General features: G+C 36.9%; 1 protein-coding gene across 1 annotated transcript; it reads right to left on the bottom strand.

The window, feature by feature from the left end:
• Positions 1-6,149: 6,149 nt before the first annotated feature.
• chrnb3a (cholinergic receptor nicotinic beta 3 subunit a) lies at positions 6,150-34,183 on the bottom strand. The gene is made up of 8 exons (XM_038273489.1): positions 33,791-34,183; positions 19,824-19,975; positions 16,244-16,288; positions 14,505-14,614; positions 13,441-13,954; positions 11,804-11,994; positions 6,875-7,091; positions 6,150-6,700 (listed from the first exon to the last, which is right to left on the bottom strand). The coding sequence occupies exons 1-8, from the start codon at positions 33,861-33,863 to the stop codon at positions 6,566-6,568; spliced, it is 1,437 nt and encodes a 478-aa protein (XP_038129417.1). The 5' UTR covers positions 33,864-34,183; the 3' UTR covers positions 6,150-6,565.
• Positions 34,184-57,326: the final 23,143 nt, after the last annotated feature.

Raw genomic sequence — 57,326 nt, 5'->3', positions numbered from 1 at the left:
ATATTCTCATGGCCTCAGATAATGGACTTGTATCTGTGCTCGTCCTGTTGGATCTTAGTGCTGCATTTGATACAGTTGACCATAATATTCTTTTAGAAAGACTTGAATATTTTGTTGGAATTAAAGGAACAGCACTAGACTGGTTTAAATCTTATCTATCTGATCGAATTCAGTTTGTTCATGTTAATGATAGATCTTCAACACGCTCAAAGGTTACCTGTGGAGTACCACAGGGATCAGTGCTAGGACCAATTCTCTTTACTTTATACATGCTCCCAATTGGTAGAATTATTAGACAGCATGGGATTAATTTCCACTGTTATGCTGATGATACCCAGCTATATCTGTCTATAAATCCAGATGAAGCTAACCCATTACATAGATTACAGGCATGTCTTGAAGACATAAAAACCTGGATGACTCTTAACTTTCTGCTTCTGAATGCAGACAAAACAGAAGTTATAGTCTTTGGACCAGAGTCTCTGAAAAAGAAACTGATTAGCCAGTCACTTCATTTGGATGGGATTAAACTGATTTCAGATAATAAAGTAAAAAATCTTGGTGTTGTTTTTGATCAGGACCTGTCATTTAGGTCCCATATCAAGGAGGTTTCTAGAATTTCCTTCTTTCATCTGAGGAACATTGCAAAAATTAGAAATATCCTGTCCAGGGGTGATGCTGAGAAACTAGTCCATGCATTTGTTACTTCAAGGCTGGACTATTGTAATTCTTTACTATCAGGAAGTCCACAAACTGTAGTTAAAAGCCTTCAGCTGATCCAAAATGCTGCAGCCAGAGTTCTAATGAAAATTAAAAAGAGAGATCATATCTCGCCTATCCTGGCTTCTCTTCATTGGCTTCCTGTTAAATCAAGAATAGAATTTAAAATCCTCCTCACATATAAAGCCTTAAATGGCCAAGCTCCATCTTATATCAGAGATCTGATTGTTCCTTATGTTCCTAACAGAGCACTTCGCTCTCAATCTGCAGGTTTACTAGTGGTTCCTAGAATTTCTAAAAGTAGAATGGGAGGCAGATCTTTTAGTTATCAGGCTCCTCTCCTGTGGAACCAACTACCAGTTTTAGTCCGTGAGGCAGACACCCTGTCTACTTTTAAGGCTAGGCTTAAAACTTTCCTTTTTGATAAAGCTTATAGTTAGAGTGGCTCAGGTTATCCTGAGCTATCTCTATAGTTATGCTGCTATAGGCTTAGACTTTTGGAGGGCATAGGGACCCCCATTTCATCATTCTGCTTCATTCTCTCTCTGTTCTCCTATTCTGCAGAATCTGTTAGTTCAATCTCTAACCTTCTGCTCTCTCTGCTTTTCCTCAGAGTAGCTTTGCCTCGTCTGTTCCTGTTTGGCTGTGACGTCATCCTGGAAAGAAACATCAGCTGTGCTGCTTCTATCAACACCCTTGTTTATAGATGTTGGAGATCGGCCTGTTTTCCAGTGTGGTCCTGTTTCTCTGACCGTGACTGAGTGGATGTGCTTTCTTCGTCCTCTGGCATGGGAGCTGCCTTGGAGCTCGTCTGCCTGGCTGTGTGTTTCCTGGACGGGGCCGCCTTTTACAGCTGCTTTTTGTATCTCTGCTTCTGTCTCCTTGAACCCCAGTCGGCCTCGGCAGATGGCCGCTCACACTGAGCCTGGTTCTGCTGGAGGTTTCTTCCTGTTAAAAGGGAGTTTTTCCTCTCCACTGTCGCTACAAGCATGCTTAGTGTGGGGGATTGTATTTGAGTCAATGAGTCAATGCAATCAACTGGTTTTCCTTAGATAGAAAACTTTGTATCAATTTGATCTGGTTGAACTGTAAAGTGCCTTGAGATGACATGTGTTGTGAATTTGGCGCTATATAAATAAACTGAATTGAATTGAAAATTCTCCTGCAGAGTAGAACACAGGTTAAATAAATGTTTTGTGAAATCTAACTGTCTTTCCACCTTGAATGACCAAATGACCAAAACAAACATGGACCAAGCGCAGACGAAAGATGCAAGCCCACTCAGAGAAACTCATGAACAACACAATGACTGCAATTTGAATATGGTCATCTTCACAATGGCTGTTGTGGCCAGTGCAGGTCTAATTTATATAGATACATTTAGAAATAGAATTTTTATCAGTCTGTGTAGGGCAAATATTTTATATAGGGCTAATTTGCATCACACACATTGTAATGGCAATCTTTACAGTCACAAGTGTCCCTGTGCTACCAAAACACAAAGATGTCTGTCTCCATAAATAACTGACCTGCTTCTCTGTAATTATAAATAGCAATTTCTATTGCAACACAAACATAGAAAGTAAGACTTTCTTGACAAGGCAAATCTTTTGTTTTGTTGGTTCTCCTGGCAGACATGGGGAATGTGGAGTCAACAAGTCCTCTCCATGTCATGTATTTGTTCTACCCAGCCACTGAAGCAGGTGAGTCCAATCTTCACCGTGAATTAACCTGTGCAGATTGGACTCACCTGGTTAATTGGCTGGGTAGATTAAATACATGACATGGAGATGACTTGTTGACTCCACATTGCCCATGTCTGTCTCCTGGTCATACAACAGAACTGCATCCTCCAGTGGTTGCTGGTAGAGCTTTCTCCAGGGGGGGCTACACATTCAAAATAGAGGTATACCAAAAACCAATCAAATGTAAACTAAGTTATCACACCAGTAAAAAAACATTCTAAAAACACTTTAATTATCAATATATTTAAAAATATAAAAGTTTTCTAATTTCATTTTATTTGTTTTTTTAGGCCTTAACAAAGGTCATTGGGTGGATGGGGCAGCACCCTAGCGCCCTCTATTGACCAGCCACCAGTGCTCTTTACTGAATGGTGTCATAATAAACAGATCAACGATGAATTTGAATCTGAACATATAACAGCCTTTAGTGGTCTCGCGGCTTAAATCTATTCTACTGAAACTAGCAATGCTATTATTAACAGATGCATTTGATATGCCCCCTATATTAAGTTCAAACTCTGAAACTGTTACTTCTACTCCTGTTTGCCCCAAATGATTCTGGGATATAGTTGTATACATATGATTATAGTTATAAAATTGCTCAATATATTCCTGTACTCTAACTGAATTACATAATTTTTAAGTCCTCGATGAAACATTGAAGCATACATCAAGGAAAAAGGGCTCAGGAGGCAGGCAGCACATGTTAAGGACTCAAGGGCAAATTAGCAGACTTATCTACTACCTGATTTGAAGGACTGTCCAACACTGTCCTCTAGTGGAGGTTCATTACCATCCAGGACCTGAAATGGACCAAAGAAGGACACCCTGGACCAGTTACTACTCTAGGGGTCAGGTCAATTTATTCTGAAGCCTGGAAGGGGTTTTCTTGAATGCATGATGCCAATTATTTATTCTTTATTCCCCATTATAATTGTTAAAACAAAAATATAGTTGCATAACCTGAATGATTGGATAAACAAATTTTTTAACCATTTGTAAAAAAAAAAAAAAAAAAAAAAAATTATTGGTTTTACTGATAACAATTCAGTCAAAAGGACGGCCATCCCTATCACTATGTTAAAGCAAACTGTGCCAACTAAAAGTGAGAATTTTTGGACCAGCAGGGTGAACACTCTTAAAGTTTTATGAAAAGAGTTTGTTCTGACTAAATCTTTGGTTAAATTGGGCCATCTGACCAAAGTTCAATAAATAATATTTAGGCTTTTCTCCTAAGTTTGCTGTGCAGAAAAAGAATACCCTCCACAGTCACTGGATGAGTATGCTGCAGTCTCCTCTCAAGAATCACAAACCCAGCAGATGGTAAGCACATTTATCAGTGCTAGGCTGGGGAACATTTTGCATGATATTTACACCAGAGCAAAACATCCTTTGCACCCTCCTGTGTTTTCTTCAATATAATGTGTGCTGCCTCTTTGCATGCTAAATTGTTTTTTTTTTTTTTTGCCATTTTCCAGCCTACTTCAATTATTTTGTTGATTAAATAATTTAAATTAAAAAAAGAGAAAATATAAGTAATAACTTGCATTCATCTTGTTAGTGTTTATGCTATCCGACTATTTCATGTTTATTTATCCATTAAATAATACTGTTTTATCTTTATCCTGTAGCTGAATGGTTCCTACCAACCCAGTGCAGGACTCAAATCCTCACACAGACCTGTTAGTTGCAAAACACAGTACAAACCTGAAATGATAGGCCCACATAAATGTATGTACTTTAATCAAGAGATTTGGCCATATTCCCCCTCTGAGAGCTGAATGCTCTGCATGAAATCAGCTTGTGTGTGATGCGCTGTGCTCCTGGTGTGTCTGGTGAAAACATACTGTAAGATCAAATCAGTCCAAAGCCCATTTTTAACATTATATGTGGAGTCTCTGAAGTTCTTAAAATAACCCAGTAACCTCAGTGTCTTCCCATGTCAGCCAGTAATTAGACAAAAACACCTGCTCTTTTCTGATCAGTAACCACAAATTACCAGGAAACTGAAAGAAATGCACAATGCTTTCAGTTTAATTCTAAAACTATTCTCTGTATCAATTGATTTACTCATATATTTTGTTACAGTGGATACAAGTTATCAAACTCAGCATGAGGTATTGTGTCTACCAAGAGTTGCATGATTTCCCCGAAAGATTGCTTTCTTAGCTAAACTAACTACTGTTGCTCCAGACCTGAAAAAAGTTGCCTCATTTAGCAACAAGAGGATTTAGTCAGCTCCTCTAGGAATTATTACATCAGAACCTTCTGTGCAGTAAGATAAATGACCTTGAAATCACACTTTATGCACACAGTTTCCTGCTTAAAGCCTTTGTTAAAGTCCTTTTTCATGAAATGAGTCTTTTCATTAGCTGGAAATTATATTTTGGAGCTTCGTAAACCATGCATGGTTTTATTTTAATCTGAAGATGCCATTAAATTAGTTTGAAGTGAAATGTTTTACTCTGCTGGTTGAGAACTCTACTAGTAAACTTCTGAAATTATCCATATTTAGTTTTTTATTTAATCCAGTTTAACCTGTGCGTTTAGTTTTCTTATTGGATTTTGACAATACCTGTATTTTCTTCAAGAGGATATACATTAGACCTTGAATTAGATTTTTGCTTCTGCCAGAAAACATAGAGATTTTTTCTTTTCTGATCTTCCTTGAAGGCATAAACATATGTTTATTAATAGTAGCAGAACTTTTTTTTCTTAAAGATGTCCAAGACAATAAAAACTAGTGAGTGAACCTTTTTCATGGGTTTCTGTAGAACAAAAACAAAAAGACCTTGGCTGGCACATGTCCAATGGATATATTAGCTGACAATGGATTAAACCTAGAGGACACTAAGGGAACCAGGGTAACAGCAACATCAACTAAAAGCAATAAACAGAAATAATCACTGGTATCAATCATGACAGGCTTTAAACTTTACAAAAACTACATTTTACCATCACAAAAGATCTCCTTCAATCTAATACATTGTGATGCACTAATAACATCTGTGTTACGCACATCAAATTTAATTGATGCTATTTGTCATACCTCATTAACTTTTATTCTACTTCCACTGCTGTGGAAGTAGGACATTTTTCCAGCTGAGAGAGAGGAAACTGATGTCACTATAGCAAAAACGCAAATAAGACTTTAGAAAAGACATAGATTCTCCTATCCTAAGGTAAGACCCTTCTTATCAGCTCTGGTGACTCTATAGATTCCGATTGAATTATCTTCTTTAAGTTAGTCCCTGTATTTAAAACACCAAGCTTTGCATTTACATTTCAGAGTAAAACATTGGTTTAACTTGTGTAAAGTTCCCTTAGAACCAGAACTTCCCTAGAACTTTGCTTTAAGTGATACTTTAATGTATGTTTTTTTTTTCTTTATCAGTGAATTAATTTAGTGTGAAAAAATGTCCATAACTAAATTTCTAACTAAACACAATTCCTTTTGTAAGGTTTGCAAAAGAGGCTACTGTTATTTTCTATTTAACCTGACTGTGTTTGAGACTAGTCAGTTTATTTTTTTAGAGTTAAGGAATGTATTTTAAATGTATTTAGGAATTACAAAAAAAACTAGAACATAGAAAAAAAAACAATTTAAGGTCAGCAATTTCATTTAGTCAAACTTTTGTTTTACAACAGAGGCTTTGTCGTGATAAAATTGCTCTTAGTCAGAAAAGCATAGGATATTGCAGATTTATTTTTGTGCAGAACACACAGACAAATACAAATAATGTGACAAAAAAGTGCACCGAACATTTAATTCCTTATCAAGTCATGTTTGTGCATTTTATTGCATTCACAGCTGCAACATTATGGTCATATAATCATAGATGCTTAATTCAATCACACTAATTGTTACCATGTTTATTGCTCAGTCTTCTTCACATCCCTGAACATGCAGGTTGAAATAAAGGGTAGATTGAGTTTCTAACATTACAGTTTCCAGGAGTAATTTGAGGCTGCAAACCATACCGTTAAGAACATGATGTTTGGAGCCTGAGGTTATTGAGTTTTATACAATAGGAATACACATTAATAATCTATTAAATAAATCTTAAAGTCTGAGAAGTTTTGTTTTTTAAAGGCTGAGTTTACGAAGGTGTGCTGAGGTACATGTGCAGAGCAGGCGTAAAGATTAAAACAGTGCCAAGGATTGACACTGTCAGGAAGGCCCATAAAAATATCCGGTCCAACACCTGAGCCACAAATTTCCAGTCCTGAACAACCTGTTGAGACACAACATGAAAAAGAAACATGACTTATTTCCCAAAAATCAGAGTTAGCACAAAAAAAATCTCAGACAGGAGTTTTTAACTGTTTGGTAAGGAGACTGTAGCTCAAATGATTATACAGAATAAAGATGTGACTTTTTTTAATCCTCCAGTCCGCCTTCCCCTCACCTCTCTTATGAAGTGCTCCTTCTTAATGTGACGGCTGATGTAGCGAACTGAGCTTTTGGCTTTCTCCAGCATTGCCAACCAGGCTTGGTTCTCATCCTCCTTCCCTCCATAGGCTCCTCTCTGCTGGTTTACACCGTGACCAGGAACAGCCTTCAGCCCTATGCTTCTGTGGGGTTTCAGGTCAGGGCTTCGCATCTCAATATCTGGGAAGTGATATCTGAGGAAAATGGCACCAACTGTAGTCATTGCACATTTTCAGTTTGTCGATACTTTTCCATCCTCAATATTTGAAGACATAAAAAAAAAAAAATAATTTGTTGTTGTTGTATATATATATATATATCTATATATATATAGATATATATATATATATATATATATATATATATATATATATATATATATATATATATATATATATATATATATATATATATATTTTTTTTTTTTTTTTTTTTTACTATGTCTGCTAGACACATCAGCTTTTAAAAACAGACATTGCATGTCTGTTATACGAGGATCTTATGAAAGGATGATCAGCACTTCTTCACAGAGAATACAATTTTTATAGGGGAGAGGATTCTACAACTCAGTTGACAGGGCATGAGAGTACTGGCCTTTGGTTTGTTTAGTTTGAGCGAGATGCAGATAATTTTAGTTTTATTTAGTTACATTTACAGTACATGAACGACTGAAATTATTTTCAGATTACACATAAATAGATTAATTAATTCCACAGAGGAAAAGGAATTACTTAAGATTAGGATTCACTTAATGGTAACGACCTAACCTAACAACCTAATTAGTCTACTGGCACAAGCTAAAGGCATTCAATGGGCCTGATAGCCGCTAATAACGGCCTTTTATTGGGATGATAACATCGGAAGCGCAGCTGCAAACAGCCACTTAGTATTTAATGTGTAAAAGACTGAATCAACATGTGGAGGGACCCATGAGAAGATCAAAAGGTTTTATTTATTAGATCGTTTTTAGACTTCATTTTCACCTGCTGCCAGAAAATTTCTCCTAAATAGATACATTGATCTACTACCATTCAAGAAATAATTCTGTAATATTACAAAACTGTTATTACAATCAGTATTGATATGTACTAGTTTTACTGATTATGTATTCCTGATATCTAAAAAAACATTTTTTCTTCGTCTAACAAACCATTTCAAATAAAATTACATTCTCCACATCTAGAAGAAACATTCTAGATGTCTATAAATACATTTCAGATCTCCATATTACTGTTCAGCATTTGTATTATTTTAACTATTAAAAAATGTTTTTCAGATATCATAAATACATATTCAGTCAAGCTGACGAACGTCAGAATGGCCATGTAAAAAGTGTAAACATTTCTAGATATAGAAAACTTAATTCTTACTAGTATAATTTTGTTTTTTTTACTTTCTAAAATTCAGTTTCTGCTATAAAAGTGTAATTTAGAAAATCATTATTACAGTTAAGTTTAAGACTGTGATTTTTATCAGGAAGAATCTTATTTTAGTGATCCTCAAATGGAACAACAGAGAGGAGAGTGCTGTTAATAAATGTAAAACGGCCTGCCAAAAAAAGCAAAGTCCACTTTGCTTTTTTTTTATTGAACTTTATTGATCTCATATTGGAGAAATTTACCTTTGTATTTAACCCATTCGGTGGGGGAGCAGTGGGCTGCCATGATGGGGTGCCCCTCAGAGACCTGCTTAAAACCCAGACTGGAAGTCTGTGGGAATGTGTTTCAGACTCACACCCTCAGTATTCCAAGATCTATGCATAACCACTAGGCCGCCACTCCCCACTTCATGCATTTGATCGAGCAACAATCTGCTCCTTCACCATATTCCTCTCCTTTGTAACTGTAGCGCTGTTTATCTGTCTTTTAAAAACAGCCTCCTTTTTTATTTTCTTTTTCTTTTGCATTTCTGCTTTAAAAACTCAAGTTCCACTGGGGCGCTCCCTGTTGCCTGTTGTCATGGTGACTTGTCGAATAAGTGCTCCTCTGATAATGGCTTTTCAAGCTAGTTGCACACGTGCTAAACTTTGAGTAATTCTACTTGGAGTTCATTGAACTAATTGATAGCAGCTGTTGTGAAACCAAAAACTCAGAGTTCCCAACTTTAGGCTAAAATCAATTTAGAGTGGCGGATTTTAATCTGAGTTTGTTAAACCTGCTTTTTGAAACAGACCCCTGGTGTTTTCATTTATTTACTTTTTAATAACTTTTCATAATCTGTCCCAATCAAATGTGGGATTATTTTTCAATTTGTGTGGTAAAAAAAATTGGATGGGATATTAAAAAGCCGAACGCAACCGGTGTGACCTGGGCTTAAATCAGAAACAAAAAGTGTATTTCACCCCTTTGGAGAGTGTCATAAAGATTGCCAAGTCTAGAGATCAAATTTAGCACAGCTAAAGTGTGGGGTTTGGCAACCCTGGGAATTCTCAAATTATTGGTTCAAGAACAGGAAATTAAACATAGGCTTCAGACTACATCAAATAAATTTCGCACCATACCTCTAGATTTGAGGGGAGACAAGTTAAGACAATGTTTATAGGGAATGTTACCTCCATCCATGACAAGTGACAATGATTTTGACTAATTTTACCTAAAGTTTTTTACTTATTGTTTCTTTGAATAGAAATTAATGTAGGAAGTACTTCATTGTTTTGAAAGTTCATATCTTTTAGATAACCAATATAAGGAATAACATCTGGAAATTCAAACATTCCCTTCTGCGTCTGCTTTTTTTCTCATTATTTCTCCAGACATAGACTTTATTAGGCTTTACAGGTGCTGGTCATAAAATTAGAATATCATGAAAAAGTAGATTGATTTCAGTAATTCCATTTAAAAAGTGAAACTTGTATATTATATTCATACATTACATACAAACTCATATATTTCAGATGTTTATTTTGTTTAATTTTGATGATTACAAATGACAACAAATGAAAATCTCAAATTCATCATATCAGAAAATTAGAATATTACTGAAGACCAATAAAAACAAAGGATTTATAGAAATGTTGGCCAACTGAAAAGTATGAACATGAAAAGTATGAGCATGTACAGCACTCAGTATTTAGTTGGGCCTCCTTTGGCCTGTATTACTGCAGCAATGCGGCGTGGCATGGAGTCGATCAGTCTGTGGCACTGCTCAGGTGTTATGATAGCCCAGGTTGCTCTAATAGTGGCTTTTAGCTCTTCTGAATTGTTGGGTCTGGTGTATTGCATCTTCTTCTTCACAATACCCCATATATTTTCTATGGGGTTAAGGTCAGGAGAGTTTGCTGGCCAATTAAGAACAGGGATACCATGGTCCTTCAACCAGGTACTGGTAGCTTTGGCACTGTGTGCAGGTGCCAAGTCCTGTTGGAAAATGAAATCTGCATCTCCAAAAAGTTGGTCAGCTGCAGGAAGCATGAAGTGCTCTAAAACTTCCTGGTATGTGGCTGCGTTGACCCTGGACCTCAGAAAACACAATGGACCAACACCAGCAGATGACATGGCACCCCAAACCATCACTGACTGTGGAAACTTTACACTGGACTTCAAGCAACGTGGATGAAGTGCCTCTCTTCTTTTCCTCCAGACTCTGGGACCTTGATTTCCAAAGGAAATGCAAAATTTACTTTCATCAGAGAACATGACTTTGGACCACTCACCAGCAGTCCAGTCCTGTTTCTCTTTAGCCCAGGCAAGACGCTTCTGACGCTGTCTGTGGTTCAAGAGTGGCTTGACACAAGGAATGCGACAGCAGAAACCCATGTCTTTCATACGTCTGTGTGTGGTGGTTCTTGAAGCACTCACTCCAGCTGCAGTCCACTCTTTGTGAATCTCCCCCACATTTTTGAATGGGTTTTGTTTCACAATCCTCTCCAGGGTGCGGTTATCTCTCTTGCTTGTACACTTTTTTCGACCACATCTTTTCCTTCCCTTCGCCTCTCTATTAATGTGCTTGGACACTGAGCTCTGTGAACAGCCAGCCTCTTTAGCGATGACCTTTTGTGTCTTGCCCTCCTTGTGCAAGGTGTCGATGGTCGTCTTTTGGACAACTGTCAAGTCAGCAGTCTTCCCCATGATTGTGTAGCCTATAGAACTAGACTGAAAGACCATTTAAAGGCTTTTGCAGGTGGTTTGAGTTAATTAGCTGATTAGAGTGTGGCACCAGGGGCCATCAATTTTGAACCTTTTCACAATATTCTAATTTTCTGATATGATGAATTTGAGATTTTCATTTGTTGTCATTTGTAATCATCAAAATTAAACAAAATAAACATCTGAAATATATGAGTTTGTATGTAATGTATGAATATAATATACAAGTTTCACTTTTTAAATGGAATTACTGAAATCAATCTACTTTTTCATGATATTCTAATTTTATGACCAGCACCTGTATGTATCCCTTGGGATAGCTCCTTTAGGGAAATTCTGTTTCCAGTAGCTTATATAGAGTACAAAGAGTAAAAGCAAGATGCCATTAAAGACAAAAATAAGACATACAATATTAAAGGAGTTTATGTAGTACAAAAAAAAAATCATTAAAAAAAGTTGTAATGTCCTTGAATATGTTTTACTTAGATGTAAAAATATCTGCACAGTAGAGAGCTAAGTAAAGACTACATCGTAGCTGACTTGGGTTATACTGTAGCACTTGCACTACAGAACTGTACTGCCCAAATAAATATGGGACAATTATGCAGACTATAGACTACATAGATAATAACAATAGTTAATTCAATACCTCCCAGACTTTTCCATACTGACATTATTAGAAATAATAAATAAAAAGCAAGCTCTATAAAAAAAAAACAGATTTACAAAGCTTATTTTTGTATATTCAACACCTCTTGACTACAGCCCCATATCCAGGGATTGAATTTAGTTTTTCATAAAAATGCCAAGGGAAGGTTTACCTGTCAGTGTGGCCCCTCATACACAGCAGCTTAGGCAGTCTCTGCAGAAACAGACTCTTTACCCAGGGGGCCATGGGGTGGTAGGTAGCAGAAGAGCGGTGGTGGACATTGATCACAAAAACTGTGACTATGATCGAAAAGGTGACAAAGATCATGATGAAGAGGAGGTACTCTCCAATAAGTGGGATCACCTGTTGAAGGACAAAACAGAAATTCTTATTCAAACACTTCTAACCCTCAAGCTAATGTGTGATGCAAATGGAAGAGTTAGTTACTAGGAAGGGAAGTATTTTTACTGCATCCAACATACAAATCAGTAACATAATGAGAATAATATAATATTCTTGTGAAGGATTGTGTATTGCTCCTATTTGCCAGATAGGCTGTTATCTAGGACGTATAGCTCATAATTGGTGGATAGGATCATTGGGATGATTGTTTGCAAAATGAACTATTGATAGGAATTACCCAGCTTCCTCTGCCTAGCTCCTTCCTTACTGCTAGCAGCATTCTTACAGCAATCATGACTTCCTCTTTGGCTAAAGTGTCCATACACATTTTCCCTAATCAGTCCAAGCCTCAGTCACTCTTAACAATTAGAGTCAAGACATGTGACACCTAGAAGACTACTATCCTTACCGGCTAATATCTACGGTCTGAACAAAAATGGCAGGTTGCTCTTTGATGGAATGTTCCATGCTGTCTGGAAGAGTTAATTTCGCTTTTACAAGAAATTGTTCAAGTGAAGATAATCTTAAGTAAGCTTAAGTAAGTATATTTGTTTTTTTTGCCTTATCTTGATAAGGTTTTGTGTTACTTCCTGTATTTATAGTTTTTATGGATCAGTTTGGCTGTACCACTGCAACTGTAAAGGACATGGACAATTGGGAAGGTTTTATAAAGTTAATTTTGAGATCTGTTTCAAATATATAGAGATAAAATCCTTGCTTAACTTTGAACTTGGTTTCAATATAAGTGAGAGACATCTGAAGAGGATTATGCCCTCAAAAGAATTGTCTTTAAGCAAAGAGTATTCTGAAATAATAGATCAGTTGTTTTTTTGTTTTTTTTATGAACAGAATCCTAAACAGGTTGACGATTTTGTTGATGGGGTTGCTAGTTCTCTGCGTACTGCCTTGGACAACGCAGCCCTTTTGAAAAAGAAAAACTTTAAATAAAGAAAGTAGGCTCCCTGGTTTTAATGCAGAGCCACGCACTCTGAAGCAAGAATCTAGGAAACTGGGTAGAAAATGGCACTCTACATTCTACGGGAAACCTACCTAGTCTGGAAAATAGTTTACTGTTATATAGGATAATCCTGTGCAAAGCAAGAGCAGCATATTTATCGTCAGTAATAGAGTAGAATAAAAATAACCTCATAAATAACAATAATCTCAAAAACATAGAACCTCAAAAACATAAAATAATAATATTGTATAAATCAAAATTCATTAAAGGAGTTATCTCATAGATATTTTATTTTTTAAACTTAAAATGTCTGTGCTGGGCTTTAGGTAAAATCAGATGGAAACTTTAGAGTGTGAGAGGAGTTTTTAACTGTGTTATGCTTAATATATGGGTATTAATGAGCCAGCCAAATATAGTAGAAACTTGAGAAAACGATTATCCATGCTAACCTTTGATGATGAAGGGATGATTTCCTCTATGACCAAAAGGAAAACAGTGAGGGACACCAGCACTGATGTGGAAAGGGACAGTTTTTCTCCCTCGTCAGATGGCAAGTAGAACACCAGCACAGTTAGAAAAGACAGGCCGAGGCAGGGGATGATGAGGAAGAGGGTGTAGAACAGCGGCAGCCTCTTGAGAATGAAGGAGTAGGTGATAAATGGATACCAGTACATCCCATCCCTCCTGCTTCCTTTCATTCCAGTGGCGTTTAGGATCTCCCATTCACCGTTATCAAAGAAGTCTTTGCGATCAACATATTGATCCACAAGAACCAGGTCCACCATGTGCCCATCATACGTCCATGAGCCAAACTTCATGGAGCAGTTCTGTCGGTCGAAGGGGAAGAAGGTGACATCCATGGTACAGGAAGATTTATAACTAGCAGGGGGAGTCCATGTTATAGTGCCATCCCATCGCACTATTGCTTTGGTCATCAAGGAACCTTCAAAGCGACCATCAGCACTTGCAGAATATGAAAAATAGAGAGAACACATCATTGTTGGAACTAAATTGACTACGAATGGGCCTTAATGAGTCTCTATCTCTATGGAAAAAAAAAACATATGCAATCGGGTAAGTTCTTTCATTTGAAGTAGTGGTAGTGATACATATTTCAGCTGCAGCTCTTAGTTTGACAAGTATTATTTGATGATATAGGGCTGTTTAACAGAGAGCTGTTTTTGTTCAAGAAATTTTACCAGAGAGACCAATTTGTCTTTCCTGGACGAAAGGAAAATGCTTTATAACCTTCTTTCAGTATGCTGTCTGGGAGTGTTATAGAAACAGAAAAGGAAGGAACAGTGTTGTGTTACTTAATCTTTTTTATGCTCCATACAGTAAGAAGAAACTTCTTCTATCATCACATTAAAAGGACAGCAAACTACCGGTAATAATAAACCACACCAGAAAATTCTACACAATCAGCATTTTGTGATCTTAAATCATCACATGAGCAGATTGAACAGCTCTAACTGATCAAGCAGTGTAATTGTAAGGTTGCAATAGAACTCACTTTTCATAGAGAACAATGTCAGGTAGCCATATAGTCTCTGATGGCACTCTGATAGAAGTAACACCCCCATAGTCTTCTGGATTCCACCTAAGCTTCACATCAGTCCACTCCTATCAAAATATAATATACAACAAGGTTCTCATTAAAACAGCAGTTAAAGGAGTCTTTGTGCAGCATCATTTAAATTATAGTATTTGTATTTACATCTCAGCTAAACAATAAACTACAAAAAAATTGGTTAATTAATTAAGGCAAGTGTAATTCCAAGCATTTTGAATTTAAGGCAGAAATGTATATGAGTTAAAAATGCTTTAAGTATAACTCCCACTGATTTTATGACATAACCTCAAAAAATGTAAAAAAAAAAAATAAATAATAAGATGCTACCAGAATGGTAGCATCGTCATTGCTGCCAAATACCAATGCTGTTTAGGCACCTGAGTGAGATGTAACGAATTTATACCTAAATGAGCGGAAAATGCCTGTACCTGTTAAGCGTGTACCGGCATGAACTGTTTGATGTATGAGCATTCAACTGTATTAGCTACCGTTTAGCCCTTAAGGACAGCACAGAGTCGGTTTTCAGATAAATATTTCAAAACTAGAAAATCCAAAATGAAAAAAAAAGTGAAATAACATTAAAATAACACCCCACATGCTCAGTTTATACAGTATAAATGTAAAGAATTATAATTTTGGGGTGAGTTATATTGACTTGGGAGACATGATTACACTAAACCAAAAATTTTGCAGTTAGATCATCGGATATATTTATGTGAAACTAAGCTCTTTCCTCTTAGAGAAGATACTTAAATCCAGCCAGCACCACTATTTCCTTTATGACAAGGCCAAGGAAGACACCTGGCCGGTTCTGTGATGTGGGCAGGTGCCTTAGGCAGCACCAGATGAGGAATGTTCAAGTAAATAAGGAAATATAACATTTTTAGTTGCATCCAGATGAAGTTTTCTGTTACTTTTATGTATTTGCAGTCATCGGGAGTTGGTAAGCCAAGGGACTAGCTTTGGCTTTCCCAGACCAGGAAATTTGAGAAAATTGTATCTTCACATATGTAAACTGTGACAATGTTTATGTAATGAGACAGCCATAACGAGTAGAAATTATAGCTCCAATAAAAAAAGCAATACTCACGTTTAAACACAGAGGGCTTTACAAATTTGCAGTCATAGTACCGGTAATAGACATGTTTGAAAAGCTTTGAATATAGGTGTAAGCAGTTCTAGTGGTGAGGTTCTCAATCGTGGGCCTCAAGTACCACTGTCCTCCTAGTTTTATGGGACTCCTTGGTACGAAATTATATGGATGAATGATAGGGCTTCTGCAGCATTTGATGGATGCTGAAGAGCTCATTAAATCATTTGAAGGATGTGGGCTGCAACAGAGAAATGTCTAAAACGTGCAGAGCAGTGGTAGTTGAGGAAAGGGATCAAGAACCACTGTTCTAGTGGATCCACATCTTCTGATTATTCCTATAAAAACCAAATGGGAAACAAATCTGCTATGAAAAGGTTATTTAAGGGTAAAATCTCCCTCTGTAATGACAGGCAATTTTTTCTTATAATGTTATGTATTACCCTGGCTTCCAGTAACATGTTGCATTTTTTTTCCCCAAATGTTAAGCTAATACCAGGTCAAATAAAATGAATGAAATTAATGTACACTTTAATAATTCTTTTGCCTAAATTGTACTTAAGAAAGTGAATCAAGTTCTCATCTTTACCTGCCAGAGCCAAACATTTGCAGTCATGAGCTGGTTCTTTTCATCCTGTAAAAAGAAATTAAATAAGCTCATTAAGCTGCTTACTTGGAATGATAAGAGAGGGTAATTAGGATCAAACACAAAGCTAAAGGAAAGTTAAGTTAAATGAAATAGGCCAATGGACCTTGTGACCTTTTTTTTTTTTTTTTTTTGCTTTAAGAAACAGTTTTCAGAGTAAACTATCTTCCAAAAGAATTCACTAAGTTTTAAAAGAGAACAATAGATCCTTCCTTCCTTCCTTCCTTCCTTTTTCCTTTTTCCTTTTTCCTTGAAATATTTGCAGACATACAGTACAGTGAAGTTAAAAAAATAAAGATTAGCCACTAATTGGGAAACTTCTCTTGACGTTTTCATTATGCGTACACTTCAACTATAAGAAAGGAGATTAGAGATTGTAGGATTTTTATATAATTGACTTGTAAATTATGGTGGGAAATAAGCATTTGGTCATAATAAAAAGACCGTTTTAGTAAGTTTTCAGCAGGTTTGCACAAAGTGTTTCCGGTATTTTGGCCCGTTCCTCCTTGCAGATCTCCTCTAGAGCAGTGATGTTTCCTGGCTGTCCCTGGCAACAGACACTTTCATCTCCCTCCACAAATTAAGTTGAGGTCTGATGAATGGCTACACAAATCCTGAACCCTGATTTTTTTCTTTTTTAAAGGAGCCACTCCTTTGTTTTCTTATCGGTGTGTTAGGGATCATTGTCATCCTGGAAGACCCAGCCACGTTCCATCTTCAATGGTTTCAGTAATGGAAGGATTTGGTTTAAACTATCACAGTATATGGCCCCATTCATTCTCTCCTTAACACAGATAAGTCAACCTTATTTCTTAGAAGATAAAAAAAAAAGCCACAAAGCATGACGTTTCCACTCTACACTTGAAAGTAGATATGGTTTTCTTGGGGTGCAACTCCGCATTAATCTTCCTCCAAACAGGATGAGTTGATTTTGTGCCAAAAAAAAATATATGTTGCTTTCATTTTACCACATGATATTCTCATTTTCCTCTTCTGGATCATCTTTATGCTCTCTGACAAACTTCAAACAGACCTGGACTTCTACTGGCAGGGGGACACGCCTGGCACTGTAGGATTTGAGTCCCTCTGGGTTTAGGGCTTTACTGATGGAAGCCTTTGTTACTTTGGTATCTCTGCAAGTCACTCATCAGAGATCTATTTCACAAAGCAGGTTTCCTCAACTCTGAATTGATCTAGCCTAAGGTTGGAAACTCTGTTTCACAGTGGCTGGTGTGAATTAGTGTAATCAACTCTGAGTTTGCATATATTTTTAACATATTCCGGGCTGCTCAGTGGTGCAGTGGGTAGCACTGTTACCTTGCAACAAGAAGGTTCGGGGTTCAATTCATGGCCCATGGTCTTTCTGCATGGAGTTTGCATGTTCTCCCTGAGTATGCATGGGTTCTCTCCAGGTACTCTGGCTTCCTCCCACAGTCTAAAACATGTCTGTTAGGTTAATTGGCTTCTCTAAATTCTCCTTAGATGAGAAAGTTTGTTTGTCTCTATGTTGCCCTGCGATGGACTGGTGACCTGTCCAGGGTGTACCCTGCCTCTTGCCCGTAGACAGCTGGAGATAGGCACCAGCATCCATTGCGACCCAAGCAGGGATGAAACTTGACAGAAAATGGATGGAAACATATTCCAGGACATTACACCTTTTTCTTTTTGTATGCTTTTTTGTACTATATACACTCTTTTTATATTGTCTTTTTTAGAGCTAATTTTATATGTAGTCAGTTATAGCAGGAGGTTTTGACATTTATTAAAAGCACTCCCCTCTCTTTCTTCCATTTCTACATCACTGAAATAGGATTATTCCTGGTCAAATTACTTTCCTTGTCAAAATGGTATTAATAGATTTCCTAAATTAAATCTTTGTCAGCAGAAAATGCTTTTCAGAATAACAAAAAAAAAGTTATTTTAGTAAGAATTAAGTTTTAGATACCTAGAAAGGTTTGCACATTAAGGCGCTATTTTGAAGTGCAATAAATAAATCAGACTTGATTTGATTATGGTCTCCTTACTTTTTTGCAGTAAAATATATATATATATATATATTGTACAAATTAACAGAATTTTCCTGAATTGCTTTGACCAAAGCTAGACTAGTTTTTGGTAAGAACACAACATAAGGCCTATTCGAACAGGCTAATTCTGTGACAAATTCTGTACAGCCTTACAGACTAACTTCAGTAATTCAAAAACCCTGTCCTTCCACTGTCATCTATCTAATTAAATTGTAACCATGATGTGTACACATTTGAAAAAATACTAAATCTGACAAATTTTCATGTCAAAAGAAACTTGAGTATTTTAAAACTTGATCAATTTTTTCAATTATTTCCAAAAAAGGTTTAATCTACTTAATATTTATTAAGGTTCTAGAAAGAGATTGTTTTAGGAAGCACTTTGGGTATCTGTCGTTATGGATAATGACTGGATATAAACTTTGTTCCAAACCTCCAAAGCAGATCCTTTAAATTTTGACTTTCTACATAATAAGCCCTCTTATCATCTAATCATCATTTGAATGTTGGTTTAATTTGGCAATGGCAATGGATTAAAGATTTATCGTGGCAATGCACGAAAGGTTTTTATATGCTGCATCTTCCATTAAGACAGCATTGCTGCAGCTCCACAATACAACAGAACATCTCTACTCCTTAGTCTAATTAATCTTTCTGAGAGTCCTTTAGTTTTACTCAGTGGTGATCACAAACTGAGACCACAGTCTTCATTAGTGGTCTGTATTTCTAGAAAATCTGCTTAAGTAGCCCAGAAATGCTGATTCTCAATGTGAAAGTTCACCATTGAGTAATTATATTTGTACTACCTAGAGAGACTTTTAAATCTTCACAAAAGCAGAATACCTTGCACTGTTTGATATGAAGAAAATGTAAAACTAATTTTAAATATCACGTCCTCACTTTTTCAAACAACTTAATTTTCTCATTATCTACAGATAACAAAAGCCGTTTTCTCATGATAACGAGATGATTTGTGTGTGTTAACACCGATTATATCCTTCCATACCACAAAAGCGGGAGAGGATTTATAAGTATACGACATGGCAGCCCATGTGAAATGTGTATATAATCCTGTGTTTAACTTTTATGTAAAGACACAACGTTGTTGGTTTGATTAGTTGCTTTCTCTTCTGATTCATAAGCAATTAGACTATTGCCTCTGGCGCTGTAGTGCCAGTGTTTTCTGAACAGCACTGGTGTTACACCTGTAACAGGTATACTTCCGGTTTAAAGATTTTCATTAAAAAAAATTCTGATTTTTTTCTACTGTATTCCATGAAATCAAATCATCCACCACGACCTGAAAATGAGTGAAAAGAATCGGAAACTAAAAAACAGATTCATTACTCATACAGGTTAATCATCTCATTATCTAGTTATTATCTCAAGAAAACAATTAATGGTTTAACCGTAATAACGAGATAGTTATGACATTATCTTGAGAAGGCAAAGGAAAAATAAAGTAGAGCGCGACCGCTCTCGGCTTCCGTACTCACCACATCTACCAGCTGTGAGATCTTCAATCCAAAGCGTACAGTAATGGTGTCGTTGGCATGCCCGACAGGCCGGACCCACTTCTGATAACCTTTGAAGAGGTTTCTCAGCAAAGAGTCTTCCATTTCAGCGAGTGACACAAAGTCCTCCTGGCCTGCAAAAAAATGAGAGGTTACCATAAGAAAATATTTGAATAAGATAGAACTCTTGTTTTCTCTTTTGACATGAGATTGGAAAAAAAAAAAAAAAACAAGTAATGTAGGCTTGTCATGATTTATAGGTTTTAAAGTTAAGCTTTCATTTTGTATTCATGTCATGTACCACTTTCCTCATTGTTTATTGTGTTCTAAAGTTCTTGCAATATTTTTTTTTCCATTTAGGGTTCAACATACATATTCATTTTGTTCTGATTACTGTTACCAAGTGTTTTTAACACATTATCTTGTGTATTTATTTGTCTTGCTATTGAGTCATGCCATAGTTTTTTCATTTACTTTTTTTTGTATTATTGGAAAAAGTTAAAAAAAAAATTGAAATAACTTAACAACAATTGTAGAAATATCAAACATAGAGCTACCAGTACCATTCATCTTCAGTGTCATGGTCAGAGATGCAACTTCCTTGGAATGCTCAGAGAAACAAAATTATTGCTCAGAGACAAGACCAAGATCAGGAAGGCTTAAACCCAAGCACCAAGGAGAAGGCATTTGGAATAAAACATTTAGATGGATCAAGAAATATCTGAGGACAATTATTTTGAAACAGGGCTGCCCAAGTCCAGTCCTCAAGAGCTACCACAGCTGAATTCCTTCAGCATATCAGCTCAACAGAGACCTGGTAACAAGCCCCTGATTACATTCAGGTGTTCTAGAAAGATTATGCTTTTTTAAAACTTAATTAATAATCATTAATAGGCACAGAGCTCCACTTTAAGTGAGAGAGCAGGTTTGATTATGGCATGAGGGTATTATTAAGGATGAGCAGGTTATACCTTCTCAGATTGAAGATGGACTCAAGATCAACACTCTAGCCTACAACCAGGTTTTTAAAAACAATTTCAAGCAGTCGTGCAAGACTACAAGCTTTTTAATGCAAAACATGAACTGTACATATATCAAGTACTATCTGGCCATGCAGGAGAAGACCTAAAAAAGATGTGGTTCCCTCCCTTCACTTAACCTAAGGTCATTTGAAAACTGTCTGGCACCCTTAATATCAAAAACAGCAAACCTATTTCTTTCTCGATGAAAGGATCTTTAAGTTGTAGAATAACCAACTCAAACTCCACACCCACATTTATTTTGTTAAGTCACCAGTCAATTTATTTTTTAACATTGGAGCTATAATTTTTTTCACACAGTGATGTAAGTTTAAATTCCTCCCACCCCAAAATAATACATACCATAATTAAAGAACTGCAATTTGTATTAATTTACTAATAGTTAAAAATGTTTAATTTTGTAAAATACCTAAGTGTAACAAAGATGCAAAAAAAAAAAAAAGAAATGGAGAAGGAAACACTTTTTCCACACCACTGTATATATAATTTCGAAATGTTCAATTGTGATTAACATAACAAATTCTTTCCCTTCTCAGAAAGACGTGTTTGGATATGAGGTCATGTCCTCAGAGCCAGCCAGGCAACAAACACAGACGTAGATTAAGAGTCAACATCAGACTGATGGCTGGTCATGGCCCAACAGATACATCCAAGCTCTGGAGGCCAACAAAATGATCATGCTGACACAATCACCTCGGACAGATAATTCACTGGGGAGATAAAATAGCTGAAAGAGCTTTGTGCATTTTTTTTAAAAATTGACACCCGTTGGAAACGGCAAAACAAGGCCACAGCATTCTGATTGCACCAGTCCAGTCGCCGATTATTACAAACAGCTGAGAGTGTTCGGTTCTTAAAGCTGGTGTATCACAGAAAAGATCCTGCAAAAACATGATCCAACATTCAGCCTGGTGTAACTTTACTGATTACCTAAAAGTAGAAAAAACATGCAGTATTAACTGTAGACACTGATTTTTTTTTCCTTTAATATTTTTCATGAACAATTCAGTAAGTAATTAATTTTTTTTTTTTTTTTCTGATACTGACATGTCCTGGCAAACAGTTTAAGACAACTATGTTACTCATTACATAGAATTCAGATGAAAATGGCAGCCATATTGGCTGGATGCCCAGAGCAGTATCTGGCATCTGTACTTGAGCAACACAAGAGCCTTTCTCAGTGATGACAGAGCTTGAGGCATTTTTCCACATAAGAAAGTGGTGTTTGGCACAGCCTGTAGTGCTGCGTTGCAACAGAGGGCGACGGACGACAGAAGGGAAGATTAATGCAACAGCCTTTGAAATAAGGGGAATGCTTCAGAGCAGCGGTGAAAGCTGATAAGGGAGGGAGAGAGACAGACTGACCCAAAGCTATTCCTCAATATATGTGACAAAGAGGATGAGGAGGAAGGACAGAGGCTGAAAGATACATAAACTGGGGCAAAAGGACAGAGAACAGACACCAAAACTTATAGTAAGAAGAAAATTCCCATTTCCCTTTGCATTTGAACAAAAGACATGGTTTGATTCATCTTAAAAGCCAACTCTTTCAAAAGGCTTAAAAAGGTAACTGGGGCTCAGGTGCTGCCAGAATGGAACACACCATTGAGGCCTAAAGCTTAATTTCAGGTACAAGGTATAAAAATGTAATGACTCCATCAATCTTTTGAGCACTGGGATTTATCCATTTAGGTCTTTCCATCTGGTAGTAACCAAAGGTGTTTGTGTTACATTGAATCCCTTCCCCGAGGTGTCTTTGTAATGCAGTCCATCAAATACTCTGTCAAGTAATTTATATAAAAATTGACAAAATCTCAGAAAGATTCAGCGACAGACACTCAAAGCAGCGGTAGGTTAATCGGAAATATAATCACCAACATATTATATCATTGAACTCAGTAACAGGACTACAAATCTTTCAACTTTTATGTAAGATCATCAGCTGCATGCAGATGTCTGTTGTTCCAAACAAAAGCCAAATCAAGTAAATTAGGGAAATCTACCCTAAATGAATAAAAAACAGCTTTTTAATAGCTGCTACTAAGTTCTAGTATTGAGAATTAAGTATTAAAAACTATATTTATGTGGTAAATTCAGCTATACCTCCTTTGGTGTAATCAGCTTCTTCAATTGGAGCCTTTAACAGCCTGATGAATAAGCTATAACTAGTTGATTTTGAATATATACTGTTAATGATCTTAGGGATCACATCTTAATGCTATGTGCATAGCTAGATGATGCTGTACTATGGGTTTAAGAACTTAACCACAGAGAGATATGGTGTAAACAGTACTGGTCAGAGGTTTACAGACATATTGAAAACAGGTGTCAAAAAATAAAAAAAAATCAGTTGTTTAAGAAGTTGGTCAAATGTATAGTTTTATCTTATTTTTATCAAAGCAAAACTTAATGTATTACCAGGGATTTATTGTGGATATGTTTAAACCAAAACAGTTAAGATTACACAAAAAAGTAAAAAATGTAGAATTATATGAAAATAAATAACAGCTTGTGTGCTTTTTTATCCCATTTTCTATCAGTATTTTGCCACCCTTCAACCTTAAAAAGGTTTGTTTGCTCGTGACTACTGAGGTTAAATGAGCTTCTATGGGCCTCAGAAAAGGAGACTAGGAGCTCATAAGACTCAGAAAACCAAATAATTTAAAGAGATTAGTATATTAGTCTATAGGTGCAAGGCATGCAAAAGTTGAAGCAAACCCAGTTCACTTCCCAGACCAAAATAAGGAAAAACTTCTATTTAAACTGCAATTTGATAAAAAAAAATTCCAAAACATGTATGATTAATTAAATAAGGAATTATCTTTAAAAAACTAAATAACTTAACAGAGAGAGTATGGGAGTGACATAAAACACTTTTTACAAGCAATCGATATTAGCTCTGTTTATCCAGACAGAAGAGGGTTGATGGCAACAAAAAAAAGCATAAAGCCAAATATAAATGTTGGTATATGCATATACTGTATTTGTACACTGTAATTGTGGGTATGCAGTAGTTCTGATCCAGTGTGGAATAAGGAGAATCTGCTATAAAGTCAAATTTGAGTAACTGATTTTTTTACTTTAAATTGTCCATAATGTTGTCTATTCCATAATTATTTCACCTTGGAAAAATATGGAAAAACCTTGAGATAAATCAACAGCTTACAGAACCCTCTGAACATCAACAGCTAAACATACAGTAGTATTTTTTTTCTCCTCACATAGTTGTGTGGTAATTTTTTTTCTCTCTTCCAAATACAATAGCTTGCAAAGTTCATTTTCACCAAAGTTGTATACAAATTTTCCTCACATTTGACTCTAGAATTAGTTTTTACAAATTCTAGTAAAGTAAAACATGTAAGGACCTTTAATTGTCAGAGTATTGCCTTCTATGCAGTGTGCAGAAAATAAAAAGTTAAAGTACAGGCTATGTTTCCATTCATTGCATCAGAATCGTACAGTTTACAAAGAGCTAAAATGGGGCATTTGCTCTCTTGTTCATCTGGAACCATCTATGTAAAAATACAGGATGTACTGTAGCCTTGTTTTGAGATCCTCACAAACAAAAACACAAGAGTCCCATTAGTCAAAGGTCTGCATTTAGCTGCAAAAGCCAGCTTCTTCCATTAGAGTGAAGCAGATAGGCAGAGTGCAAATATGTGCATGGTTTAGATATAGAGGAAAGTATTGATTAGGATGAGCACTTTGATGGTTGGGGGGCCAATGGTCGAATCTCTGTTGGAAAATTATGATGCATTAAAGCATGACTGTCTGCATCCACTTCCTGCATGAAAGACCTCAGCAGGAATATTAAAGAGCTTGAGTGGAGTCTGGGAAAGACAAAGCTTTGTTGGTGAAGGACAGAGATGCAGGAGAGGCCCAGCAGGCACTATTCCCTCCTGCCTGCTTCTCAATCTAAAACACCCCATGTGGGGACACAGTAGTACCATCACCTTGACACTGCCACATCTGTTCCACACAGAAACACAACAAGAAATGCCACAGAGATGTACCAGAAACAGATCTTTTTTTAATCCATCAGGGGAAATGAAAACAGTTTTTTCATATTAAAGAAGTATTGTTGACCTGAATTTAAATCCTTTTTACCAATACACAAACTGTAATGGAACACTAGACTTGTGTCTTCATGAAACTGTTCCAAGCATAGCAAGATAACCTTTGATAAACATCCCACGCTGCTAATTTATTTACAGAGCAATAAGAAAGATCTACCTACACATTTTAGGAGCGATTGCATGTCTAAGTAATGTATATATTAGAGTTAATTGACTTAATAAAGTAAAAAGTAGCTGCATAATGGGCCTTGGGGTGGGCTAAGTTCTTCTCTGCTTCTAACATTTAAATTCCACATATGAATGTGTCAAGGTTTGGTTGTGGTTTTGGACCCAAATGCAGAGGCAGGGAGGCAGGGGTGAGTTTCTTGAAGATTTTATGGGTGACAAAGGCAGGAATCCAACAAATCCAAAAATCCAACTTAAAAATGTAAAATAAACCAGAACCATGGAGACATCAGGGGGAAACAATCACAAGGAGCCAGGGTAAGATAAGGAAGGACAAAGTAAGACGATGTTAGACGAGGAACCAGCACTGAGGAACTGCACGAGGAGTGTATTTATGGGAGACTGAACAAAGAGAGAACAAACGACCAGATTGGGAGCAGGGGTGAACAGAGCAGTCTGGGAAGGAGCTAGAAAAAGAAGACCAACACAAGAGGGCAACAAATAAAAATCTTAGAACTCAAATATATCCAGAAAATACAACAAAATAGGAATTAAACCAATAAAACTAGAAAACATGGAGCAAAGTAAAACTTGACAGAACCACAACCTTGACAGAATTAGTAAAAAAAAAAGTCATAGTAATTTACATTTTAATAATATAGGAAGTAATAAATAAATAGTATGAAACCTAGCACCCGCCTCTCACCAACTCAATGTCGTGTTGTGTCTTTCACCTCCCTGCTGGCTCGGCGAGCTGTTCTGATGAGATGGAAGGATGCTGCCCCGCCCACCCATGCTCAGTGGCTCAAAGATGTTATGTCATGCCTTACTCTCGAGAAAATTCGCTACTCAATAACTAACTCAGTAGAAAACTTTTTTACTGTGTGGGGACCCTTTTTGAAGTACTTCCATCACTATAAATTGAAATGAAGATGTTTCGCTGTCTACCTTCCTACCTATGTTTAAATTTGAATTCCGGTTGGGTTTTAAGTCTTTGGTGTTATCCAGGAACAGGGACCGACTATACTATAACTGTTACTGCTGGTATGGGTTAGGGGTTTTGTTTTTGTGGTGTTGCTTTCACATTTTGATTTTTTTTTTTCTTTTTCCTGTACACTCTAGACTTGGATGTAAACATCACAGTGTGCAATGTTGTATGTTAAAATGAAAATTCAATAAAAATATTCTGAGGAAAAATAGTATGAAACCAACTATATCTAAACATATGTCCAAATAAAATCATCATATACTGCCACATACAGGCAGTGAAAATATATGGGGAGGAGAACTGAGACACTTTTTGCTTATTTCATAACAAAACATACAAAAATCAAAATCAGATAAGCAATTTAGTTAGAGTGCAGTCCTGCTGCTCATATACAGTAAACAGCATTTAACCTTAATCTAATACATAAATGTAAGATATATTGTTGTCTTAAATATCTATGGATTTCACTTTTAGTAGATATAAAGAAATGTTTTTTTTTTACATAATAGCCCAAAATTGTTGATTTTGGTGCCATTTAGTTTGACTGTAATTGGCAAGATCAATGTTGATAACACATTTCAGCACCTCATATAGCGAAGACCTTTGCTTTGTTGCGGTACCAAAGAAAACTCTGCCAACAGTCCTCAACATCCCAAATACCACATCAGGAAGGTCCCAGAGCAAATATGAGGAACCCTTGTAGTCTGCTTATCGTCACAGATTTGAAGATGCCATCACATACCTGCTTCAATAAACCCACTGCCATTTTGACAGCCAGACAGCACTGTCAGAATTGTGATTTCTTTATAAAATCAAAATTTGCAAAGCCGATTTGCTTTGTAAGTTTTGCTTTGTAAGAGTCCTGTCATCTCCAGACATACTCTGGTGACTCTGCAGTGATGGGTTGCCTCAAAGATTGATGTCAGATTAGTAAAGGGAAATGGAAGCTGCTTTGCAGCTTGGTGTGGCAACAATCATCTTATCCTGAATATGAATAAAAGAAATGAGATGATTCAATTCAAAACAATAGCATCTTATGAAAAGAATCTCCAGAGAAGATTACACAGAGATTAATTCTCCATAAAATGAAAAACATTATTAACAACCTTTAACATCCACTTCAAAATACTGCTAACAACAGAGTGTCTTCAGTAAAAGGATTCTCCAGATCCAGGGGAAGACATACCACTACAGAAGATCCCACCCTCTATGAACATCTAGACATTTTTTGACAATTAATTTCCAATTGGGATCATTAAAGAATTTTTGAATTGAAATGAATTGTAAATAAATACAATAGATTTTTAATACAGTTTCAATTCTGTTTACTTATATAATGCTAATTACCACAAATATCATTTCAAGGCAGAATTTAGTAATTTCAATCAAATCATAATGAATGATCTTAAAATGTTTTTTTTTTTAAGGGAACACAGGAGATTATATTGAGTCACTGACTTGTAAAAACTCCACCTGGATGAGCATGTAGTGACAGTGGACAATAGCTTGTTTTGTGTTGCTGACCTTATTTGCAAACATGCATGCTGCAACGCCATTTCCTCTCAACTTTATTCTGTTTCTTTGAAGGTTTTAGAGTAAAACAATAAAAAATGCCTTTTAACGTTTTCGTAGAGGATATAAAACTTTACCTAGATAACATTTTGGACTCTAATGTGTAAAATACAACTTTAAAACTTGCATTTAAGGTTTCTCCTAACTTTATCAGTTTTGCTTTTCTGGTACTCTCTTCTGTATTTGCCTGACAAAAAAAAATACTTATTTGTGTATGAAAGGTTTCCATGTGGTTTATTTTGAATGGAGAAGAGAGCAGAAAGTCCTAAAGTTAAAACATTTTGGAGGTGCAGGATGGGGTACTTAGACAGTACATAGTGGTGGGAAGGGTTCAGTTGACATGAATTCTGAAAATCAAGCCAATCCAGAAAATTAAGGCAGTTGCTCATCAACTGGTAATGGGAATTTGTAGAAAAAGACATCTCATCAAAGGCTAAATGTATAGTCAGTGGGTAACATTGAATTCAGAAATTCTTAAACCAATGTATTTAGAGGGTATCATACTAATTGTAATTACAAAACCAGAATAAGGAATGTAGCCTTTGTTACAAGGAGCAGAACATAACAGTAACCAACAAGAGCTACCAATTGTTTGTCAGTAAGAAGACAAAATATTTCTCTGTTTTTGCTTTCTTTGTCATAATTACATTGTCTGCTTATGTTTAAGAAAAGGCACGTGTTTCTTACTTTGCAAGCAAGATGAATTGTTGCGAGATGTGTACGTAAATTCACAAAACCACAAAAATATATCTTTCCAGAAGCAGAAAGATGCATTATCCCTGATACTGAAATGTTTCAGGCCAATGAAAGGAATTGTGTGGCATCAACGTGTCAACCAGAGACGAAAGGCTGAAGTAAAACAAACAAGGCTGTGCTGGTTTCAACAGGAATACCCTCTCTTTCTTTCTGAAAAATGAACAAAAGAATGTATTTTTATCATGATCTTGGTACTGATGTGTTGTCTGATCACTTATTTCTCACACCTGCTTAGCTCCGGCGAGTTCTCATTACCTGCTTATCTAATCCACCTGCATTAGTCTCTATTTAACCAGCCTTCATACCAGTCATCAGTGCCAGATTATTTAAGAGATGTTGTTGAGAATTGTTCTAGTGTTCCTGTATTTCTGATTACCTGATCCTAACCATTCTGCCTCCCGACCTATGAGACTGACTGTTCTGTCTGATCTGTTTGCCTGACCTTTCTTCTGACTCCTCTCACTGCCTGTCTGTGTATCGTACCTGGAACTGTGACCCGACTCCGTCCTGGATTCTCCATCGGGACCTCACTGGATCTCTGACATCCTGGCTCTGACTACTGATCATGTCACTGACATCGGCTTTGGCTTCGCCCTCTAGATTATCTTCTTACATTCGCCTGCGCGGTTTTGATCTCCTGCCTGTCCTCCGACCACCAATGCATCAGCGTCGTTTGGTAGCCGGCCGGCTGGAACCATCCTCACCCTCTGGGCTCAGACTGAACTATAACACCAGGTTAGTGACTCACACATTCGTTATCATCCACTCCCAGCAAGGTGTGGTCACTAACCTGCTGTCTCCATCCGCAGAGGTTCCTGCCTTAGACACCGATGCTGCTCACTCTTGTTCAGTTTTCAGTAAATGTTTTGAGAAATCTAACTGTCCACTTTGAATACTGGATCCTTATGTTCTGAGCTTGACAAATTGTATTTATCTTTGTGGATTGAGAAGATTGTTGCACCTTAATTCTGACTTGAATTGGGAAGAGTTTGATGAATAAGTTAACATGTACTGCATGTCCTTCTCTTTTGCGTAAATGTCCTACTCATTAAAGCCATTAAAGCTATCTGATGAGCTTTTTTGACACTTGCTTGCATTTATGTGTGGACAACTCATTTTCCATTTGACGTTGCACCAGAGGCTCACATCGGTCTCAGTGTGACTGGAACTCAGAAACACTGATAAGTGTACTTTCAATGTGAGAGAAAATAAAGTAAGTAGCTCCTTTAGGGACTTAGTTTGGCTGAGGATTCTAATCAAATATTTCAGTCTAGAAGGTAAAAGAGAGCATATGCAATTGTGTGTGTGTTCGTGTTTTTAACACCAGGACTCCCAGAATTCTGATACTAGAACTCCCACTGGCTGTCAATTGGACAGGTGACATTTTCCCAATGGAATGCATGAGTAGTGATAATCTCATTAACTTAAATGGTTCTAGTGTGCAATATAAACTCATTGTGGATAGGTACACCTTAGAACAGGTCTAATATATATATATATATTTTTTAAGGCTGTATTGTATGCTATTATTATTTGTGGTTTAAATTTGTATTAAAAATAAATCTGTAAAATAAATAAGACTGTTTTACCACACAGGTTAAAAGTTTAGAATTACAATTTTATCTGCAGAAATTGATTGATTACCCCCACACATTTCCCGCACACTACCTTTTCAGATTTATGACAAACATCATATCAGCATTTTTTGTGCAGCTCTGACACTTACAAAGCTGAGACAGTAACGTTCAAACAAAACCAACATGTTTATAGCTGCTATCTCCAGGAGATTGTAAAATATAGCCACAAGCCAATTCTGCATTGGAGCTTTTAAAGAATACTTTCTAATCATCTGATCCAACACATCCACGCTAACCTGTGTGTGATTATAGTAGACCATGGGCTTTGGTTTGGCTTTTGGGCCACTGAGTGCACTGCCTGGGTTGTGATCAGTACTATCCAAAACTTTAACAAAAGTTTCCCTATTGTCTGATGGGTCACCCATATATCTGCATTTTGCCGGGGCTGGGCGATCATCGTCTGACTCGCTGTCAGAATCTGAGCCGCTCCCTAGCGACCAGTCCTCCTCATCGGTGTATCCCTCTCCATCTAAATCGCTATCATCAATATTTTGAAGCATTTCTAAAGCCTGTTTCGCTGTTAGAATGTTTCTGAAAGCCATTTTTCCATATCAGCCTAAGAGTTCTAGGTAGAATGTTGGTTGCTAGGCAACGGTACCAAATGCCAATCAACCACAGTAAAAAATATACAATGCAACTGATAGAGCCGCCATTGTTCCCACTAGCCAAGTATAAAAAACACAATACGATTTTTAATATTAATTACAGCTGATTCCCTATTAATGAAAAAAAATTCTGGTATAGTATTGAAATTATTTTTTGTTGGTTTTTTAGTTTCTTTTTATTTTATTGCAGGTTTATATATGTTATTTATATTGGACCAAAAATATACTGGGTTCCAGGACCAAATGAAAGATCCAGTTTAAATGTTGGTATTCAACAGTCAGTTATGACTAGGACTGAACAATTTTGCCAAAGATCAAAATGTGTTTTTTTCAACCAATATTTCAACTGCAATTTTTTTTTTGCCATTTTCTTTTGCACTAAGCAAAAGCATGGCGATGCTTTACTGCAGGGTTTCAGGTTTTTCTTAACCTTGAAATCCTTCTCGTCCAGAATCCAGTGTTGCAGGACTTTACTGTAAAATTTGCTTGAAACAGTTCTTCTTCTACTATATAGCATAGATCTAGTTGCTAGCTCCAACTCTCTTTTCCCTTTGGTGTGACAGCATACCAGCTTTAATCCTTTTACTGCCACCTAAGGGAGAAATACAGTTTCTTAATCTTGTTAAATGTATTGTGACTAAAAGTTTAGTGCCTCTGCAATATGAAAACTGCATTTTTCTAAATTGCTATAATATTTAAAATGCAATTAAGTGCCCAGTCCTAGTTATGACTGTTAACTTTATAATATACTTGGTACCCCAAGGTTAGAGAATAAGAAAAGGGTATTAGCAAAAATCACATTGCACATTGCATATCCCTTGTCATCAAACTATTGATGACCAATTTCAATGAACATTGAAAGCATGAATTACAAGTTTTATCCCTCTTTAGATATGTTTTTCTGACATACACTTGTCCATGCTGTACAGGATTGTCTAACACCAGATGTTGAAACCGGTTTAAATTTGCCAGCGGGCCTTCATCTTATATTTTGTAAGTGCAGAACAGTATTAATATTTACTCCTTAATCTATGCAGACATCAATGGCAACTCTAGCTAAGGTGAAAAAAGTAAAAAAAAAAAAAAATACAAACAAATCTTGTCAGGTAGGAGCTACGAGAATGAGCAGAAGATTGCTGCAGGTCTTTGTTTGACCACAGGTGGCAGTATAGTAAGTGTCATGCATCTTAAAGATTGTAAAAAAGGAGTCCGTTAAAGATTATTTAAGAAACAACAAAGTGTAATTCCTCAAATTCCAGTGAGTCTAATTCATGAGGCATGCCTACACTAAGTAGAATACTATGATTATGATTCTACCAATACTACTTGTTGCTAACAAATTATGTATAAAGCCCAAAAATCCAGTTAATGTGAGTGCATTATGTTTCTCTAAAACTAAGAATACAATTTTGCAGTAGCTTTCAATAAAGTAATAAAGTACGTAAATGCAGTAGTAAGACTAAACCTACCTTTATATACTGCCAGCTACAGATACCAGTATATAATTAAATAACAGTAATTAACAGTAAACTTCATTTAAAATAAATGACAGTTTCCAATGTAAATTTACAGTAAACTACCAGCAGTTCAATTCACCTGTATTTTACCATTTTCGTTACAGTAGCTGTACTGTATTTACTTTGATAGCAAACTACTGTCAGAACAACTTATGGTAAAGATTATTTAAATTTATGGTAAAATGCTGGTGTCTGTAGCTGTCAGTATTTTTTCTCTAAATTTACATGTTTGTTTTTCAGAGTGATATCACAAATTAGCTTTTCGAAGACAGCTTGGCCTTTTTAACAACATATGTGCTCTTGGTGGGTATGGTCTTTCCCCACAAAAGAGGAATAGGAGCTTATGAATGTGGTAAAGGATTTAACAATGTAATAAAGAATGTGATTTTCACCACTCAATGTTACAGATAACAATATAAACTTTAAATGAATGAGAAATAAGAAACTAAAAGTCCAAAGTTGAGCCAAAGCCCAGACTTGATGTAATTGAAATATGTGACTTAAATATCATGTGGATTCAAGAAACACTTAATAAAAAAACACAAAAAACCAAAAAAAACAAACAAAAAAAAAACACATGAAATCACTGTTTAAAGCACCCACTTTTCAAACCCTAACCTTAAAATAAAATACACCGTACTGTTTTTTTCAAATAACTTTTGTTTTTTGATGACAATAAGACAAAATTGAATAAAGAACACAGAAAAAAGAAAAAACAATAAAAGTGGACAAAACCAAGGCATGCATACCTAAGGCAGATGAATCAGACAAATGTAAACTAATCAGGAATGTATTTTGTAAAGGGATTGGGGTCACATCTAATCAAGATTCCCGGACTCTAGACAATCTTGGACCAATGTAAAAAAATGAAGATATAGAAAAAAAAGACAAAATTGGGAGAGAAAAAACAACAGAAACAATATTTGACTACTTTATAATACAACTCAACTGTAAGTTAATTGGGTGCAGTGAGGCAACTGTAACTTGAGTAAATTAAAAATGTTTTGCTTAAAAGAGATACATGTTGATATTTTTCACAACTAAGTGGGCCTATATCTACCTGCAGTTTTTAAATGACAGGCTATTTTCTTTATAAAATGAATCTGTAAGCTCATAAGTAAGTCTAACCTCCAGAAGACAGGGAATCCTGCCTCTCTTTTCTCATAATAAAGCGTTTGAGAGATGAATCTCTTTATTATATGAGGGATTTCATTCCCCTCCTTTGTTGAATTGTCTGTTATTGTTCCGCAACAGTTCTCCTCTCAGCTCATCATGTGTCCCACGTCCCTCGGGGGGCGCTGTGAACTCACTCTTTAATAAAAGATGAACGCGGTCCTGTTCACTGACCCCAGCGTATTGTCCCGCTTCCTAGCTCGATGATAAAGTATAATTTCAAAACGTCCATTCAGTCGTAAACCCTATATAAAGTGCGCACTAGACTGAATATTTTAAATGCTCTCTAATTGGTTTTAATAATAAGCCTGATGTGATGGGTTGCAAAGAGCGACTCCAAGTCTATTTCCCCACCTTCCCTCATCTATTGTCAAATCACTTTCATCAGTTTACATCAGGATTTCCTTTCCAGATTCTCACCTTGCGCGGCAGCCTCCCAAAGAGCCAAGGAGAACCAAAGCACCGCAGCAGCAAACTTCATCCTTTGCCCCATCTTCAGCAATGGATCAGAATGTTCTACCGTTCTGCGTCTCCTCAGCGGCCATGTGAGACCCCCAGGTGCATCCCCACCGCTTTGAATAAGAAACGATGAAGGACGGCAGCGTGTTTATGGCTGCGCGCAAAGCGCCCTCCCCGGCGATGGAGAACAGCGGCTGGTGTCGGTCCGTCTTTTCGCTACTTCGGAACCAGCTGTGCTTCTCGGCAGCTTCTTCTGCGTATGAGTCCAGCTTGGTTGCTCCAGAGCTGAGCCGACGAGCTGAGGGCGGGACAGACCCGTCACTGAGTTTGAAGGAGGACACATCTATGCAACATCCACAGGGAAATGCTTTCATTAATGTGTAAAGAAAGGAGGCTCTAAACTAGATGTGATGACTGTGATTGAAATTTCAGGACGGGTTACCAATTTTTCCACTATAAAGCTGCATCTTATTTAAATTCAGATTGTTTATTTGATATATTCCAGAGGCGTTGCCAGAAAATGTTTGTAAGGGTGGCCAGGCAATAACCAATGTACACTGAGGGGTGGTCAAAAAGTGGATAGGCACCAGAACCACTGGGTCAATCTACACTGTTCCAACAGGAACAAGCACAAAGTCCATATTTCTAAATAAACACTAACTACTGTTTCCTACAAATACATGCATATAAACATCCGTCCAGATAAAAGATATATTGGATAAAATTCTTTGAGGTGTAAGTGCTGGAGCGAACCTCTTTTCCATTGTCATTACTTACCATATTAAATTGATATTTATAAATATAAAAATTTATTATTTAAAGTTTGTTTTATTAAAATAGTTATTTACAGTATATACAGGGGGGGGGGGGGGGGGGGTTACCATTAGGCAATACTAGGCAGTTGCCTAGGGCCCCAAGTTCCTGGGGGCCACATAAAACTCTGTTTACATGTATAGTTAATACAACTAATCCTTATTTGTGCACATTAATGATGTTTTTGATAAAAATCCTTTGGCTAAAATGCCATAAGAACGCTGATAAATAGAGAGGAAAAAGGGACAAGAAGAGAGGGACAAAACCTAGAACAAATAATGGATGTCTATTCTATTAACATTTCTCTATCTGTAGAATGGGTCTGTTTTATGGGTTTTCTTCTCAGGGGGCCCCCTGCCTGTCTTTGCCTAGGGCCCCAAATTTCCTAAATCCGCCCCTGAGTATATATGTATATATTACAGTATATATAATTTCACTGAAGACTTGCAGAGACAGATAATTTTCTCTTTACGGCATATAACCTATTGATTATTGGATCTACACCATCCAATTTAGCTATTTGTGTTTCAAGTATTTTGCAACCTCTAAAATTTATTCCATGATTGCTCCCTTCAACTTTCCATCAATTTGATCAGTTTTAGATTAACTAAGTAGATCATCCTCACAGCATGATGCTGCAGCCTTGGTAGAAATAGGGTTTTGAGTCTAACCTACATGTTAGTTGGCATGTAGCATTTTCTATCTAGGCAAAACAGTTCAGTTTCAGCCTTAAAGGTATAATGGAGGATTTTCATGAATTAAAAAGAAAAAAAAAAAAAACTTGCCCTCTCAACTGAAAAAAAAAACACGTGCACAACTCTGTACCTGCTCCCAAGAGGAAACGGCTGTTAAACATTTGTGAGAGCATGAAGAAGCCCATTTCTCCTCGTACAAGCTCTATTTTAAAGTTGCTGTTTGCATCACCAGGTTATTTAAGGAAGTATTTCCTTTGATCTCGTCCACCATTTTAGATGTGATTAATCTATCTCTGTTACAGGGATATGTACCAAAGGTATTTTTAAGGTTGCTGTAATAAAACCTTTACTTTAGAAACTGTCTCTTGACCTAGATCTCTTCTAAAAAATTATGGACCTATTGTCAGGAATCCAGTTTGTGTGGTCTGTTTTTGTGTTTCCTTTCCTCCTCCACCAGGTGGTGCCCCGTCCTCATTGGGTCTCCCTGCACACCTGCAGCTCATTGCCTCATTACCTGTGGAGTGCTCTTAAGCTGCTGTATGCCACTACCTCGACGCCAGAGTGTTTGCCTATACAGGGCACTCTAGCCATGCTTAGTTTAGCAGAGTCTAACCTGAGTTTTTGTTTGCCAGTTTTGGGTACTATAGCCAAGCTGAGTTTTTGTCAACCTGAGTCTTAACTTTTTTTTTTTTCTTTGCCTCTCGGCAGGAAGTCATCCTGCAAACTGGATTTTCTCTCTCTGGAAGGATAAACTGAGCTTCTAACTGAGCTGGGGTCCCAAACAGGAAGTTTGGATCCACTTTTCCCAAGAGATCGTTTGAGCTTCACACCAAGCAAAGGTTTCATCTGCACCGCAGCCCATTCAAGTACCGCAGGAAATCTGAGTGGCAGTCAACTTCTACATTCACCAAGGAACAACCACAGTCTGAGTAACCCAGTCTGCCCAACACCAAACAAGACAATCTCTGGAACATTCCACACAGACTGGATTCCATAAAGGACACCTTTTCCTGGAGAAGTGAGTCTGCAACCTATTCCTCCAATTTAAACCAAAGATTCAAATTTCCCACTGAGCATGAACTAACCGCAGTGTCTTCCCCTCACCTTTCAGTTCTGTTTGAGCTGTGTTATGAGCAGCATTGGACTCATTTCATTCTACTCTGTGCAGCACTGGACTCATCTCAATATTCTTAATGAACCTGTCAAACTTTTCCCTGGTCTCTCTGTTTGGTCTTCTGCATTTTTGGTTCAGACCTTTAATTAAATCATGACACCTATATCCAATCTTCCTTTCTTATCCAAAATTCTTGAGAAAGTAATTGCCAAACAAGTTTGCAATAACTTACACCATAATGAACTTTTTGAAGAGTTTCAGTCTGGCTTTAGAGCTCCTCAGAGTACTGAAACAGCTCTGGTGAAAGTTGCAAATGATATTTCCATGGCCTCGGATAATTGACTTGTATCTGTATCTTTCCTGTTAGATCTCAGTGCTGCATTTGATACAGTTTATCATAATTTTTTTTAGAAAGACTTTAATATTTTGTAGGAATTAAAGGAACAGCACTAGACTAGTTTAAATCACTTGTTCACCTTAATGACAAATCTTCCTCATGCTTAAAGGTTACCTGTGGAGTACCACAGGGATCAGTGCTAGGACCAATTCTCCTTATTATAAATATGCTCCCAATTGGTAGAATTATTAGACAGCATGGGGTTATTTTCCACCATTATGCTGATGATACTCAGCTATATCTCTATATAAATGAGGATGAAGCTAACCAGTTACATAGATTACAGGCATTTCTTGAAGACAAAAACCTGGAGGACTCTTAACTTTCTGATCCTAAATGCAGAAAAAACTCTTTGGACCAGAGTCTTTGAAAAAGAAGCTTAGTCAGACACTTCATTTGGATGGGATTAAACTGATTTCAGATAAAAAGTTAAAATCTTGGTTTTATTTTTGATCAGGACCTGTCATTTAAATCCCATATCAAAGAGGTTTCTAGAATTTCCTTCTTTGATCTGCACAATATTGCAAAAATTAGAAATATCCTGTCCTGGGATGATGTTGCGAAACTAGTCCATGCATTTGCTACCTCAAGGCTGGACTATTGTAATTCTTTACTATCAGAAAGTCCTCAAACTGTAGTTAAAAGCCTTCAGTTGATCCAAAGTGCTGCAACCAGAGTTCTGATGAAAATGAAAAGGAGAGATCACATCTCCTCCATCCTTGCTTCTCTTCACTGGCTTCCTCACATATAGAGCCTTAAATGGCCAAGCTCTATCTTATATCAGAGATCTGATTGTTCCTTATGTTCCTAACAGAGCACGTTGCTCTCAATCTGCAGGTTTACTTGTGGTTCCGAGAATTTCTAAAAGTAGAATGGGAGGCAGATCTTGTAGTTATCAGGCTCCTCTCCTGTGGAACCAACTACCCGTTTCAGTCCGTGAGGCAGACACCCTGTCTACTTTTAAGGGTAGGCTTAAAACTTTCCTTTTTGATAAAGCTTATAATTAGAGTGGCTCAGGTTATCCTGAGCTATCTCTATAGCTATGCTGCTATAGGCATAGACTGCTGGAGGACATAGGGACCCCCATTTCATCATTCTGCTTCATTCTGTCTCTATTCTACCACTCTGCAAAATCTGTTAGTTCAGTCTCTAACATTATGCTCTCTGCTTTTTCTCATAGTAGCTCCGCCTCGTCTGTTCCTGTTTGGCTGTGACACCAGCCTGGAGAGAAATATCAGCTGTGCTGCTGCCATCAACACCTTTGTTTAGATTGGCCTGTTTATCATTGTATTCCTTTTTCTCTGACTGTGACTGGCTTGAAGCGCTCTCTTCATCCTCTGACATGGGAGCTGGCTCGGAGCTGCCTGGCTGTGTGTTTGCTGGATGCCTTTTACAATTGCCTTTTGTATCTCTGCTTCTGTCTCCTTGAATCCCAGTAGGCATCCTCAGATGGTCACTCACACTAAGCCTGGTTCTGCTGGAGGTTTCTTCCTGTTAAAAGGGAGTTTATCCTCTCCACTGTCGCTACAAGTATGAGTATGAGGGATTGCTTTCAAGTCAATGAGTCGATGCAATCAACTGGTTTTACTTTGATAGAAAACTTTGAATCAATTTGACTGTATGATCTGTTGAACTGTAAAGTGCCTTGAGATGACGTGTTGTGAATTGGCACTATATAAATAAACTGAATTAAATGGAATATCGCTCATGCAAGCGTACTTTCTAAAAGAAGATTTACAATTTTTTTCACTTTATCAGACTCATAGTGGAAATGGGTCCTGCATGTAGGATGGCCTTACGCAAACATATCACCAGAATTATTAACAATTAGGAGAACCACTTAATTTGATGATCCACCCGGAAAAAAAGAACATCCACCACTCTACCTTTAATTGACCAAGGCATCTCCTTCCAAATGTTTTCTGTCTCTCTCTTATGTCTTTTTAAAAATGTAAAAAAATGGTTGTCCTTTAATAGTTGTTTCTTCCTGGCTGTCTTCAATAAAGTGCGGTGGGGTCGTCAACATATTTTCAAGCCTCAATGGTGAGCTCTGCGTCTTAGCTGTTTATTAAATAATTACCATCCTTCCTTACAGCTTAGATGGGAAACAATCTCTTGACAGAATAGCAGTGGTATCAAGTTCTGTTTTTAGATGATGGATTGAACAGGTCTAACATAAATGTTCAAAGCTTGAGATATAGCTTTAATGTCTGCCTTAAACCTTTATCACTGAACTACCTTCCTCCATCGATGTGATGCAGATGCTCAAAAGTGTTCTCCGATAAATCACTTATGCCTTTACAGGACAGATTTGATTAAACTAGGATTATATTACATTGCTGAAAAGTAGTTTTACTCATGTAATTTATAGAGACAATCATTTACACTGGATTTTTTTTCGTAGTAATAGATTAAACAGGACTCAATACATAGCATCTTTTAAGATTTTTATTTTTACAAAATATAAAAATTTGTTACCTAATTATTATTTACCACCATTTCTGCAGGAGTTTTGTTCTTTTTCCTTATAAGGATAGCATGGTTTCTGTGTCATTTCCTGCCATAGATTTTTAAGTTCCAATTTCTCAGCAGTCTAATGTACATTTGATTAATGAAACATACCCGTCTATTTATCAAATAGTCTTTGCTTTCTTTATTTATTGTGAGATCTGCATGTCTAAAAGGTTCCAAACTGTGGAAATAGCTACAAAAGCTAGAAGCAAGTCATGTTAGCAAAGAATAAGCTACATCTCAGGATTACTACTAAAAGGGTCATCTTAACATGTCATTTTAGACAGCACTTCAAATGTCTCTGCACACCACTGGCAAAATGCACCTGATGTGGTTAGGTATTGTACTATAACCAATTGATTAAGGATTAACAAAACCAAAATTAACCTCAATGGTTAAGCAATCATTATTACATGTGGTAAATAATTAATTGTGTGATCTAAAATGAAAATACAGTGTAGAGAAGGCTGATTAATGAAAGAGTATTGATCATCTTAGAAAGTAGAACCCTCAGATGTATCTTCCATGTGTTATCTATTCAGCAATCAGCTTAGCATTTGTTGGACTTGTACATAACTCAGACCAACCTAATGCAGAAGGTAACCAGTTTCCTAATCAAGTCAGAGCAAACAGCCTTTGGAAAAGGAACTAAAAGGTGAATCATTCCTTACCCACTCACAAATCCAGAGCAGTTTGGGATTAGATGGCTCATTCACAATCATCCTGAATGCACGTCACCCCCTACATGCATGTTTCTCAGCACACACACACACATTCTCGTCTTGCTTTATTTGGTGAGGCCCATGTATTGGCTCCCATTGACTTTGATTGATTTTCAGTCATTTTCAAGCCTTTCTATGTTCTAGCCCTGACCATAACCATTACGAGTGCATACATCCCCCTAACCTTAATCTAACCAAAATCTTCACCTTAGTCCTAAACCTAATCATTGGCAAGTATGGACCATAAACCTATCCTCAGTTTGGTACCAACAGTCCTCAATTTGATGGTGAAATCAGAAAAATGATTCTCACTTTCATGCCAAAATTTGTGCACACATATCTGTAGGGATGGATATCTGTCACTTAGCTGGTATGTATCAGATCTGTATATCTGATTTCTTTTCAGACAAAAACCAAATTTTTGCTCGACTCCTGACAAGACTTGCACTCAGGGAGGTAACTTTCACACACATAGTGTAAACACCTTTCTGCTTATCTAAAGCTTACAAAGGCTATAAAGCATCTGTGACAGTACAAATGAACTCATAGTGAATGAATCAGGGCAATAAATGCTGGTGCAGAAGGTAGCCTCTGTGGGCTTAACACTGTCAACTAATTCAGTAACTAGCCTCATTCCACTTAAAGTCAAATTTAATCAAGGAAATGAGCTCACAATAGGGTCATCACAGCTGAGGGGATGGTGGGAGAGTAATTTTTGACTTAATTACGGGAAAAACCCCACATCTTTAAACAATGGGAAACTGGCGTTTATTCAGATGAGAGGACTTAGTCTTTTTATTGTGTTTTCCACACTTGAAAATGCATGTTTATATGTCTATCATTAACCTTTTACTTTAATTGAGGTTTGCACATATGAGTTATGTGTGGAGGAATGTGAAGGTCAAACAGTTCGTCACTGACTATGAGTTTCTAATTGATTGTTAGCAGTCCTCAATAGGAGCTTATTTTTCATACTGCCTGTCACCTCAGTCACTCTTATGCTGCTGCTGTGACCATAAAGGCGAAATGTAGGGCACATACATCCTGCTTTCACTCCACTGAAGGCATTCTTTATGTTTTTAATTAAACTGCAGTCAGCTCCACTTTTGTTTAGCAGCGTTGGCATGTATTCAGTGACCTTTACACAAACAGGAAAACGTAAACCATGATCAGTGTCAGAGCTTATGTGTGGCTGTAGATTTCCAGGCTTAATGTTTTTTTTTTTTTTTTTTTTAAGGTATTTTTCTTTTACTTTTTCCTGTTTACGCAAACCTTCATGCACATTAACACAAAATTACTCATACCTTGGCAGATTTAAGTTAATCATTTGCATTCAAACATGACATTTTTCAAACAGAAAATTAGATCTAATTGAAAAATCCAATAAAGACATATATGATAGAATAAGCAGTATAACAGAATGCAATCGGTAGTAGATTGGTAGAACATAACCTGCAGCCTTCTGTTTGTCTCCTTCAACAGTCTCAGAAGGTGGCAAAGATAGGATGTTGATAAAGATCTGGTTGTCAATGATGTGAATCCCCATGAGCTTAAAATTGGAGACCCTCTACACGAGGGCTATATTTAAATGCACTCTTTTTCTTGAAGTCCATTCATTTGATTTCTTAATGTTTAGTGTTATGTCATTCAGAGAATATAACACAAACATGTTGTCATAAAAGGGGACAGATGGACCCAGTTTTCAACGTGAGACAGACAGTAGGAAAGTTCAAAATGTTTATTAAAACAAACACATTGACAGAACTGAAGCAGGCTGCTGAGAACCTGCGGACCTGTAGTGACTGGAGGAGAGGGACGGGGCAACTACCAATCACTGACACTCGGGTTTAGGAGAAACACAGGTAAGTGACCACGATCATCTGAAGAGAAGGTGATTTTTAGAGTGAGTCACCTACCTGGTTTAACAGCTCAGTCCATCCTCTCAATCATAGGCAGGATAAGCCGATGCACTGCAAACGAGAGGCGGCCCTGAGTCATCCAGAGCATCCCCAATGCAGCAACCACAGTGAGCAGGCTGAACTCCGGTCCAGGACAAGCAATCAGAACAGACCAGAGTACTGAAATCCAGCAGTTCGCAGTCTGTTCAGGGGTTCTGATCCACTCAGGAACGGACAGATCAGGGTTCCAAGAATCCATCAGTGCCGGAAGACAGGTTCAGAGCCCAGTGAGTCGAAATGCACCTGGGAGGCAAAATCCACCAGGAGTCTAATAGAGGTTCAGGCAAGTAGACCAGACAGGACCAGTGGGTGATAGGGACCATAATTAGGATAACAGAATCACTCGGGAAATGCTGAAACGCTCTCACCACAGGTTAGCGAAATAACTTGTCAGAAGACATGGGCTGAAAAATAAACTCCTCACTTGAACATGAACCTTGGAAATAAACTTAAAACTATCAAAACTGACAGACAGGACACTAACAGGAATCAAACGGGGAACAAACTGAAAGCAAACAATGATTTGACCATAATAGCTGAAACCTAGCCCAATATAAGGGAAACTGGCAGGTGGATGAGATGAGTGATAATTAGGAACTGGAAAGAGTTAAGCAGGTGAAAGGCATGAGTAATTAAGGCCAGCTATCACAGCAGATCATGGCTACATTCACACTGCAGGCCTTGATACTCAATTCCGATTTTTTTGTGAAATCCGATTTTTTTTTAGTTAACGTTCACATTTCTAAGTATATGCAACTTGTATGTGATCTCCTGCGCAAACTGCAGTCATACAGCTTAAGTGTCCCGCATGCACAGTAGAGGACGCAATGATGACACAGGCCACCGCGCTCTGTGTTTACGGAAGTCAATATGGATGTAGTGCTGGAGCGCATAAAGCTATCTTTCCAAAACTTAAAACCTCAGTCTTTTCAACATGGTTAAACATAAATACTACTCTACATCATCGTCTGTCATGGTTGTTGTTTTTTTTGCCGCTTCTGTGTAGCAAGAATCAGAATAGTGACCTTGGTCGGGTATTAATGCCGTTCAGGTCAGATGAATGCGACCTGGTCGTTCAGACACAGGTCGCATTTGAAAAGATCAGATTCATATCGGATTCAGGACCACAGAACAGTGGCCTGGGTCGCATTGGAAAAAATCGGATCTGTTTTGTTCAGACTGTCATAAAATGATCAGATCCAGGTCGAAAATGGGCAAAAAAATCGGATTTGGGTCACTGCAGGCTGCAGTGTGAACGTAGCCCATGACACATGTCTTTGCCTCATTCCTACAGCCTAATCACCTCATCCAGTAACCTCCAGCACTATTGCATAATCAGCAAACTTAATGTGTGTTTCATTTCTTTTTATCTATTTATTTTTGCTAGTGTGAACTACTGTGCACCCATAAGTGTACAGGGTCTAGAGGGGTGAGCTTAACACACTTCCACAAATTGAAGAGCTGGTGCTGAGAGGGTTGAGTAAAATTATGATGTAATCCTGAAACACTTTTGGCAATCAATAAGGAGGTTCAAATATCAAACCATGTCATTATACTTAGGATACATTAACTTTGGCAGTAATGTGTTAGGCTGTAAAGTGGTTTACTTTTTTTAAAGTAAGAACTTTTATCTATTTATTTTTTTATTCATCATATAGATTTGAGAGATTATGTGAAATGGGCTTATGATATCGCATCATATCGATTGCAGGCTTGTACATTGAATTAAATCAAAATCGTATCAGGAAAGGTGGAAAATATCATATCACCACCTAAACAAATTGAGAATATTTTCTCTCGATGAAGCTGATGACTTACACTCTACTATAAATTCAATATTTTTTTTATGTGTTTGTAGTTACAAAACAATACCATCAAGAATGATTTAATAAGCAATGTGACATGATGCTAGGTTGGACTCTGCCGCAGACACAATACGAGTCAGAATGCGTTTTAAAAAAATATTATTAGAGTTTAAAGAGGTAATGGAGGACCGGCATGGAAACTCAAGGGAAAGAGGCTCAGACTGGAACTGCACGGGAAGAGAAATTATGTTAGACGTTGCCAGGAGAAACAGAGGAGTTTATATAGTGATGTTGATTTCTTATAGTTTCCACCATAGATGGTTCCATAGGGATTGAGTTTGGCTGAGATGGAGAAGCGGCTGTGAAGTTCCAGAGAGTGGACAGGCAGGGAAACATTCGAGGAAGGATCCAGGAGGACAGCGTAGAGAGCAATATACTTGATCGATGCAATGAAGTTAGCAGGCAGGTTACCACCGCGGGGAATCTTAACAGACTGGCGTCCGTCCCAGGTAATCCACTCCTCTGAATAAATACTGCTTCCTGATTGTATCCAACTGGAACCAGGTGGAGGCTCATCCCTGAGGAGGAGAAAGGTAAGGCACCCTCACCCTGTGGACCAAACACAATGACTCATCCCAATATCAACATTTTTTGATGATTAACTAAAATGACTGTAACTATTTTAATACAACTGTGCACCTTTGCATTCCCTCTGCAGTTTTCCCTCTGCTCACTCGACATACTTCAATATGGCTAAGCTAAGCTAGCAGCCATGTCCTGACATCACCCCTGCTTAACTCCCCTCGCTAATCCTTAAATTTAGCCCTGCCCTTAGGGTTTCTTGGCACAAACCACCCTGATGGCCGTTTTTAAAAATTTGTCTAATTTCACATGGGAGTGATTAACACTTTAAGAAAACTCACTTTATTTACTGAATTTGTATCTATCTGAGCATTGAGCTTGCATGAAGTGAATACAGTGGGAAGGAAGAAATTACCATGAAGAAATCCCTGGCAAATAGGTGCTTTGTCTTACTTGGCTAATTGGCAGTTTGAGAAGACAAATGTAAGGACACCAAAATAAATGTAGTTTGTGGTACGGGTTGATTCTTCTCAAAGAGATTCATGGTTGAAAAGAATAAACAGAGTTAAGTTTATAAGAAAGACAGCATATTTTTATTATTATCATAAATTGGTCTCTAATATAACCAAAAGGTGTATCAGCTAACCAGAGATGCTTAGCCAATCAACAAGCAAGACGCAGTAACAGAAAAAAAAAGAAAACACAAACCACAGCCACCTTTTTAATTAATGTAAAGTAAAAGTAGTGGGAAAATCTAGCAGAGGGAGGAAAAGTGATTAGTGTGCCCTCCAGGAGCTTAACTTGATAAAGCTGCATAAATAGATTTGAAGTGAGAACATTGTACTAATTTTCACTATATGGCCCATTTACTTATTTAGTGCATACATTTAACTAAAGTTCCGATGTTGAGAGGACTGTGGCAACCAGCGGACCCCTGAGACTGTTCTTACATCAAGGACACCGCTCTCATTCCATTCTCAAATCTTTGCCACACGCCTAATGAAGATGATAACTGTATATCCAGACAGAGGAACAGTAAATATTAGATAGACTATTTGAGAAAACAGTTCTGACACGCAACATGCAGGTATTATAAGGGTTTAAAAGACTCACACATCCTCATTAAGAATAATCCCAACAGTAATATTAGCTGTGGTGCTGCAATCAATGCCATTGTTCATAGATGTTGAAGCTTGTTCTGTTTTTCTGTATAGTCATTTTTCTCTGACTGTGACCAACTGTATGTGCTCTCTTTCATCCTCTGGCATGGGAGTCGGCTTGGAGCTTATCTGCCTGGCTGCGTGTTTCTTTGACGGGGCTGAGGAGCTGGTTGACAGTTGCCTTTTCTATCTTTGCTTCTTTTTCTATCTGCTTCTATCTCCACTGTTGCTACAAGCATGCTTGGTGCGAGGAATTGTTGTTCAGTCACTGAGTCGATGCAATCAGCTGGTTTTCCTTAAACAGAACACTTTGAACCAATCAATCAAAGCCAACTTCTCCAAGTAGCGAAAAGACAGCAGGTAAATGAAGTTTAGTAGCTTGAGCTTCTGCCTGGAGGCTTGTGCAATTTAAAATGAGCTTTATATAATTATTTCATTCCACAATTTTTATTTCATTTCCTATTTGTATTTTGGAACTGCTGACATTCGTTAAAGAAATTATTTTTGGTACAAAGAATGTTTAATAACTTCTGAGAAGTTTTTATAGAGAGAGATTTTATATATTTTTTTTTTATTAAATTTTGAAATTGTCATGATTCTGCACTTTTTGGTTCTGTTTTAAGTTTTTTTGAGTTTTCATTTATACTTTGATTAATGTCTTTCTGTGTTTTCTAGTTTATTGGTTTCATTTCCATTTTGTGTTATTTTGGTTTTGTTTGGTGATATATTTTTTGAGTTGCCCTCTTGTGTCAGTCTCCTTCTCCTAGCTCCCTTCTTAAATCTTCTGTCCACACCTGCTCCCAATCTCCTGATTAGCCTGGTCTTTGTCCACTCTCCCATTTTTACACCTCCTGTTCAGTCACTGTTTGGTGATTTGTCGTTGTTTCCTGGCTCCTCATGTGTTTTCCCAGATGTCTCCTAGATTTTGGTTTTTTCTGTATTCTTTATTTTTGGATTTTTGCTTCAGTTGCCACTTTTTGGTTTATTAAAACTGCAAGATACAACTTCATCTTCTGTCTCCACATTTGAGTCCTCCACAAACCTGACAAAATGATACAGAGGAGGCTTTATTAATTATATATTTTAAACATTTGCATTTGTTTTTGTATGTAGTATAGCTGTGATATATGGAACTTAAAACATGTAAACCTAGAAATATATCTGACCTATGTCATTTATTTCTACGTTGGACCACATGCATATTATAATGTATGCCATCATGGTTTGAGAATGGAGAAGGAGAGAAAGAAGGAAAGAAGAGTGATAAACAAAAAGGGAAAGGCAAATAGGTTGGTGTAATACTAGGTGAATGTACAGGAATAGCCATTTGATACTAAGGGATTCCTAAATATTTGTTATATAGAAAAACTTAGCAAGATTTATCATTTATTCAAACCTTTTAAAAAATGTTTGTCTGACAATTTTACCTAGTGTGGCAAAGATAAATTATATATATAAAAAAATAAATAAATAAATAAAAACATTGATCTGCCTCTCCAAAAGGAACTGTCACAAGTATCACATCAAAATCTCATCGCCTTAGTAGTAGTTTGTTATTTGCTTTTAGAGTATTGTGCACATGTCTTAAAATATAATGGATTCTGGGGCTTTACTGGGTTAGTCGGATGTCTCACACCAGATGTTGTAAAATTTCCCTTGCTTTCAAATCCAAAGTAGTGGCTGTGTGGAGTTATTTTGAGGGGACAGCGAATGAACACTGTTGTACAAGCTGTTTACTGACTGCTTTAGATAGTTTAAACGTGTAAATATATTCAGTATTGCAACATAGAAAGATACATTATTCCTAAAAATAGGAGGGGTGTACTAACTCTTGTGAGATACTGTATGATGGAGGTTGACAGAGGCTTTATTAGATTTTTGAGATAAAAATAAAACATGTAACCAAGAAGATCAACTACTATAAGAGAAATGTGTCCCTGCCTTTTTTTTTTTCTTTTTTACGACAAACACACAGAAACATGCAGAAAAATACAGGCACAAAAGTTCAGGGAGATCAGAAACCACAATGCTGATTATGACAAAGCGATAAACCGGATTTTCTGCCCCAGTTACTGTGGCAGCCAGGAGCAGCTGCAGTGGCAGGATAGTGCTCACACTGCTGTTCTGCTCCTCCATTCCCCGAGCTGGTTTATTATCAATGATTCGGAAAAGCGAGGAAGATCTCACTGGGCTTTCTGCCTGGCACATGGCAGGGCTAAAGGAGGGGAGTGCTAGGGGAATTTGTAGGCCAGGAGAGGAGGAATAGAGAGAAAGAAAAGATATATATGTTATTTTGGCTTGCTTTGGTGTACCAGTATCGCTGTCATTTTTGTGTACCAGTATAGCTGTCCAACACAGCTGATTCAAATGGTCCAGTTATTACCATTACATAAAATTGTGAAGAGGTATTTTTGATTCTGGTGGCTTGAACTAAACATGCAGGATATCGTCAGCACAACATCACAGAACACAAAGATCATGAATAAAGCATAAACACTACCTGTTGTCAGTTTGGGGATAGAAGATTAAATCAGATTTATTTACTCAATTCCTTTATTAACCATACGTGCAACACTGTATCACTCATTTACAAGACATTTAATTACAAATATTTACATGATTATTACTTCAAGATTATCCAACACTATTTTGAATAAATGAATGCGTCATAAGAATTGATTGTATATTCCTAGGCCACCAAAACATAAACTCTACTTCTGCAATGGCTCATTGAACCATTTTCCTGAGTATTTTGTCAAAATTTGTGTAACAGTCAAGGTTCTACTTATTTAGAGGTGTAATTGCACTCTGAGAACCTATGGTGAACAAACCAAAAATACATTTATTTAAAATATGTCAAATAAAAAATATATATCATATGTTGCACTTTATCTGATTATAGTCCATGTACAAAAAAAATGTAACTTCCTGACACCGGCTTTCAAGGCAAGTCTTCCTCTAAGGCAACATGCTTATGCTGATAAAACTACAGCATGTCTTTAAAGTGGCAAAAGCATATCTGAAAGAGCCTAATTCAAGGTTCATAACTGACTCGCCTGAAGAGATTAGCTGTCTTACCAATAATAGCTCAAAGAAAAAATAAAAGTTTTAAAGATGGTGTAACAAAAGGTATATTATTTGGCAACATTATCCCATCATACTCAGCTGTGTGTGGCAAGATTTTAAGGAATTATTAATTTTTAAAAAGGATCCACTCCAGAAATGTTTTATACACGATAGATCTAAGGCATCACAAGAAGTACAGTTGCTTTACAGGTGTTTGGATAATGCACTTGATTACAAAAATGACAACAAATTTATTGGTAGTTATTATATTCCTTTAAGATTCGTAAGATGTTTCTAAAAATGCTTTTTGTTCTAGAGGTGGATTGATGGACTTCTGACTAATATAGTTCACAGTACGCCTGCATCTGTCTCCTTGAACCTCAGTCGATTTATGTTTAGGTATGCTTAGATCTTAAAAAAAGGTTGTTGGTTCAACATTTTCAAGTTTACTGTTACTAAACTTAATTTTTTTTTTTTTTTTATTCAAAAGTTCTTTAAAACCCACAGATCAGAATATGTTAATGATATATTGTATAATCAACATATTCTCATTATCAGTTCGTATGAAATCGTACGAAAAGTTATGCACAGTAATTTCGTACGTTTTTGACGTTTTTCCTCGAGAAAACAGATCAGTGCGCATGCGCAGCCAGCCAGACGAAAAAAGCAGATCCGCGGACGGACATAAAACTGGGAAAAACAGTGCAATAATTACTTCTTCAGGTCTCTAACTAGGTTGCTTGCTGTTTTGCATCTTAGGGTTAGGGTTAGGGTAATTGTATGTTAAATTCTATGTTATTTAATGGTGCGTAAGATGCGCATGCGCAAGGATATCTTGTCTCGAGGCAAGACGTAAAAATACGACGAAATGCGACGAAAAAAACATCAAAAATGTACGAAATTACTGTGCATAAATTTTCGTACGATTTTCGTCTCATCTAAAGAGTAAAATGACCAACTTCTTGTCAAACAGAGAAGTTTTCAATATTATGTAATAACAACACAGAAATATACAAAATACCTTCATGCAAATTTTTAAAATCCTCTGTGCTGCGGAAAAAGATCTGGCACTAAGTAAAACCAATTCTGTCATTTTATGTCAACTTGCCTGCCTGTTTTTCTGAAGCTGTCACAAAAATATTCTGAGAGTGCTGTAGTGATCTGACTCATTGCGACTAACTGTCTGTATGTGTGCACCCCTTGTACCTTGACACATTTGAGCACATTCACCTTCTGCACACATGCTTATTCACTAAACCTACACAGTTCCATTGCTCCTGTAGCTTTGAAGTTGTCACAAAAATGTCCTGGTTGGAGGGTCAGAGTAAGACTCAATCAGACGCTTCATTCTGCCTTACTTTACTGCTTTCTGCTCCATGGGTGACACGCCAGACACACCCACACCCACATTCATCCCCCAACTCCTACAAACCTCCACCATCATGCAAGAAAAATCTCAAATTATGCTGTTATAAAGATTCAGTCTGACTGCCATCTGACTCACTCTGTCTGCAGTAGTTCAGGTGCCACACTGTTTGCCCTCTTTCTGTACCTGCGTGTCGGCCATAAAAACACACACATTCTCACACACAGCTATATGCAGTTATTGATGCAAATTTAAACCCTAAAAACCCTTTCTAAAAACTCTGCAGTTCTTTAGAGCAACTGCTTTTACATAATAATGATCCATTATTACAAAGCCTGAAAGTATATACTTATTACTGAATGAACCAAACATACTGTTCTGACTTCTGTGGATTCTTTGAAGACTTGAGTGAGTGAATTTCTTTTCATTTTCAGGGCCCTTCATTTGAGGCTCAAGTTATGAGTGTGCTCGCTGTAATGCGTACTGAGAATAAAGCTCCAACAACAAACCATCCACAAATTACACTGAATATTCATACCAACTAGCCCTGAGCATGATAGGGATTTTTGTAAGGAAATTGTGAGAGTTTTTTTCTTAAAAGAAAGAATCGTTCTTAATGAAAAGTGTAAATGGTAGAAAGAAAAAGAAAGACAGAAATAGAGCTTTTACATAATTTAAATGGTGGTAACAGTGCAACTCAAAATGTTTCTTAAAAGTACTGACTCACTGGTGCCAAATTCAAATGCATGCTTTCACCTATAATTTGAAAACCACCTGTCATTTCTCTCACACCTCACAGTTTTCTCTTATATTGCATATAATTCCAATGAAATGTAACAAGGATTGTGGCTTTATTTTGACAAAAAACTGAGTTAAGTTTATCATAGAACATAGTGTTTAAACATAAACACTCATAGTTAATTTATTCTTCTCATAGAACGTTTAAGTTTATAACTGAAATTGAAGTATTTATTTTTCCTGAAAACAGCTCTCAGTATGATATATTTTTGTTATGATACAAAGATAACCCCACACCACGCTTGCAGCAGTATTGTGCAGTTCCCTCCCACTGTTTCATCTGAAGTGTAGCTCAGTTTAACATCGAACATTAAATCTTGTGATATGCTGCCTCCAACTAGGCTTCAGAGAAACACCCGTCAGCTGCTGTGGACCAAAGCACAATCTTTGTTTCTTCTTTTCCTCTCTATCTCTTCCTCCTCCAGTATCCCACAAGTTTATAGATTTTATTTAAAAAAAGAAAAGAAAAGTTAGCAATGCATATACTGCTAAAAAAAGATAGTAAAGGCTATCTAAAAGTTTAAGAGGGCTTTATAAAGTTTGACAAAACTGATTAACATTAATGTTAATAATAAAGGTTACACCAAAGTTTTCATTTCTTTGTGATGCTGTAGTTGATAAATATAAAAAGTTAAAGTACATCCCTTTATGTTCTTGGTACATACTTTGTACAAATGTCTGGATTTTGACATTATTATAATTTTTTTTTTCAATGTTTAGTTTTGGCTTCATTGTTTTATTTTTAAATAAGAGTGTCCTTAATATCTGAGTTTGAATTTTCTAAGATGATTTTAGGACCTGGTAAACATGATATAATGTTTACGTATATTTTCTTTATATAGATTTAAATAAAGTTTTCTAAAGTCCACTGAGAGATATTAATGGTTTCTATGGAATATTAAAAAAAGCCATAGCTCTTACTTAGCCAGTACTGGGAGAAGCTTATCTACGACTGTCTTGTTATGGTAAGTTTTCGCTCATCCCTCGTCTCGCCAAAGACCAATGCCACATTGAATAGAGAACATCTATGTTTTGTCTGATCTGTTCATATAAAAAGCAATATTCTTGGACGGCTCAGACATGTTTTTTCCAATTTTTGTCCTATTGAGGTCCTTCCCTTTACAAAATCCTGCCTAAAAAATGACCCACCACTTGACTATGGTCAGTAAATCTGGATCATGACCAAAAAAACAAAATCCTACATATAAGTGGTTGAAATTATCTTCCTGCGCATGGTGACTGAGCACTCCCTTAGAGATACTGTAAGGAGCTCTGCCATGCCGGGGTGGCTCAGAGTAGAGCAGCTTTCTCCTTCACATCAACAAGAGTAAGCTGAGGTGTCTCAGACATTGTTTCGGATGTTCCCTGTACGCCTCCCTCATGAGGCTCATTCCCCCATAAGGATATGATAGAAGGACAATGGCTGTGTTTGAATCTGGCAACAGCATCCTCTGAAGTGACGTTCTACTTAGACTGGGTTCTCCAAAGTGAGGAGGCCAGAAGAATTTGGCTATACTAATTCAGAACGGCCCTTCCCAATCAAACGCCAGCCGAATGCCAGCCCACTTCCCTGCAGCTCCCAGGAAAATCCCCTCCAACTTCCAGCCACTGCCCTTCTCCTGGCGGTGCATATTTTTTTACTGACTCCACCCCTTTCACTGAATAATAGGTTGTGACCAGGAGATAACGCTTCTCTTTAGATCTTAATGTCCACAAATCAAGACAGAGAGAATATTTTAGTACAAAGATTGATGTTTAAAAGGGAATTTTAGGGGGAACAGCCAAGGACCCATCAAGGAAAGTGGGGAAAATTTTAATGGCTACTACTGTAGATTCAAACAGGTCAGCCTTCTCTGACTGTACTTACAGTTTTCACCACTGTTTGTTGCCATTTCTGTTTTTCCATTTGAGCATGGCTACAGTCACACTGCAGAAAAATGTGGCATAAATAATTTTTATGGATCTTTCATCTGTATCTATCAGAGTCGTTTTGATATGTATATAAATATATAATTTATATGAATATTTCTTGTCTGATGACAAGAAATATTTAAAGAAAGATATTCTGTAAAAAAAAAAAACAAATTACAAAAAAAATCAGACAGAAAAGTATCTTTCTTACAGTGTACTGTATTTTCATGAAAAGTTGACCCTTAACAAATTATACCTATTGGCCAAACCACGCTAATAGTTTTCTTTTGGCTTTTTGCTTCTTCTATAAGATCAACCATACAGGCAATATGTAATTCAACTTAACATAATTTAATTTTTTGTAAATACCTTTATGTCAATTTGGGTGGAGGTTTGACAGGAACCCAATGCAGACACTGAAGCTGAAGGTGGTTACTTGCGAATTTAATAACAAAAAGGGTAACTGCAGCAAAATCCACAAAAACTGAGAACCAGCAATACTCACAACAAGGGGGCAAAGAAACATCGACAAACCAGCAACAGTGACTGAACAGGAGGTGCATATACGGGAGATAGAAAAAAACAACAACAACAGGCTAATCAGCAGATTGGGAGCAGGTGTAAACAGAGGATTCTAGCCCTTTCATGCATGAATTATGATAGTATATGTTATGATTTTTTTACCAAGTGTTTTTATTACTCTTTAGGAATGAAAAAAACATTTTCATAAATTTTTTTTTAAAAATATACTTTCTTTAGGGAGTTGGTAACATGTCCACTTGGGTGGACAATGCGCATTTGTGCAACTGATATAACCTTGTTTTGTTTTGTTTTAAAGAAAACTATTGTTACTTGATGTCCCCATATTTTTTTTACCTGCAAGGATCGCCTAGAATATAAGGAATGAGCAGATATTCCTCTCCCTCACAACCCATGTGCTCCTCTGTCGGCCATTTTTTTTTTTTTTGAGGAAAAAAAAGTCACTTGCAAAGGCTGACGAGTAGGTGGCAGTTTGACAAGTGGCAGGATGATACATTAGCGTCCACTGTAGTAACATGTGCAAATGTGACATTAAAACATGTTCATTTAAGAGAAAACAACCATTTAATAACTGTCCACTGTAGTGACCACTATGCACGAAAGGGCTAGAAGGGAGATAGGAGAAGGAGACTGACACAAGAGGGTGAACAATACATACATAAGAACTTAAATACAATCAAAAATAACTATTGTATGAAACCACAAAATGGAAGTAAAATAAATGAAAGCTCAAAGATAAAACTTAAACAGAACCAAAACCATGAAACTTTATCGCAACAAAAGTTGCATTTCAAACCTCACTGACCTTAAATTCACTGAATAAATTAGTTGCATAACATAGGTTTTTGTCCATGTCATCAAGTACAGTACCACATGTTCCTTTTAGGATCAGGCGTCGAGTGGCCATGAGCTCTGCTGTCCCTGTTAGTCGACTCACTAAGGCCTCCAAAGCCTCTAGGCAGCTGTCACATGTTTCATGCTCTGATGGTACAATAATTTAGCACAGAGAAGATTGCACAGTGAGGCAACTGCTTTCTGATTTGTCCTGAGCCTCTGCATGGAGCAAGTTGTCCTATGAATAACACAGTAGTCTACAGTTGTTCTGCATTTAAGATTTGTGCTTAAAGAATCAATGCAGGAAATCAAAGTGATGTCTTTAATAAAAATAATGTATATTAGATAGACTAACATTGCCTACTTTCTAGTTGGTAAATGCAGCCTGTGCAACACAAGACTTTCTATTCTGTTATCTATACTTGAGTGTACCACTGTTTCTATTTTTTTAACCCTAGATTCCTATGTCTAAGCTGTTCTCCAAACCTACCCAATAAAACAAGAGTCTGCTTAACAGAAGAGAGCATTTGGCAAGAGGGCTCAAACATTCTGTCTGCTGACAGGAGGTGAGTAAACTGCTGAAACTGAAAAAAAAGTTACTTTCAAAAAGGGTAGGAAAAAAATCATATGTCAGCCCAGAGGATTGGAAGAGTGAAGATGTCAGGTGCTGGAAAGCTTAAAGTATTTTCACAGTAAAACAGACAAGAACTAGTCAGCCTGTCATCAATCAAAGGGCTAACAAAGAAGTCAGTCAGACACTTCAAGGGGTTTTAGCCTGGAGGGAAAACTGAAGGATCGGGACTTAGCTTCAGGCATGTTTGAGTTTACAGTAATTCCAACCTGCATGAAAAGAGCGATTAGCATATAGCTCTTGTTTGGATAACAAATCAGCTTCACTTCTTTGGTTTTAGGAAAAATAAACATTAGGTCAGAGGCAGAATATCCAACTTAGGGTCTGATCTTTAGAAGGTCTGCAAGCCCTAAGACATGTGCAAACATCTTTGTACAAGCAGAGCAGATTATTTTTTTTCTTCGTTTGCAGCGATCATTGTAAATGACCCACATATTGCAGATTCTGTAAATAAAACTGCACGGGCAGTTAATCAACCCTTAAGCCTCCACAAACTATACATTTCACAAATTTGCAACAAAAGATCTGGCATGCTGCACCAGTCTGGTTATCCAAATTATCTCCCTGCAGAACCTCTGCATCTTTTTTAAAGAATTTCATATATGAAGTCCTTAACAATAATTGTTTGATTTATTTGAGCCTTGGCATACTTTCAATGCTGAAAAGTCTGCCAGCTTACCTGCACATCCAGACTGCCATGCCATCTACCACTGCCAATCTTCTCCGTCTCTCCAGGCCTCCTCAACTGCTAATAGCATCCAGGAATTTCCTTTAAAGGCTCCTTCATCAGGGTCAAGTTCCTGTCTCCAATCTGCTGTAGCCCGTTCCACACCCTTGGTCTTCCTCCTAATTCAGCTCCCTTCTTCTTTATTTTAAATGTCCACCACCAGTCTCAAGGCCCTGAGGAGAAGACATCTCATTCTCCTAAATTTGCCCATATAATTATCATCATCAATACTAAGCTTCATATCTTCTATGAGGGTCTTAGTGCCAAAAATGTCAATACAAATTCATGTCACTTGCCTCCCTGTGAGTCTCTCCAGGTTAAAACTATTATTATTGTTTTATGCCAGTGCAGATTTATTAAGTTAGAAACATCAGATAGCTCTACCTTATAAAAAGACAAATAAATCATCATACTGTTAAGGATCTCCTTTTCACCTCAACTAAGGAAACTGTGATGTCATAAGTGAAAATCTCATTGTATTGAGTATAATGGCAATAAAGGCATTCTGATTCTGAGTAGTACATTTAATTCTTAATTATACACAATTTATTTGCCTGTTGAGTCAGTGTCAGAGTTTGGACATGCCATATGAACCACATGCCCATTGCTGGCCAATGTAACTACTACCATAGAAACTGACAGGTTGACCTATTCTATGATTAATAATTCAAATAATTAACTTGCAGTAGCATGGTCCTTATTTACTGTAGCTCTAAATTGTTATTCATTAAACAAACAATTAAATCAATATCTAAAGAACAAACAAGACTTAAGGTAATACATACGGTAATTCATCCCGACAAAAGAAGACTGGGAATTAGACCCCTGTAATTCCTGTACACATACATTATTCAAAATGGAAACCTTTTCAAATGTGAAGACTGCATTTAAAGGCTCTGTTTTGCTACAGAGCTTTTGGTTAAAGAGATTAACTTTTACATTCTTGTGTTTATATCTATATCATGAGCATTCTTGTGTTAAACATCAACATACATTCCCTGGTAAGAATAAAGTAAGAGGACTAAAAAGAAGAAAATGAAAACAACTACTTGTTTGAAAATTTGAGCAAACATCCCCAAAAATATCCAATATGCATTGTTGTACTCTCAAAGACTTGGGATGACACTGGTTATTACAAACTATCTCAACTTAAGGAAAAAAGGATTGTCGAAACAGATCCATCAAAGAAATATTGTGGAATTATTGTAGATTTTTCAGACAAAATATCAGTACATGCATCCACATGGAAACTTTAAACAAGGAAAAAAGCATGTAAGTTTATTTAAATAAATTATAAACATTGTAACAAAACAACAAAAAAACAAGATACAGAAAGAGCATTAACATTAACACTATGCAAACATGTCCATTAATCATTAATGTCTGTTTTAGATATGGTCTTCAGGTTTTCATTTATTTCTAAAAAAAAAAAAAAAACGCCCCCCCCACAAAAAAAAAAAACATTTATTTCATGACATAGAGTTTCATGACAGTGGCATAGCTTCAACAAGTTATAAGAAAAACATTTTGAGATTTTAGTCCAGATTGACAAGATGGCCTCTGGCTTTTACTATTCATTGGTTGGCTACACTTCTATGTAGTGAAACCAAAACATCCCACATGTGTTCTAAATGTGCTGTAATAGATGGACCGTAGAAGCAATTGGTATGCAGCTAAAATATAAGTGCTGGTTATGGTCAGCAAAAATGCTCAGGTTGACTTTTATGTTCACAATATTGATGTGGCACTAAGGGACTGGTTGTGTGCTAAATATGTCCACCTATTGTTATAATATCACCAACAGCCATGCATGAAGACAAGCCAGGATGTATCCATGCTTTCATGTGCTTGATGCCAAGCTCTGATC

Source organism: Cyprinodon tularosa, unplaced genomic scaffold, assembly GCF_016077235.1.
Source record: "Cyprinodon tularosa strain WSP-4 unplaced genomic scaffold, ASM1607723v1 ctg873, whole genome shotgun sequence".
NCBI classification, from domain to species: domain Eukaryota; kingdom Metazoa; phylum Chordata; class Actinopteri; order Cyprinodontiformes; family Cyprinodontidae; genus Cyprinodon; species Cyprinodon tularosa.
Note: the sequence above shows the minus strand (reverse complement) of the source record. Positions and strands in the feature narration are given on the sequence as shown.

Excerpts from the sequence above, each read along its gene's own strand:
- chrnb3a (XM_038273489.1), bottom strand. The coding sequence starts at position 33,863 with ATGGGGCAAAGGATGAAGTTTGCTGCTGCGGTGCTTTGGTTCTCCTTG. Across the intron at positions 14,615-16,243 it reads CAAATGTTTGGCTCTGGCAG|GAGTGGACTGATGTGAAGCT; the intron begins GTAAAGATGAGA and ends ATATTTTGATAG. Across the intron at positions 7,092-11,803 it reads ATGAGGGGCCACACTGACAG|ATATCACTTCCCAGATATTG; the intron begins GTAAACCTTCCC and ends CATTTTCCTCAG.